General features: G+C 42.1%; 2 protein-coding genes across 5 annotated transcripts; one reads left to right on the top strand and one right to left on the bottom strand.

The window, feature by feature from the left end:
* Window positions 1-2,601: 2,601 nt before the first annotated feature.
* On the top strand, window positions 2,602-52,112 carry LOC139462400 (double-stranded RNA-specific editase 1-like). 3 transcript variants are annotated; one of them, XM_071244089.1, is made up of 10 exons: window positions 2,602-3,271; window positions 33,375-33,528; window positions 34,389-34,539; window positions 35,114-35,294; window positions 36,408-36,501; window positions 37,477-37,638; window positions 39,197-39,261; window positions 40,189-40,359; window positions 42,835-43,078; window positions 43,506-52,112. In XM_071244089.1, the coding sequence occupies exons 1-10, from the start codon at window positions 3,262-3,264 to the stop codon at window positions 43,738-43,740; spliced, it is 1,467 nt and encodes a 488-aa protein (XP_071100190.1). In that variant the 5' UTR covers window positions 2,602-3,261; the 3' UTR covers window positions 43,741-52,112. The 3 variants fall into 3 exon arrangements, with proteins under 3 accessions (XP_071100190.1, XP_071100191.1, XP_071100189.1); XM_071244090.1 differs by lacking the exon at window positions 2,602-3,271 and adding an exon at window positions 4,364-4,464; XM_071244088.1 differs by lacking the exon at window positions 2,602-3,271 and having other exon boundaries at window positions 33,299-33,528.
* A 712-nt stretch (window positions 52,113-52,824) lies between these two features.
* On the bottom strand, window positions 52,825-61,005 carry LOC139461969 (tetraspanin-9-like). Of its 2 annotated transcripts, XR_011653008.1 has the most exons (8): window positions 60,934-61,005; window positions 60,147-60,338; window positions 58,610-58,684; window positions 57,707-57,790; window positions 56,810-56,932; window positions 55,731-55,814; window positions 54,163-54,287; window positions 52,825-54,107 (listed from the first exon to the last, which is right to left on the bottom strand). XR_011653008.1 is itself a non-coding variant. In XM_071243460.1 (7 exons), exons 1-7 carry the CDS (start codon window positions 60,991-60,993, stop codon window positions 54,222-54,224), a joined length of 684 nt encoding a protein of 227 aa, XP_071099561.1. In that variant the 5' UTR covers window positions 60,994-61,005; the 3' UTR covers window positions 52,825-54,221. The 2 variants fall into 2 exon arrangements, 1 of the variants encoding a protein (XP_071099561.1); XM_071243460.1 differs by having other exon boundaries at window positions 52,825-54,287.
* Between the last annotated feature and the right edge of the window lie 831 nt (window positions 61,006-61,836).

Below are 61,836 nucleotides of genomic sequence, written 5' to 3'. Positions count from 1 at the left end.
TCCAACAGTTAAAGAATTTGAAGGTTTTGTTCAAGTTTAATGCAGTCACAATATTCCAATATCATCACAGCTTGTAGATAATAAAGGCTGGGACAGAAAAAGGGGTTGATATTATGAGCAACGATCTACGCCGTCGAGCTACGATGAAACGCAATCAATCAAGTCACTGAGCCTGCAAAACAACCGATCCACGTAATGTCCTTACGACAGGTATGTATAGGTTAGTAGCAACATATTGTAACCCAGAAGCGAATTCAGACGAAGATATACTTTCATGTATATATGGACTCATGCGCAATATTTAGTCTATGCGTAGATGAAGGCCCGCCAAATAAGAAAGCAAGATTGTTTGTTATTCAACGCCGCAATACTCCAGCAATATTCACGACGACTGTCTGTAAATATTCGTGTCTGGACGAAACAATACAGTGATTGATATTGGTAGCAACGATCGAGGTACGATGACACACACTCTTCCAAGTCTGACCACAGGATCCGTAATCATCCCTTTGGTCGCCTCGTACGAGTGAGTGAGTATGGTTTTACGCCGCTTTTAGCAATATTCAAGCAATATTACGGCGGGGATACAATAAATGGGCTTCACACATTGTAACCATGTGGGAAACGAAAACTTCTTTATTTGTTGGCACCCTTTTCTTGTGCGGGAACGAGTGAGGGGTGGATGTTAGATTACATGGCTGCAAGACCAAGTCCAGTTCCACTACGGCCTGTATGTAATCGAACTTGAGTCTGATAAACCTGTGGTTGAAATCATGAGCAACGACGACACACATTCAATCAGGTCACACATTGCAACCACCCAAGTCTCGTTTAGTTATCCTGAACGATACTCGTGTTTGGGAGTGATAACTGACTGTCTCCTTAATGAGTGAGCGAGTGGGATAGTATGCGCCGCTTTTAGCAATATTCCAGCAATATCACGGCGTGACGAGCAAACGCTTTAACCACAACCCCGCCGTCCTTCGTCTCTAACGAAGAGTATATGTTGCTTGGGGCCAATTCTTGCCTTGAATATCCACGGGGCAAGAGCTGGAGGTCCGGGTTAATATTGGTCTTCAGCAACCCATGCTTGCTGTAGCATTCGACTAACCTTGGGATCGGGTGGTCAGGCTCGCTGTCTTGGTTGATGCATGTCATTGTATCCCAACTGCGTGCATCGATGCTCATGATGTTTATCACTGGACTGCCTGGTCCTGTACCCATCATCCTCCCGAGGCAAAGGAGTTAACTGACTATAAAAGTGGAAACTGGACTTTTAAAGTCAGTTAACTCTCTTGCCTCGGGAAGATGGTACCTATGGTACCTATGAGAGGTCTTCAGAGGCTCCATATATGTATACATATATTCTGATCCCCATTCAAGGCAGTTTGTGATATCCAAACGTCCCCTGTAAAGTCAATTTCAACGAGTTGGGGTAATATCTATTGATGATAACACCATGAACAGTATCTTATGAAATGAAGGGAACGATGAAAATAGAGGTATGCAGTGTGAGTGAGTATGGATTTACGCAGCTTTTAGCAACATTCCAGCAATATCCCGGCGGGGGACACCAGAAATGGGCTTCACACATTGTACGCATGTCGGGAATCGAACCGGGGTCTTCGGTGTGACGAGCGAACGTTTTAATCACAAGGCTACCCCACCGCCCCTTGAGATCTGCAATCAGCTCTTTCCTATCATTGACAGGGGGCGGTCGGGTAGCCTGGTGGCTAAAGCGTTCGCTCGTCACGCCGAAGACCCGGGTTCGATTCCCGACATGGGTACAATGTGTGAAGCCCATTTCTGGTGTCCCCCGCCGTGATATTGCTGGAATATTGCTAAAAGCGGCGTAAAACCATACTCACTCACTCACTCACTATCATGGACATATTAAACCGGACATTTCGAGGCGTCACACAAGGGCACTTTAAAACACTTATCCTGCTGTAAAGGGACTAAAAAAAACTCTATTGGAAAAAAATATATTGCTGGTGAAAGACGGGATTTATATTTGTTTTGGTTTTGTTGTTGTTGTTGTTGTTTAACGCCTCACTCAGCAATATTCCAGCTATATGACGGCGGTCTGTAAATAATCGAGTCTGGACCAGAAATTCCAGTGATTGATATCATGATCATCAATCCGCCACGCAATTGTGATACGATGACATGCATCAACCAAGACTGCAAGCCTGACCACACGATCCCGTTAGTACGGCAAGCATAGTCGACAGGATTTATGAAGTATTATTGATGCCTAAACATGTGTCACCGTCGTTGGCAATAACACAATATTCCTTTCCAAGGCCGAATGTGTGTCTATAAAGATGGAGTCACCTCGGTCATTGGAAACCGGTGAACTGGTTATCCAAACAATCATTATCTTATTATCAAGCTCCATGTGTGTGTGGCAGCAGGGCACCCAGGCTGATGAGAGACAGTAACCCAGTTTCATACCGGGCACAAATACAACTGGTTATAGCTAATACCGGATACGCTCATCGGACCGGAGAGATGAACCCACGTGTTGAAATAAAGATACTTCCCTCCTCCGCAGTGTCCTAGTTTACCTTTCGCCGCAAGGACGAAGCGTGACGTTCGCTTCCGTGTTCATTTTGTTTGTTGAGTCAAACATTTTACTTGCTATTATCGCGGCTAAATTTATCGTTTCATGTATCTATCCTCCTTCGATGATATTCATCATATACCACAGCTGACAAATTGCCACAGCTTACAGACAACCTGTTTACATTTGTCACTTCTGTAAACACACGTCCATAACACATTCAACTCTGAATGCAGCCATTGTACATGTGCTTGTTGGCGACTGTACAAAACGCGCCCTCTCTATTAGGGAGCCGACTGCGTATCTTATAACGACGAAAGCGGGTCAGTACTTATCTATAGCCACTGCCCGAGACGGAGCCACGGGGATCAGGCGTCAGCCCCTCGGAATGGGGATCAATCGGATGAACTAACCCGAACATCCAGACCTATACACAGTCACATGGGCGAAAGCCACGACCACGCCTCAAGGAGAACGCCCCCTCTTTAAGAAGAGTCAGTGCTGTGGAAGAGGACACTGTGGAATCCGAGGTGACACATGGACTGTTTACATCGAGGCGTCATCATTGGCAGTATGGTGATTAGCAATGCGATGTTTTAGCAGCAGACGACATTGTCATCCCGAGCAGACGACACTGTCACAACACGCAGACGACATTATAGGATACCCCTGCCTGTTCTCATTCTGATGTCGGTATGGGTGAAGGTAAGATGTCACATCTTAAGTTATTTTATCGCGCGCCTTGTTCCATTTAGCGGTAAAACCAGGAGTGATATAAAACTGAGTCGATCAACTCGCGCGAAGTAGTTCAGCTGTCTTCGCGTGTCGTCCCAGTGCTCGGGTTTGTACCAAACGTCAATAATATTGACACTATTCCTTAATTATTGAGCAGATGGGATTCGGATCATAGGTAAATGTATTTGTTACCTTCTCCACACCAAGGAATTCGGCCCGTGTGGGACAGGCACGGTGAACTGTTGTCACAGCGATAAGATTATTCATCCCTAGGGCATTGAGTTGTACAGCACACCAACCGTTAGGGGCCCACGAGTGTGAACCTCCGAGCTCCGAGCAAATACACAGTATCTATCGTCACGCAATTAATGATTCAACGTAACTACAATGCAAACGCATCTATTTAATTTCATTTTGTTTAACTTTTAAAAATATTTATGACTACTTTTGTTGCCTACCACATGAATATATTATAAGGTTTCCGGTTCAAGCGAAAATGTTATTGGTTATGCCGCATATAATGTTATCGTCCGTACTGAAATGTAACATCGAATGCATTTGGAAATTCAAATCAATACTTTTGTTCACGCACTACAGCTTCACAACATTAAATTATATGCCTTAAACATATCACTAGACTAACATCTAGTCTCTGAAATGAACATATCCTACAGAAAAAAACAGTTGTTAAATTATCTTCATAAAAAAAATAATAAAAGGGAACCAGAGACTCTCTTCATTTTCAGATACTGATACTGCAGTAATCTTGACTTGCCAAACATTATAGACTCACATGTGCTGTATTTGATATATTTGTATCAGGGTCTGTAAGACAGACTAACATATCACGTATATATGCATCGTGTATCGCCTGCAGTGACTTCTATGAACTTTAACCCTAAGACCTGAACGTGAGATTGCCACAGGTATTTTGGAAACTGACCCGTGTGTGAGGCGACGATGACGAGCTAATGTCCCAGTGAGATATATTTACTCTAAAAGTCCACTGTTTCACAGTAATGCATCTGTCCCGACTGTCCTGTGACACACCTCCTCGGGAACATGGCCTAGTTTGTTGACGTTAGTCAATGTAGCCAAGCGCGCTCGTTTCCGCTGAATATAAGGAAGTGCGACATGGTACTGACAAGCACATCTCATTAACTGTGAGTACACGCATACACCTTTCGATTCCTACCCCCGTGTCTATGCATACACACGATCACATCGTTGCTGCTTTAATTGTGTCATCGTCATCTGATTCGCTGACAGTTTCAACACTGGCAGCCTGTCTTCCACTATATATATAATTGTAAATTTGAAACATTAATAAGTAGTCCAAGCCCTAGATACCCCACTCGCCGTGTACGCACACACGACGATAACATAACTGTGTGAAACATCATCTGTGACACCGATTCGCGACTGTTTCCCATGGTAATATATTGTATATTTGAAATATCAATACTAAAATGATATAAATGTCATGATGACTCATATTTGCACTTCAACACTGTTTTCATGAAATAGCATTATCATCCAAATTATTCCCAAATGTAGCCTATTTTGAAAACACATATGTAGTTTCTAGTCTGAATGAAGTAATTAGGTCATGAAAACATAGAACCGCTATTAGATCGGGTTCATTGTGATTGGATTTTTCATATTTTTTGTCAAACTCTAATTATTGTTTGACGTTTGTTCCGTTGTCGTTACATGCGTCATGTTGATTGTTTGTATTTATTTGTGATGGGCTACTTGGAGGTTAGTTTGTCGACGTTTAAGAGGAGCTTTGGTCGCTGGTACAAGTGCAGGATTCGACACGATTAATATATTTTGTTTGTCTTGTTTGTGCTCTAGGGTTTCACCATGGGTGTTTTTGTTCTAAGTACAAACATCACTGGTGTTATTCAAGAGATGCAAGGTTCTGGTCTTGGTCACTTTGGGTTTTCATAATAATTCATCAACCGGATGTGCTGAGATAAAACTTATTCACTGAACCACCCACTCAGTCACTCGTCTACTAACCCACACACTCAGTCACTCGCCTACTAACCCACACACTCAGTCACGCGCATACTAACCCACACACTCACTACTCGCATACTAACCCACCCACTCACTCACTCGCATACTAACCCACACACTCAGTCACTCGCCTACTAACCACACACTCACTCACTCGCGTACTAACCCACACACTCAGTCAGTAGCCTACTAACCCACACACTCACTCACTCGCCTACTAACCCACACACTCAGTCAGTCGCCTACTAACTCACACACTCACTCACTCGCATACTAACTCACACACTCACTCACTCACTCTTTCACAATCCACCCACTCGTTCACCCATCCACCCACTCAGTCACTCGCCTACTCCCTCACCAACTCGTTCACTCACTCACTCACTCTTTCACCCATTTACTCACTCATGCACTCACTTCACCCCTCCACCCACTCAGTCACTCGCCTACTCCCTCACCAACTCGTTCACCCACTCACTCACTCGTTCACCCATCCACCCACTCAGTCACTCGCCTACTCCCTCACCACCTCGTTCACACACTCACTCACTCTTTCACCCATTTACTCACTCACACACTCACACACTCTTTCACCAATTTACTCGCTCACGCACTCACTTTCACCCCTCCACCCACTCACTCACTCACTCTTTCACCCATTTACTCACTCACCCACTCACTCACTCTTTCGCCCATCCACCCACTCAGTCACTCGCCTACTACCTCACCACCTCGTTCACTCACTCACTCACTCACTCACCGTCACTCACTCCACGTGAAAGATACCTCAATCACAATAACGTGTATCAATACAATTCAACTGTAATTATCTGCCACTGGATCCGCCATACTGGTTCCCTGTATACGTTGTACAAATCATTCGCCACATCCGGTTCTTGTGTACCATACCCACAATACTCCTGTTTGTCGGACATTCATACTCCACCAACGTACATTCAATACCGAAAAGCCGACAGAATGCGTTATGTACATGACTGGAATGCGATCTGCAATAGCACGTGTGAGTTCCATTTAGGGTGTCGTCCGTGCCATACAAGCGACGCAGCTCCATTAATAGACCGGCATTTGCATTTAGCCACGAGGCTGCACAGACAGGCCGCCAACAGGTGCTTGATATTGAACAGGTTGACATATCGCATTCATGTCGCTGCACCAAATGTGAAACGGTATTCCTGTAATGACACAATAAACAATTTCCATAATATCCTATGTCAACAGTCCGAAGGCCACAAGGGTGTATTGGTAGAACGAGACACCCGCTGTATACCGTTACATTCAATGTTGTGTTGCAAACATTTTATAATTCAAAAGAGCATTAGGCCAAAAATTATTAGTTGTTCGGATCCTTTTGCATGTCGTCAAATGTCGGGATGGGGGGCTTTCAGGTGGGCAAATGTAGGGGTGGGGGCTTACATGTTGGCAAATGTAGGGGTGGGGGCTTACAGGTTGGCAAATGTAGGGGTGGGGGCTTACAGGTTGGCAAATGTTGGGGTGGGGGGCTTACAGGTTGGCAAATGTGGGGGATGGGGGACTTCCAGGTTGGCAAATGTAGGGGTGGGGGGGCTTACAGGTTGGCAAATGTAGGGGTGGGGGGCTTACCTGTTGGCAAATGTAGGGGTGGGGGGTTTCCAGGTTGGCAAATGTAGGGGTGGGGGGTTTCCAGGTTGACAAATGTAGGGGTGGGGGGCTTACAGGTTGGCAAATGTGGGGGGCTTCCAGGTTGGCAAATGTGGGGGATGGGGGACTTCCAGGTTGGCAAATGTAGGGGTGGGGGGGCTTACAGGTTGGCAAATGTAGGGGTGGGGGGCTTACCTGTTGGCAAATGTAGGGGTGGGGGGTTTCCAGGTTGGCAAATGTAGGGGTGGGGGGTTTCCAGGTTGACAAATGTAGGGGTGGGGGGCTTACAGGTTGGCAAATGTGGGGGGCTTCCAGGTTGGCAAATGGGGGGTGGGGGGCTTACAGGTTGACAAATGTTGGGGTGGGGGGCTTACAGGTTGGCAAATGTGGGGGGTGGGGGGCTTCCAGGTTGGCAAATGGGGGGTGGGGGGCTTACAGGTTGGCAAATGTTGGGGTGGGGGGCTTACAGGTTGGCAAATGTGGGGGGTGGGGGGCTTCCAGGTTGGCAAATGTAGGGGTGGGGGGTTTCCAGGTTGGCAAATGTTGGGGTGGGGGGCTTACAGGTTGGCAAATGTTGGGGTGGGGGGCTTACAGGTTGGCAAATGTGGGGGGTGGGGGACTTCCAGGTTGGCAAATGTAGGGGTGGGGGGGCTTACAGGTTGGCAAATGTAGGGGTGGGGGGGCTTACCTGTTGGCAAATGTAGGGGTGGGGGGTTTCCAGGTTGGCAAATGTAGGGGTGGGGGGTTTCCAGGTTGACAAATGTAGGGGTGGGGGGCTTCCAGGTTGGCAAATGTGGGGTGGGGGGATTACAGATCGGCAAATGTAGGGGTGGGGGGCTTACAGGTTGGCAAATGTGGGGGGTGGGGGGCTTCCAGGTTGGCAAATGGGGGGTGGGGGGCTTACAGGTTGGCAAATGTGAAGGGTGGGGGTTTTACAGGTTGGCAAATGTGTGGGGGTCGGCAAATTTGGGGGGTAGCCTCATTACAATGACAGCAAGTCTCACAACCCCTGAACCATATTATTTTACTTGACGCCCGGCTCTGACTGTAATGCTGTAACCTAAATGAAGCAAGGTTTCACCCAGGTTCAGTATCTCCCAATATCACTGGGGCTCCTTTTCAATTTAAATTTCAAATTATATATTTTCAGAGACCAAGCGTTAGTCTATAAAGGATTACAAGATTCAGAACAACAAATAATAAATTTGTCGTGGCCTTACGTATATTTAGGCTCTGTCACAAAGTTTAATACACCTGGGGACCGAGGTCTAACTATTGTACCGAGCTATGCAGCTTGGTCGATTCAGATTAGTTCTAATGTGCTGCATAATGTGTCCGTGTGTTGGCAAGGCAAATCATTTTCACATTACGTATGCTATGCACATTGATGAATATCATATATGAACGCTGTTTGCATTTCCACCATTGAATCGTGCCGATGAACATGTTTTTAGAGTCTGAATATATGTATTACGAAAAATATGTTCGCTGGGCATTGTGGATGTCCTTAAAATAATTGCATGTGTGCTGAGAAAAGGTGAGTATAATTGTTCGGTTACTCCTTTGAGAGAAATAAACATTGCGTGTTTAGAAGTCTTCAACAAAAATAGCAGCCCCACCTCTACCCCCTTACGATATTAAATGGTAGGTTCCCCACATGTAATTATGAGGAGAGCTGAGGCGAAATGGGGTTTAACGTAGCGTGTGTGTGTGTTTGTGTGGCTGCTTGTACTAGTCCGGACTGATGCCCATTTATAGTGCTAGCTCACTGAGATACCATGCCGCAGTTTAACATAAATACCCCACTCAGACGCAGTATACTGACTCCGAGCCGACCAGTCCTTGTTTTAGCCCCTTAATGCCGAGCGCCAGACAGGGTAACGATAAGTACCATCTTTAAACGTCTTTTGGTATCACGCGGCCGGGTATCAAACCCCGGATCTTCCGCTCTCCGGGCGGACGCTCTATCACTAGACCACGGAGGCAGCCTGTTATTATGATATGATGTACTTCCGGTGCTGTGTTATGGATATGATCAGGGTGTTGAATAAATACTCCCGCTCTGCATGTGTACAGGCCATGCATAATGGAGACAATGGACCGCAGGTTACCTTGTCAACAACAGGCGCGGCAAGGGCCTCTCTGTGTAGAGAGCTGGTGATCGCTGTCAAAGTCGGACAACTCGCAGGGTGGGCTCCTCGCGAGTTCCTGCTGATGCGATGAAATATGACGTGGAACTCTCCAGACACAGGCCGCGTGGTTGGATGAAGGATGAACACTGATAGACTGCAGAGATTGTAGAGAAACTATTTGATTTGAGAGGAAATTAGATAAGTTATCGATCATACATTTGTGATTTGTGAGAATCATGGCTGATTTTGTCCATGGAAAGGTCTTTGCCATCCATCTTCACCACCCTCTTGGATATTGGCCTGAGGTGTGACATGTGGTCTGAACTCGCCGAATCATTGTAAACTGAAATGTCTGACGTGGGAGGACCTGGTCTAATCACGGAGAGAATGTCTGATGTGGGAGGACCTGGTCTAGTCACGGAGAGAATGTCTGATGTGGGAGGACCTGGTCTAGTCAAGGAGAGAATGTCTGATGTGGGAGGCCCTGGTCTAGTCACGGGCAATATGTCTGACGGGGAGGAACTTGACTAGTGACGGGAATATGTCTGATGTGAGAGGACCTAGTCTAGTGACGGAAAAGTCATATCTTTATAATATGTCGCTTTCAGTCATAAAACTCTTGAATACACGTTGTCCTGGGTTGTGGATGTAGAGCTATGATGTAACAGGTTAATATGACCTCTCTTATCTTTTTATGGTTGACGTTATTGCTCTTAGAATCCTGGTTCAAGAACTATACACAACCATGTGATGTGGAGTTTATATAAACACAAATTGACGGTGAGATAAGCATCGCTAGGTACAGATTGTTCATGGATACCTTCGTTTGGGGCTCTTGCTTAGAATCAGTCCCTGACTTTAAAAGTCCAGTTTCCACCCTTGCCGAACTAGGCTGGAATTCCTGGGCTCTTTCGTAGCGCCACCAATGGCAATTACGAGTTATGTCCCTTCTAAGCCTCTCCTTTAGACCAATCAGATTCCACCTCTCGTATCACTTGTATTTTGCTTAAAACAAAACAATGGCGCCCAGTCAAGACGATCTGATCGATAATCAAGGTCTATGTTGTGATGAAACGGGTCTTACATCGCGCAATGCGTGAGCACCTTGATTGAAAACATGATAAGATTTGGAAAATATCTGTTGACAACGATCCTTGCAAATCCTGCAATCGACGGAAATCTGCACGACAGTTTACGAACCGGATTTCGATTTCGTTGAAAGCCTTTGATTGGACTATGCATAGACTCGTTAGTCCAGCCAAAATGTAACTCAATAATACCAGCCTAGTTCGGCAAGGGTGGAAACTGAACGTTTATAGTCAGTTAACTTCCTTGCCTTGGGAAGATGGGGCTGGACATGCTTACCATTTCCGCTGCCATCACCACACACACACACACACACACACACACACACACACGCACACGCACACACACACAACACACGGACACACACACACACACACACACACACACACACACACACACACACACCGATATAGCGAGGACTAGGCCAACGTGGTGGCCGTGTTACTTATAAAGTATAAAAATATCAGGGAAAGATGGACATGATATATCTCTGCGTAATGACATCAAGTAGACCTAGCGCCTTGTCATGCAGCGCTACAATGCCAGAGTGGGTGAGTATGGTTTTACACCGCTGTTACCAATATCACGGCGGGGGCACCACAAATGGGCTTCACATAGAGTACCCATGTGGGGAATCGAAACCGGGTCTTCGGCGTGACGAGCGAACGCTTTAATCACTAGGCTACCCCACCGTCACCACTAATCCAAGCAGCACAAGTACTGAAGCTGAAGGTATTCACATACAAACCACAAGGACACGAATGAATTGCTAGAAAAATATCGTATATAATACAGTAACATCATCTCCGACCATACTCATTAATATTCATTGCTAAATACTTTGATTTAGTTATTAACCCTTTGTCTACCGCTGATAACGCACTGCCTGTTGCTATAGTGACATACAGCAAAAACAGCAGTATTATTATCTCATGGGCCCTTTTAAACAGAGGAGTATAGCTTTATGGCCTTAAAGTCAAAGCCAGTTGTGATCAGTTGGATTTATGAAGTAATAACTGAAATATAATATTATTGATATTGATATGGACAACATATCTTTACCGACTTATCACCGTGTGTACACAGTGCATCACCCGCCAAGGCTTAGTCAGTCTCCCAGACCCTGGAGAATATATATATATTAAAGTTATATTAAAACCATATCCGACTCAAGCCAGGAATGATTTGGCAAGTCTAGACAGCCTTAGTTCAACATTGTTCTGTTCTCCTTTTGGATTTTATTTGGATTTTGTAGATATATATTTTAAATAAGATAACTTTATTTCTGGGATTAAATGTTCGTCCAGCCAAGGTAACTTAATGCCGTTTTAATGCCCATTGGGCTTTCCAAAAAAGAAGCCACACCTTTTCCGTTCATGCCTTATTGTGTTGGCTGATTGAGAATGAACATAATTAGACATTTCACCATAGCTTTACGAAGAACAAGAACACAATCTTCGAAATTAATTTTTGTCATTATATTAAATATGACTAATATTTAGAGTCAGTTAGTTTGGTTTTACGCGGCTTTTAGAAATATTCAAACAATATAACGGCGGTGGACGCCAGAAACATTGTCTTCCATGTGGGGATTCGAACACGGCCTTTGGCGTGACGAGCGAACGCTTTAACCTCAAGGCTGCCCCAGCGTTCCTTAATATTTAGAACCTTCTAATTAAACAGCAGTATGTTTTTTATAATCTACAAAGAAAAGAGGCGTTACAGTTGCTTCATAAATATCCTGATATGGTAAATATGAATTTGAGCACTGTAACTTTGACTTGGTCCGGGTAAAGCTTGACAGTTGGTCTTTCAAACTTTAGTTTTGAAAATGGGCAGATGAAATCTCAGCACCACTTCCAACTTCTTACTTCAGCTTGTTTACTCGTCAAATGAGAAAAAAGAGGGTTTATGACATATATACTTTGTTATTTGAAATGCAGTTTTACATAGAGAAGTGAATTCAGGACATATTTGTCATTTGTAGGATAGATTATAGCCCAGTTGTCCACACTGTGGACGTCAGCATACGTTGACTCAATCTTATTAAAATCAGATGTTGTTTAGCCTTAGCGAGAACTAAGATCTGATGTTAATGAGATCGACGTTGACTTTAGTCATTATAAACGTCGTGCGACTTCATGAAATTTCAAGTAATTTTAAAGTAATTTGATCTTGATGAATTGTTTAGAGCTATCTCTTTGAAATCGGTACATTATATATTTTATATGCAATAAATAGAGTAGGCTTCAGTCGAGCAGTCGATTCAATTCGAGGATATCAAAACAACTGCTCCACTTCGTACAAAAGTGGAGACAAAAACATATATATTGTCTTAAAACAAAATTCCAATGTTTCTATTTCCTAAAACATCTTTACGGAAGTGGGAAGTGAGACGCGAAGTTGAAGATTTCATCATTCCAAGGTGTAAGAAAGCGAGAAGTTGAAAGCGGTGTTTTCATCTAAAACAAATAATATGGGAAACAAATAACTTCGGAAGTTAGAAGTAAGAAGCGGTGTAGAGCTTTCAAGCTCTTCATCTTTAACAAAATAGGTTTGAAAGATGAATTGTCAACTGTTACCCGCACTTGACTTGCTAACAGTGTCGTAGTTCTAAAATCACTTTAATTAACCCATAATTATGGTGGTCATATTTCAATAATATGTTTTGTATTTTTCTCAATATTTTATCTTACAACTAGCTAAACCTAAATATATGACAACAGTAAAGCAACAATAAGACATGCAAATGTAATTCGAGTTAGATATGTAAATCCGAGGTGACACCTTTGAGAAAACACCTGGTCGTGACTCCATTGTCAACGGTGGGGTAAAGTCTGCAGTGTGCTGTGTCAAAGGTCAGTGCATGGATATGGATTGTTCTGCCCCTCCCAAACTAACCCATGTACCAGGCGCCTCTTCCTGTGGCGACTAGCGTCTTGTCGACCATTGGCTTGCCCAGCTCCGACTCTGGCATGTTGAAATAAATTTCTTGTTTCTCTTGACCGCCCGCCACTAATTAATGTCTTATTTTCAAGCACTGTTAAGAAACGATTATTTCAACTATGTTATTTTTTGTAATATCAACACATGCAGTTGAACGATATCGCCCAATGAGATGGCATTCTGATTACGTGGAGCGTATTTATATCCCGATAAATGAACCTCAGTATCATAGAATCGTGTGTTGCACGTTCACCACGTGCGATTCATGCAAAATGTGATATTTAGCTGTGCTTGATACAATACACTTGTGGATGAAAATGTACTGCCGAACAAATTGCCAAAAAAAACTTTATATCGAAAAAACATTAATTAAAAAAATTAAGATGAACACACTACTTATTGGGCAATGTGTATGATAATGTTGACATGTTTATTTGAGTGTTACGTCACAGGGGGCTCGGGAGACCAAGTTTGAGTCGCCGCAACTCGGTGTGCAGAGTTGCGTCCCTTGGCCACGCCAGAAATCTATGATTGTGGGTTCGAATTCCGGTTCGCCCAGTTATGTTTCTAGGTTTGTCAGCACCATACCCGTGCTCGTGGGTTTCACCGAAGTAGTAAACGTCTGAGACCTGCATCACTGTAGGCTTCAACCAAATTCACCAACTCCAAACGTCATAAGATCCGTGAAGATCCGGGGTAGAACAGCTCTTCAGCAAGACGACTATGCTTGTCGTAAGAGGCGACTAACGGGATCGGGTGGTCATGCTCGCTGACTTGGTTGATGCATGTCATCGATCCCAATTTCGTGGATCGATGCTCATGATATGAATCACTGGATTGTCTGGTCCAGACTCGATTATTTACAGACCGCCGTCATGTAGCTGGGATATGGCTGACTGCGGCGTAAAACAAGAAACCAACCAACCAACCAACCAAACATCCTAAACGATCGCTCACTCACTCAATTCCTGAAAGTGTCAAGGTACTGAGAAAGTTGCCTTATCTGTCATGATCATGGACCGATATTCGAATATTTCGTTGGATCTTGTTCGAGTAATGAAATGTTAAAAATGTATAACGATTTTACTGATGCACACTTGGCGGGGCTTTTGTTGTATTATTGGGCTGAAAGTCACTGATATCGAATTGCTGTCTACAGTTTTGTTTGTGGTGATGACTAATGATAGGAAGATTTGAAGTGATTACTCTTGATGTATTTATTTTTAAGAATGGACTTCAATATGTTTTTTGCGTTATGGAGTTTTAGGCAAAAAAAACACGGTATACACCCTTTGTTGTGTTTGTTGTTTTACGCCGCACTCGGTCTGTAAATAATCGAGTCTGGACCAGACAATCCAGTGATTGACATCATGAGCATCGATCCACGCAGTTGGGATACGAGGACATACATCAACCAAGTCAGCGAGCCTGACCACCCAATCCCGTTAGTCGACCCTTACGACAAGCATATAGTCGCCTCTTACGGCAAGCATGGGTTGCTAAAGACCTTTTCTAACCCGGATCTTCACGGGTCGTAAACATTTTGTGTATATCCTCCTTGTGAAAGTCTACACGAAGGAATATTTGTGTGTAAATACGGTATCTGTATGTGTTCACAGCTGGGTTAAAGTAGGTATATGTATGCACAGGAAGACACGATTCAACCACTCCAAAACTCCATATAATTTATGACGTGAATTTCACGAACACCCGGCAAGACATTAATACATTGAGAGGGACATTACCTCCGAGCAACATTGGGTCAATGCACAGTCCAATATATCATCTGGTCGGTGATAAGGGGGCATGCAAACCTATTGAAATAGGTACATTTCTATTGATTTCGGTCATTTCAAACACTCTTCTGAAACAAATCCCATGATATCTTGACGTTTTTGTCACTTTTTGAATTTGCAGGGAGCAATTTTGAGCAAATGATATGTACAATGGAACACACCGCATTAGATCCAATTTACAGTTGTTTTTATTGAGGTAAGTTAAGAAATCAAATTGAATGAACACCGCACTCAGCAATATTCCAGCTGTCTGACGGCGGTCTGTAAATAGTCGAGTCAGGACCAGACAGTCCAGTGATTGACATCATGAGCATCGATCTACGCAATTGGGTCAAACAAACAAAGAAAACGCCAAATAATCGATGAGAGTGATATGGTAATGGCACTGGACGAGTCAGGGCATTTACACTCTTCTACAGATCCCACTGTTTCATATACACGTTATGGGGGACGGTTAGCGGGGGCATTTGATATGTGCAGCGGTGTATAATAATTGTTGTGAAATTTAAACACAATGTTGTTTTTAAAAAAAACAACATAATATTAAATGTAATTGTCTGTTTGGTGAAAATATAAACTAAAATAGATAGAATTGACAAGAAAAGACTTTGGAAAAGACGGTAGAGAAAATATGTATATGAATTTGTGAGAGAAACAGGGATTAGAGTAGATTGGTGTGAAATGATCAAATGACAGAATGAACGAACGGACGAGAGTGAAAGGTAGGGAGAGAAGCGATGGGAATAGTAGCGCTAAGTGACAAGTAAAGACGGGAATATTAAGTGCCGAGATGAATGAGAAATGTTTTCCACACGGGAAAACATCATTGGCTGATTAACATAACACAAACTCTGGTTCTCGTGTTCCAACCTGCTGTATTAGTATGTCAGTTCTATGTTTCACGAGCGGTCTTAAAGGCAACAAACGTAACGGTGCTAGGTGTGAGACAAGGAGCATGTTTATGTCCACAGTATCACCACATTGTAAGGCGCTAGTAGACTTTGATGGCCTTGACCGACTTTTGTTGTTGCCAGTAGTTAGTTGAGCTGGAAGTGTACAGTTCAAGCGTATGTTGCTGTCGACGACGACCATGAAGTCTAATTAATGGTACTTTATGTACACGGTTTGAACTGACTTAGCTTACAGAAATGTCCAGTTATGCGTATGTATAGAGTGTGACGCTATGGGTGAGATTAATGAGAGAGAGAGAGGTGGGGAGAGAGAGATTGGTATAAAATGAACAAACGAACGAATGAGCGACAGTGAATGGTATGGACACAGGGCCGCGGATAGCCATACTATACTGACTGTACTGATTACATTTTTGGCTATCCGTGGCCCTGTGGGTATGGAGAGAAGCGAGGGGAGAAGTAGCTCCAAATGAGAAAGTGACAAGTTAAAGCCGGGAACATTAAGTGCCGAAATGAATGAGAAATGTATTCGATCTATTTCAAAAGGGAAAACACGCTCCTATATGCTTGCCATTTATTTAACAAAACGGAGCTTTGTTGGAACGCCTCAGTCGGAGAATACAAGCAAGACCACACGTGAAAATGACAATTGTTGAACAAATCGCTACTTTTCATGCAGGTACACGCCGCTACATATCTAACCTTACATTCATTTGGGTATTGAATATTGTCACAAAGCAGAACAACTGGTCACAACTGATCATTGACACGCAGGTCGACCCTGGGTTAGAGTGTATAGATCTCATTAACATGTTCTGACCAGTGTGGTATTATTATACTAACGTCATTAGTATTGTCAGTAGCACCACGTCATCATAAGCTAGACTAGTGTGGCCACGTCATCATTAGCTTGACTAGTGCGGACACGTCATCATTAGCTTGCCTAGTGCGGCCACGTCATCATTAGCTTGACTAGTGTGGCCACGTAATCATTAGCTTGCCTAGTGCGGCCACGTCATCATTAGCTTACCTAATGCGGCCAAGTCATCATTAGCTAGACTAGTGTGTCCAGGTCATCATAAGCTAGACTAGTGTGGCCACGTCATCATTAGCTTTCCTAATGTGACCACGTCATCATTAGCTTGACTAGTGTGGTCACGTCATCATTAGCTTGCCTAGTGTGGCCACGTCATCATTAGCTTGCCTAATGCGGCCAAGTCATCATTAGCTAGACTAGTGTGGCCACGTCATCATAAGCTAGACTAGTGTGGCCACGTCATCATTAGCTTGCCTAGTGTGGCCACGTCATCATTAGCTTGACTAGTGTGGCCACGTCATCATTAGCTTGACTAGTGTGGCCACGTCATCATTAGCTTGACTAGTGTGGTCACGTAATCATTAGCTTGCCTAGTGCGGCCACATCATCATTAGCTTGCCTAGTGCGGCCACGTCATCATTAGCTAGACTAGTGTGGCCACGTCATCATTAGCCTGACTAGTGCGGCCACGTCACCATTAGCCTGACTAGTGTGGCCACGTCATCATTAGCTTGCCTAGTGCGGCCACGTCATCATTAGCTAGACTAGTTTGGCCACGTCATCATTAGCTTGACTAGTGTGGCCACGTCATCATTAGCTTGCCTAGTGTGGCCACGTCATCATTAGCTAGACTAGTGTGGCCACGTCATCATTAGCTTGCCTAGTGCGGCCACGTCATCATTAGCTAGACTAGTGTGGCCACGTCCTCATTAGCTAGACTAGCGTGGCCACGTCATCATTAGCTTGCCTAGTGTGGCCACGCCATCATTAGCTTGACTAGTGTGGCCATGTAAGCATTGGCCTGACACCAGTGTGGTAATGTCATCATTAGCTGGACCAGTGTGGTCAACACCGAAATAGGTTTGACCCAGCGTGGCCACGTTATCATTAGTTTGACCTTCGTGGCCACGTCCCCGATAGCTTGACGAGTTTGGCCACGTCACCCTTAGTTTGACGAGTTTGGCCACGCCACCGTTACTTTGACGAGTTTGGCCAAGTCATGATCAGTTTGAGCAGTCTCGAAACATCATCATTCGCTTGAACTGTGTGGCCACGTCACTACCATCAGTATGATCAGTTTGCTAACGACCCTATTAGAAGCCGGCATTGCCATGTCACCATTAGCTTGACGAGTGTAGTACCGTCACCATCGGCTTGAATTGTGTGGACACGTCACTATTACCTTGACCAGTTTAGCCTCGTCACCATTAGCTTGGCGAGGGTAGTAACGTCACCATTAGCTAGACAAGGGTAGTAAAGTCAACATCGGCTTGAACTGTGTGGCCCCACATCATTAGTTTTACCATCGTGGCCACGTCATCATTAGGCTGCGTGGTCACGTCACCGTTAGCTTGAAGAGTTTGGCCACGTCATGATTAGCTTGAGCAGTCTCGTAACATCAGCATTCGCTTGAACTGTGTGGCCACGTCACTACCATCAGTATGATCAGTTTGCTAACGACCCTATTAGAAGCCGGCATTGCCACGTCACCATTAGCTTGACGAGTGTAGTACCGTCACCATTAGCTTGACGAGGGTAGTAACTTCACCATTAGCTTGACGAGTGTAGTGCCGTCACCATTAGCTTGAAGAGGATAGTAACGTCACCACTAGTTTGACGAGGGTAGTAACGTCACCACTAGTTTGACGAGGGTAGTTATGTCACCATTAGCTTGACGAATGTAGTACCGTCACCATTAGCTTGACGAGGGTAGTAACATCACCATTAGCTTGACGAGTGAAGTGCCGTCACCATTAGCTTAAAGCGGGTAGTAACGTCACCATTAGCTTGACGAGTGAAGTGCCGTCACCATTAGCTTGAAGAGGACAGTAACGTCACCACTAGTTTGACGAGGGTAGTAACGTCACCATTAGCTTGACGAGGGTAGTCACGTCACCATTAGCTTGACGAGTGAAGTGCCGTCACCATTAGCTTGAAGAGGACAGTAACGTCACCACTAGTTTGACGAGGGTAGTAACGTCACCATTAGCTTGACGAGGGTAGTCACGTCACCATTAGCTTGACGAGTGAAGTGCCGTCACCATTAGCTTGAAGAGGGTAGTAACGTCACCACTAGTTTGACGAGGGTAGTAACGTCACCATTAGCTTGACGAGGGTAGTCACGTCACCATTAGCTTGATGAGGGAAGTGCCGTCACCATTAGCTTGAAGAGGGTAGTAACGTCACCACTAGTTTGACGAGGGTAGTAACGTCACCATTAGCTTGACGAGGGTAGTAACGTAACCATTAGCTTGATGAGGGTAGTAACGCCACCATTAGCTTGACGAGGCTAGTAACGGTAGTAAAGATAGGCTTGGTCTGTGTGGCCACACATCATTAATATGACCAGTTTAGCCACGTCACCAATAGCTTGACGGGGTAGTAACTTCTCCACTAGCTCCCCCTTCTTTTACATCTGATGACATTTTATAAGTACATTTCCTACCATGATAACATTTTACCCCCCCCCCACACACACACACACACGAAACACACAAAGACACATACGAAACACACAAAGACACACGCACACAACACGCACGCACGCACACGCACGCGCGCGCGCGCGCACACACACACACACACACACACACACACACACACACACACACACACACACACACACACACACACACACACACACACACACACACACACACACTGGATCCGCCCCATAGCATGGCTTAACCCGAGGATAAGGCCAAACCATACGTATCACCGGCGCAAATCTCCATTACGTTTATTTACATTCGTCCATTGAAAAATCTGCCGAGCAATTTGAATTAATCTACACAATACGCTGTCAGCTACGACACGTGATAAATTCCATGAAATTTGTTTACATTGGTAGTGTGTCGAAGGATACACGATACACAATGTATAGAATGTCTTACATAATGCGCAGGTGTCCGTTCACTCCCTGTCACTGGCAGTCATTGTATGCGCATGTCCCCTCGGGTCGTTATTTACACCTACATTTGTACAATAATGTCAATAAAAGAGCCAACCGTCTATTAACATATCACATACTATGGATCTCATGTTCCAACCTGACATTATAGTATATCAGTTATATGTTTTACGAGTGGTTTTAAAGGCAACGAAAGCAAAATGTGCTAGGTGTGAGACAAGGAGAATGTTTATGTTCCCGCTTTTTAAACTATTAATAGGTTTGGGCACGTTGTAAGGCGCTAGTAGACTTTAATTGCCTTGACCGAATTTAGTTGTTCCAAGTAGTTCGTTGAGCTGACAGTGTACGGTTCTCAAGCATAATTTGCTGGCACGACGTCCGTGAAGTGTAATTAATGTAACTGTATGTACATGGTTTGAATTGATTTCTTATCTTACATAAGTGTCCAGCTATGTGTATGTATAGAGTGTGAACTCATGGGAGAGAATATAGGATGGAGGTTAACATGTTATAATTTTAACGTTCATTGGGATGGGGTCAAACGTGTCCGCGCGTGGAAACGTGGGAACACCCTTGACTAGGGAAGATGGGACGGGGTGGGTGGCGTCACATTTTGACATTTGGCAATATACAAGAGTATTTGATTTTGTTTGCACTTCATTCAAATGTGTTTTTTCATTACGTAATACAGGAAATGAGGACATATAACAGTATTATAGAAATTACTTACTTGATATACATAAGATAATTGTTTGATTACAGTTTCAGGTGCAATTAACACGAGAAGGATGAGTTTGTGTTTTGTTTGGAATATTTAAAAATAGCTGGAATATACAGACATCTCATTCATTCATTCATCCATTCATTCATTTAAATCATTTCGAGAATTATTATTGCCAGGCAGTTTTATCATGTCTCACAAACACCCATTCCCCCTATTGTCCCCACCCCACCCACCTCAATCTATCAACCTGGTTTCAGCTCAGCGACATTACTATGTACGCATCAGGAAGGTAAACACAGGAGTCGTGATATGATTCATTTTGTAAACGCTCCCACTGATAAAGGAGTCGATACGAGGAACAGTTTAGGAGGCTTCGTTGTTTCTCCATACTACCTTTCCCCGGTAGATAAGATTTAGGATTATCTTTTCTAAAATGGGGGTAGGGGGTGGGGCGTGTGAGAGGGGTAGCCTTGTGGTAAAATCATTCGCTCGTCACTCCAAAGCCCCGGGTTCCATACCAAGATAAACCATCATCTAGTCTCTGGTATGAACTAATTTACAGAAACAACAGTTGTTAAATTATGGTTATAAAATATAATAAAAAGGATCCCAGAGACTTTCTACATTTTCAGATGCTGCAGTAACCTAGACTTGCCAAACATTATAGACTTGCATGGGCTGTATTGGATATATTTGTTTAAGGGTCAGTATGCGAGACTAATACCATGGGTACAACGTGTGAAACATATTTCTGATGTCCCTCGCCATGCTTTACCTGAACGATTGCTAAAATAATCACCGGTTGAATATTTAATAATATGATGTGGTAGATTGTACCTGTTCTGCCAACGAGATATATCTTCATACCGGTAACAAAAGTCAGATCGAAACGATATCGTTACAATGTGGCTGTTTAAGAGTCTGCCTGTCGTTGTATTCGGTTTCACCATAAAGTGTTGCACCTGACGGAAGGACATGTTTTTTTGTTTCCTCGTGAAACCGAGCCTACCCTTACATGTTATGGATCAAACGTATTTGACAGGTTATTTGAATGTTATTCGACAGGCTATTTAACCCGTTATTTGATAGGCACTTAAAGGAGCGCTCTACTACAAGGAAGTGTTCTCAGTCCGTGTTTTTTTTCTGCAAGATCTCAGTCCTCAAAATGAACTTGTTATTAAAGGAAGTTATCGATCAATACCCAGAGGCTGATTGACCTAAACACGTGGCCTAATTACAATCCCCTTTTTTACCAGTGTTATGACTACCACTACATCACCTTGATTGAAAGTATCTCGCGATGCCAAAAAAGTATATAATAACGTAAGCAACATTTCAGCATTTAGCAGGACTTTGAGAGATCGCCTGATGAGTATCGTTTGAAAATAAATTACTTGATATTCAAGGGTAACATGGTTGTTTGTCAAATAAAAACATACTGTTCTTAGATAATGTGTCCGAATCTGTTCACTGCTTCCCTTTTGTGAAAAAAGTATTTGAGTACATAAAATCGTTATGGATGAGGTAGTGTTTAATGTCCTTGTTTCAAACACGAATGTTTACTGTAATTATGAATGAAACATCCATGGTGCAAGCCAGTATATCATTTAGCGTTTTACAGGAGTACAAAATCGACCAAATTTATTTCTGGCTGATTACAGTATTAATTGCACGACATGTGTAGATCATTTTGAAACTTAGATCTGTTATATTTTCACAATTATATATTTGTCATGTTGCCGTCGCCATGATGAAAAATATGAATGTAAAGTATGGACAGGTCTCTTCTTGTCTTTTGTTTGAGCACAATACGGGTTTAACTAATTATACCATCTTGGAAATTCAAGAAAATATGCAGCTTCTGTTTTATCTTCTGGTCTGTAGAGGACTTTGTTCCACTGGGGGAGATTGTTTCGCTTGGCGTCGACACACGCCTCTCGCAGACAATGACTCTCTCATGCACAATGTCATGATAATGTCAACATTGCGTGACCTGGTCCTCATTCTTGTCCGGTAGGGTACCTTTCTCGTGTTGGTAATATGGTACCACTAGTGCTGCTAATGAACTCTCCGGTGTTAGTGCTCATGTTTTTGCTATTAATGTTACTCATACTTGTGCTTATGTTAGTGCTCGTGCTAGTGTTTGTGTTCTTGGTGGTGCATGCGTTAGTGCTCGTGCTAGTGTTTGTGCTCGTGGTTGTGCATGTGTTAGTGCTCGTGTTAGTGCTTATGTTAGTGCTCGTACTTTCGTTGGTGTTTAGGTGTGTTGTATTGGTGCTAGTGTTTGTGTTATTGCTCGTTCTCGGGCTTGTGTTCGTGGTCGTGTTGCTGCTTATGTTAGTGCTAGAGATGGTGTTCGTGCCAGTGCTTAGGTTGGTGTTTATGACAGTGCTTGTGCTAGTACTGGTGTTAGTGCTTGTGTTAGTACTCATGTTGGTGCTTATGTTAGTGCTCGTGCAAGTACTGGTGCTGGTGTTTCTGTTTGTGTTAGTGCTCGTGCTAGTGATGGATAATGTTATTGCTAGTGATAATTTAAGTTTCGCTAGTATCTCGCTCTAGTGGGCATGTTAGTGGTCCTATGCACTAATGTTAGTGATTATCCTCATGTAACTGTTAGTTTTAATGAAAGTGTTCTTAATATGAGTGTTTCTGTTAGTGCTTGTGTTTATGCTAGTGTCTGTGTGAGTGCAGGTGGTAGTGGTACTGATGACGACAGACCTTGTATTCGTACCAGTCGACAGGTGTGTACTAGTAATAACCACACCACAACTATTTCCGTTTATTTTAAAAATGTATTGTTAATCTTTACCCGATGATGCCGCGACTGGTTTGTAAACAGTCAATAACACAGTTAAACGTTACATTGTATGAATCACATGTTTACAGAGAACAATAAAGAAAACAAACAGTACGAAGCAATCTGAGAGACTAGTTTGATGACACGCATCATCTAGTTGACTCCTTGGTCTGTTGAGTCAGACATATTTATCCTCTAAACGCCCTGAATGGTCATACCGAAACCCTTGCCGTGTATTTGATGAAATGTACAAAATACATAAACCAATATTCACGGTAAGGGCCAAAGTCCTATAGAGACATGCCCTAGAGGGGCAGATTTAACTAAGTGCCCCTGTTCCGTATGAAAGAGACCCAACTACTTGGTCAGTGAGCCAAGGTGTTTCTATACTCGAAGCGTAAACCTCCCCGGAGGGACTAACTTTACACGTACCCGGTCTAGATTCCTTCAACCCGTCCCCCCACTCCGGTAGACACGGGGACATGGAAGTGGTCTCGACCAATCAGATGACTGGAGGCGTTGTTTACGTTTCGTGCAAGTCAGTCATGGGGGGTTTGCATTGCACCCAAATCAATTTCAGCAAAGCGTTTTATTGACACATGTATTCCACGTAAACTCCGACTGAAGGCTATCGCAGAGAGGCCGATATCTAGATGCCGGGGTACCCAAACACTGGGGATCGCTGGGCAGGTCACACTCATGAAGACGGACGCGCAGAATGGTGAGATGGTTGTTACTGTTGTTACGTGTGTTATATTGCATGTATTACGTTAGTAGTTCGGTCTTACCGTCCCGCTGTTTATCTGCTTATCTTTGCTTCGAGTCTTTTTTATTACTGTGTAGGTACTGTGTATCTGCCTTGCTCACACACACCTAAATCCACACACGTCAACACACACCACACCTAAACACACATACCATCCCCCACACCACACACACACACACATCCCAAGATCGACACCTACACACCAACCCACTCACGTCAAAACACACACACACACACACGCACACACGCACACACGCACACACGCACACACAACGTACACCCCACACCTAAATCCACCACACACACACACACACAGAATCAACACCTACATACACACAAGACACCTAAACCCACACCACACACACACACACACACACACAACGTACACCTCACACCTAAACCCACACCACACACACATAATCAACACCTACACACAGGATCACACCAACGCACCCATCCACCCACGTCAACACACACCACACTTAAACCTCCACACCAACCCCCACAATCCATCCACACACACAACCCAACCTACCCACGTCAACTCAAACACCACACCTACGCAGTCACCCCACCCACTCCAGCACACACAAACACCGCACCTGAATACACACACTACCACAGCTCAGAACACACCTCGACTACACTGCCACATCTACACCTACACCCACCCCACCCCACCCCGCGACTCCAACCCTACCCTATCCTACTCCACCCCACACCACCCCACACCACACCAGCTCAACCCGCGACTCCAACTCTACCCTTCTCCGCCCCTGCCCACCTCAACCCGCGACTCCAGCCCTACCCTACCCTACCCCACCCCACCTCAACCCGCGACTCCAGCCCTACCCTACCCCACCCCATCTCAACCCGCGACTCCAGCCCTACCCTACCCCACCCCATCTCAACCTGCGACTCCAACTCTACCCTACCCCACCCCATCTCAACCCGCGACTCCAGCCCTACCCTACCCCACCCCACCTCAACCCGCGACTCCAGCCCTACCCTACCCCACCCCATCTCAACCCGCGACTCCAGCCCTACCCTACCCCACCCCATCTCAACCCGCGACTCCAACTCTACCCTACCCCACCCCATCTCAACCCGCGACTCCAGCCCTACCCTACCCCACCCCAACTCAACCCGCGACTCCAGCCCTACCCTACCCCACCCCATCTCAACCCGCGACTCCAGCCCTACCCTACCCCACCCCATCTCAACCCGCGACTCCAGCCCTACCCTACCCCACCCCACCTCAACCCGCGACTCCAGCCCTACCCTACCCCACCCCACCTCAACCCGCGACTCCAGCCCTAACCTATCCCGTCCCATCACAACCCGCGATCCCAACTCTACCCTACCCTACCCCACCTCAACCCGCGACTCCAACTCTACCCTACTCCACCCCACCTCAACCCGCGACTCCAGCCCTACCCTACCCCACCCCATCTCAACCCGCAACTCCAGCCCTACCCTACCCCACCCCATCTCAACCCGCGACTCCAACTCTACCCTACTCCACCCCACCTCAACCTGCGACTCCAACTCTACCCTACTCCACCCCACCCCACCCTGCGACTCCAACCCTACGCCACCACACGCCACCCTCCGACTCCAACCCTACCCTACTCCGCTCCACCCGACCCCACCCCGCGACACCAACCTTACCCTAATCTATGCCACATCATCCCACCCCGCGACGCCAACCCCTCGACACCAACCCTACCCTACTCCTTCCCACCCCACCCCTCGACACCAACAAAACATGAGCATGGTACCCCGTTGCATCTGACTCTCATAACCCGCAGGACCCGTGAAGATTCCAGGGTAGAATTGGTCTTCAGCAACCCATGCTTGCCGTAAAAGGTGACTATGCTTGTCGTAAAAGGCGACTAACGGGATCGGGTGGTCAGGCTCGCTGACTTGGTTGAAGCATGTCATCGATCCCAATTGCGTGGATCGATGTTCATGATATTAATCACTGGATTGTCTGGTCCTGACTCGATTATTTACAGACCGCCGTCATATAGCTGGAATATTGCTGAGTGCGGCGTTAAACAACAAACAGACATTACCATTACACACACACACACACACACCCCACCCAACCCCCCTCCCCCCACCACACACACACACACACACACACACATATTGCTTTATCTTCTTAGGCCAACCCCGCCAGCCGTCCCACAGTCCACGTACCTGCAATAGTAATCACGCGGCCATCAGAGATAGTGTTTTGTTAGTCGAGAAGCATTAGTTTCTTAGCGTTTGGCGTTGTTCCACAGGCCATCTGTTAATGGGGTTAGTTCAACGATCATGGTCACATCAGAGTTGGTGTTTAACTGAACTTTGTACACCTTTATATCTGAATGGTCTGTCAATAGTCAGCGGTTAACATCGTGAGATACGGGTAGACAAGAGGTGGAGTGGCATACAAGGGTAGACAAGGGTGGGGTAAAGGTTGGGGTCAGAGTTTGGGGGATTAGGATTTGAGATAATCTGACTGTTTGTCTTGCCTAACGGGGGTGTAGGGAGTTTGGGGCTGGGAGGTCAAACAGAAAATTACACATGACACTATCCAGGACAAACGATGTTTTAATTCTCCAGTTTTTAATATGTTGAGACTTGTATATATATATTACCTGTGTGATGAGTTGAGTCGGTTCAGCTATAAGACGGCGGTCTGTACGGTAAACATGGGTTGCTGAAGACCTATTCTACCCCAGATCTTCAAGGGTCGTCATGCCCATGAAATCTACATGGACAAGTATTGTAAATGAAAGAGTTCAAAGACAAAGCTCCTTGTCATTATAGAGGCCAATGTCCATCACAGAAGATTTATGATGTTAACATCATCCATAGATTACTGCAAGTAAAATATAGCCTGGCGAGTGTCTGTGTTGCAAAGTAGCAAACGATTTTGTTAAACATATATCCTTATGGTTATGTTCCTTTAATATGCGTGAAAGAAATGAGTTTTGAACGTATATGCGATATTATTTATTCCAATGACTTTGTAAATATTTCATTGGTCTTAAAAATATATTGCTAAAAAAAATGGAAAAAAATATTTACTCATCAGATTTTCCTCAATAATATATATTGTTCGCTGGGCATGATGGATGTCCTGAAAATAGATTTGATAACAAAAATTAAGTTTCACAGAAAACAAATTCGTGTTTTTAAAAAGTAACTGACAAAAATCTCCTCTCTCTATCAAAACTACCAGCTTCCACAAAGAATATTTAGTGGAGGGTCCCTTAGGAGACAGATGCCAAACCGCACGGGTCGGTGATTCTGTGAGAATATTATTAACAATGATTATGTAAACCACACGTTTACTACCATATGACTTGATGCCTTCCACAGCTGCTACATGCGCCGGCTGAACTATGTCACAGTGTGGTGTAAGTCGGTCATTGAGCCACTGAGCGTTACATACGTCCTCCATGCACGCACACAACTGTGACAGCGACTTGGACAAAGAATAATGTTTCCGGAAATCGACCCCCTTTATGTTGACGTGTAATCAGTTATGAATCTGTTACCCATTAGTGTGCGGCAATATGATATATAGCATTACCGCATCTCCTATATCAAAACTTCAATTCACGAGGGGTTGTTGCAGCGGCGAGTGCCACAGCGACTGTTTAGGGATTGAGGGGGGGGTGGGGGGGGGTGAAGCGGGGGGTGATTGGACACTAAGGACTATATCATATATTATATTGACTCTCACACATACACACACACACACACTGATTAGACTAAGGACTACATCATATATTGCCCCCCCCCCCCCCCCCCCCCATTCCGCACACACACACCACACGTACGCACGCACGCACGCACACACACATCAACGTAGGGGGAGGAGGGGTGGGGTGAGGTCCCAATAATATAGGACCAGTCCCTTAATATTGTGCAGATTTATCACCATTTTTTATTTGAAAAAGTAGTTGTTCCCCCTGTAGTTGCTGTATTTGTTGGCGACCCCAACCCCCATTTCGATGTGTCATGTTTTCATGATCCCTTATAATCTCCACTCTCCTATAATAATGAGCAGTCCTTCTACAGCATGACCGTATTATTAAACAATGTCCAACATTGTGTTCCATCCATTTGACCCTGTTCCATTTGTTTGTAAACACCATCTATAACTGTTACAACAGAACGCTGACGTTTCAATTGGACGTCAAGCGTTTAGTGGAACACGCTCTCCTTTGTCCATTTGCCCAAATAGAGTCTTTGACAGGCGTGGGACAATGTGATATAGATATACGTGTCACCGTGAGGCAACGTATTAGACAATAGCTTGCAACACAATAACGGCAGAGGCTTCGGGCTGAAGATCGTATATCAAGCACACATCCCTGTGCCGGCATGTTGTCATTGTTTCAATAATCTTGCTTGATCAATGTCCGTTAACCTGATATAGCCATTATATGTGCACAGTGGGAGTGTTCGCCTCTGGACCAGCGTGTTCTTTGAACCAAACAATGTAATTTGTTAATGTCCCGCTGTCGGCGAATGGGTTTCTTATTAATATGTTTTCATTGTACGTCGTCTTCTCGAGATTTAACTGAATTAACCGATTCATAATTGATGTTTGAACTGGGTATGTTGACATCAATTCATATACATGGATGTGTCCCACGTGGTAGGGAAACGCTCGACACGGCATGTAGGGCAACTATGGTTCATTTGTTGCAATGATCCGCTAGTATCAGGTTCGAATCCACGCTTGTCCTGCTGGGGATTTTATCCCCCGAAAAAGGAAATTGTCCTCGAAATGTTTTTAAAAAGTAATTGTACTTCATATTATTGGAAAAAGAAATCGTTTGCCATAGAAGTTTTCTTGATGCAATGTGAATTTCAGTAGAAAAATAGTTTGGCTCATAGCTGTAATTGAAATATATATCTGGGTTTTTTTTCAGCTGTACAAAATCCCAGCCCCACACCCCGACCAGAACCCCCACCCCAAGAATATCATAGTGTCGGTCAGTAGCTTAAATACTGCTCAGAGCAACGTAAAGCCCAACTCACTCACTTCGTCACTATGACTGTGGGTTCGAATCCAGGTCCGCCCCGATTATGTTTCTAGGTTTGTCAGCACCATACCCGTGCTCGTGGGTTTCACCAAAGTGGTTATCGTCTGAGATCTGCATCACTTCGGGCTTTCCTCCGAAATTACGCCGTGATATAACTGAAATACAGTTCAAAGCGCCATTTAACCAAACTCACTCTCTCACCAGTGGATATATTTACCAAGGCAACACGGAAGCTACTGATATATAAAAATAGTCATGAGTTAACACTAATTATGGATCCGCCAAATTGGGTATTGTTTATGTTTTCATTTCCTTACACAACATTTCTGTTCTTTCTTCCTTTAAAATTCCCAGGAATATGGAAGCGTTTCATCATCAGTGTTCAGACTACGTACCCAGGTTCATATACACGTTGGGGGACGTCTGTACCTTAATTGATTCCCTGATATATTTAAGGAAATCCCACACAAACAGTCAATGAAAGTGAATCAGAAATTATTGGCAAACAGTTTGATGATGACAATTCGCTTCTCAAACAGCTGTAGATCTTCCCCAACCCATGCTTGCCGTAAAAGGCGACTATGCTTGTCGTAAAAGGCGACTAACGGCATCCGGTGGTCAGGCTCGCTGACTTGGTTGATGCATGTTATCGTATCCAAATTGCAAAGATCGATGCTCATCACTGGACTGTCTGGTCCAGACTCGATTATTTACAGACCGCCGTCATCTGGCTGGAATATTGCTGAGTGCGGCGTTAAACAACAAACAGACATTACCACGCAGAAAACATATCATGAGGACATTTTTATTGACAATTAGTCAATGCAATTAAACATTTACTCAATTATTTTATTTCTTTAAAAAAAAACGCTACTGTAAAATACAATTACATGTCTGTACAAATCGAAAACCTTGCAACAGTATTGCATTGCAGAATGAGTGTGTGATTTGGTTTTAACGCCGCTTAAAAAGGTTCTAGACTTTCACGAGTTGGTCAAACTCGCGATCATGGGGATGGTGCTGACATACCAAAGATCACAATCAGAAGGAATGGATTCGAACTCACAATTACCAACCCTGGCATTCAAGGTCACACAGACAATGGGCTGGACTAACGCATAGTCCCTGAAAATATGTAATTTTGATAGAAACAAACAACACCATTTAAATTGAAGAGGAGACCCAGTGAGTTGGGAAATTCTGCATTTCAGTAAAGGCTGGGCGGAGGAAAACCAACAATGTTCAAGGACCATGAGACAGGCTATCAATCCATGCCACTTCTTGATGTTTGACATCGTTGATGTTTGACCCAGGTTGAAATGTTTAATCTGTGGATAAACATCCATGTGTGTGTGTGTGTGTCTGTGTCTGTGTCTGTGTCTGTGTGTCTGTAGTGTAGTGTAGTTCCCGAACAGGTTCATCGTTGGGTTAAGACACAAGTAGGTCAATCCCTACTTCTTAGTGTTTGGCCAATATTTAATCGTATAGATAAGATGTGTGTTCTAGTAACACACGCTGACCCATGACCTGGACAGACACCCGATCCCATGCTCTTCTCCTGAACTGTAGGCCGATATACAAGGCTGCACAAAAAATGTTTCTAGCTCACATTTTACAGAAGTGAGGAGGGAGGTAGGACTTTAAAAAAATTCTTATTACAAACCATCATGATGTGGGAGAAACAGTATTTATTTTTTCCCACCAAGAATATTTACACGACACTTTGCTCACATTGAACTCAACTCGTAAAAGCTGTCAGCTGTCAGTCAGGTCTTGTTATGAACAGAGTCTGCATCATAACTCGGGAAACTTTTTAAAAAATCTTTTTTTTTCATTGGCCATTAAAAGACTGACGGGCAAGATTGTCCATAAAACATTTCTGGGCTTTTCTCGCTGAAGTCAAGTGTAATCTTAACCGTTTGTTTGTTTGTTGTTTAACGCCGCACTCAGCAATATTTCAGCTATGTGACGTCGGTCTGTACATAATCGAGTCTGGACCAGACGATCCAGTGATTGACATCATCGATGTACGTATTTGGGATACAATGACATGCAACAACCAAGTCAGCCAGCCTGACCACCCGATCCTGTTAGTAACCTCTTATGACAAGCATAGTCGCCTCTTAAGACAAGCATGTGTTATTGAAGACCTATTCTCTACCCTGATCTTCATGGGTCGTTCATTTTATAAATAACAGAGTATGCTTCATATACGCGGGGAACATGAAAGATATGTTTTTTTCATTGGCTAAAAAAATTACTGACGTCCAGAATTTAACGTGACGCGCCCGAGAAACATTTCTATTTTCTAAGTCAAGTTTCATCTTAACAAGATTTTACGCGGTATTTCGGTCAAAAAGAAAATCGCTTCTCAAACAGCTGTTGGTCTTCCGCAAACAATGCTTGCCGTAAAAGACGACTATGCTTGTCGTGAAAGGCGACTTACGGGATCGGGTTATGGTCAGACTCGCTGACTTGGTTGATGCATGTCATCGTATCCCAATTGCATGGATCGATGCTCATGATTTCAATCACTGGATTGTCTGGTCCAGACTTGATTATTTACAGACCTCCATCATTCAGCTGGAATATTGCTGAGTGCTGCATTAAACAAGAAAAAAAACACTTTTGGGAATGAAAATTAATAGACTTAGTCTTAGTCTCTTAACATATAATTTTGATAGAAAAAAGCAACTCCATTTTATTTTTAAAGGAAACTGCGATAAGCTTTGAACGCGACATTAAGCCCTATTTCAACTCACTTAGCACGCTGAAATTTTACGTACGCTTGTCGGTACTTGTTATCAAGCTTAACAAGACCTTGATCAAATTGACACTCTAAAAATAGGGTTCAAGTTCCCCTCCGACTGTCAAAAGATAATGTGCGATTTTAAGGTTGTTACAAGCCGGGTTGTTAAGATAACGCTTCAAAGTTGCCCACACCACAACCGCTTTGTGCATTAAATCCGGGTCCATTCTGTCGCCCCTTTATGTGTTCTATAACTGTTTGTGTTGGATAAGAGTGTGGTATAATAAACGATAGGGATGTTCATTTAAAAACTGATAAAGCATGATTTTTTTGTGTAATATTCCTACAACACAGCCCAGTCCTCGTTATGATAAGGGTTTATCACACATATATATGAGGTGGCAAACTGATACAGAACTAAGTCATAGTGTTATCTAAACCGAGGCTGTTATCTGAATACATGATAACTTAGCTGTACCCATCCTAACTGGACTGGCGTTCCTTCGCCATTGCTAGGCATCCACCCCCTACAGGTCGTGCACAACTCCCGTGTCTAATTCCCCCAGGTGAGTCGAGGCCTATACACTAAACTTGTGCACAGAAACTTGACTCTGTAATGATGTCGGGTAAAGTACATGTTAATTCATAAATGTATTTTTTTTCTCCCAGATTCAAACACAGAAACGCCATGACACAAATTTATATCAGTCAAACTGAATAGTGTCTAAGTATTTCGCTTGTTCTATACGAACAATAATATTTATATGATTCAGGTTATTGGGCGCCATAATTCGATAGAATCACTGTGAATAACTTTTATTAAATCTACTAACGATATTTTATTGATAACCTACTGCTGAGTTACACAGCCCGTGTCATATGAATACAGTATATATGTGTACACAATACTGTTGCTATCGCTCGTCTTCCTAGTTTCATACTATAAGCCCGGATGCATTTTGCTGAGTTCAAGTGCAGTTGGAAACTGGTGGTATGGCAGTTGTTATTCAGTTTCCTAAATGCTGGTCCGCGTCACAAGTTAGCAGGACAGCTGGTTTATGTACATACAGGTGACCAAATGCATGAAGAACGCCGTCTCACTGATTCACGTGGTACATGCTGTACAGTTGCGTCTGTCACAGTTGTAGAGGAAACGAAAGATGTGATAGTGGTAGAAGTTAGACAAGTAGTGGTAGTATCAGTCGTCTTCGTCGTCGTCGTCGTAGTAGTAGTAGTGGTAGAAGTTAGACAAGTAGTGGTAGTATCAGTCGTCTTCGTCGTCGTCGTCGTCGTCGTCGTAGTAGTAGTAGTAGTAAATGGTAGTGGTGGTGGTGGTAGTAGTAGTTGTTGTTGTTGTTCGTCTATTTGTTGTAGTTCAAGTAATAGCTTCCGTTGTTTAACACTATGAAACTGTTCTGGGATTTTGAAGTATAAATCTTAGTTTCACTCGCGCTGCAACCCTTGTGACAATGACAGACACTGCATGTGTTTCCCTGCTGCAGGTACAACGGTCATGGCGGGCGCCCAGGGCCCCTTGTTCGCTTCCCTGTATGGTGACCGTGATCCTGTCAGCGTACTGATGGAGTATGGCCAGACGAGGGAGGTCACGGTGGAGTTCACAGACTTCTCTCGCTCCGGACCAGACCACGCCTCCTGGTAAGTGCCCCGGAGACAATTAATACACCAGTGCATCTGGGGACTAAATGGATTCATTACACAGGGCCGTACGAAAGCCTTGTGGTTAAAGCGTTCGCCTGTCACGCCGGAGCCCCGAGTTCTATTCCCCATATGGATGCAATGGGGACGCCCAGTTCCGGTGTCCCCCGATGTGTTGTTGCTGAATTATTTCTAAACGCGGCGCAAAACCACACTCACTCACTCGCCATAACGCTCGATTAACACGTGCGCGTGTGATGTTAAGCCAGAATGTTGTTTCTTAACATGTTGATATCACCGCGACCCGTGAAGATCCGGGGTAAAATAGGTCTTCAGCAACCCATGCTTGCCGTAAAAGACGACTATGCTTGTCATAAGAGGCGACTAACGGGATCGGGTGGTCAGGCTCGCTGACTTGGTTGATGCTTGTCATCAAGTCTTAAATGCTTGGATCGATGCTCATGATGTTAATCACTGGATTGTCTGGTCCAGACTCGATTATGTATACAGAGCGCCGTCACATTTAAATAACGTCACTCATCTCTTTTTTACACTCAAGACACTGGTTTGTAGTGTTTACAAAGACTATTGCACTTAGATAGCGACGAGCATGCATGTGTGTTAGTGTAAGTGTGAGATTCCATTTTGCAGTTTAACATGGATACCCCACTCAGACACAGCATACTGTCTCCGAGCCGACCACTTCACCAGGCAGGCTGTCAGATTCATCAATGCAACCAGGGATGGCTTTGTTTTAGATTCTGTGCATGAACTATCCTTATTCGCCTTATTACTTCCTTAAACCACGAGTTGACTGCACTGCATATGAAACGTGACCACAATGTCCTTTCTGTCCCCAGCTTCCACACCGCCGCTGTAGTAGACGGTGTCCAGCACGTCGACGGCGTGGGGTCGTCCAAGAAGGTGGCGAAGAAGGAGGCGGCTGAGAAGGCCCTGAAGACTATCTATGACAAGGGACGCAAGAAGTTGAAAGAAGCCAACTTCGAAATGGTTTGTGTATCTATCATGTCTTCTTTGTGGGCGTGTCACCTCACACTTTACAATCTAAATCATGCTATTCCAGCAAAGTTTATGTGAGAAAGTCCTCAATCTGATTTGTTTCGCACGTGAGGGTTGTTCGAGGTCGTGAGGCTAGGTTATTAGGCCGTGTACAAGCATCACGTGCGAAACTAATCGCCTGATTGCGGACTTTCTCGACACGTTACCTGGAACGTGCAAACACAATTGACCTTGACCAAGGAGTCTTACCTTTCGTGACGAGCGAACGCTTTAACCACTAGGCTACCCCACCGCCCCCTGGGTAGAATAGGTCTTCAGCAACCCATTCTTGTCGAAAAGGCGACAAATCAGTGATTGACATTATGAGCATCGATCAACGCAGTTGGGATACGACGACAAGCAACAACCAAGTCAGCGAGCCTGACCACCCGATCCCGTTAGTCGCCTCTACGACAAGCATGGGTTGCTGAAGACCTATTCTTCCCCGGATGTTCACGGGTCATGAGCTATGTGTACAACAATATTTGTTAAGGTCTTTACAATAATGGAACAATATTTTTTTCAGAACAACACCTTTGAAGATCAGACTGACTTGAGCCACGCCCACAAGATCAAACTTCTGACCCGCGGTGTGTTGGAGTTAGCGGAGGAAACACAACTAGTCTATTACACCAAAGACAAGATCGCAGCCGCCATTGTTCTCGAAATGCATCATGGGAGGTTTGTGGCTGTTGGCCTCGGAACAGGTGCGTTTTCAACATCCTATTTTCCAAATCCCATGTTACCTTTAAAATATACATTTCCTCAAACGCTGAATCTAACCAAAACTTGTGGAGTGATCGATTTACAAAGAAGTCCAAAAGTTATTCGAGATGCATTGTTTGATGTCGTATATATATTGAATTAGCTATTATAATCAGTTGAAACAATGTTGCTGTTTTGAGTATTGAATAATATAAGTACACAGGATTTAGAATGTAAACTCTGAACACATTTTACTTTCACAGAGACAGAAAAAAGGTAAAGGTTAAAGGTTAAGTTTGTTTCACCTTCATGTGCTGACCTTCACCTAATGATCTGGCGTGTGTTTAGTTGTTGGCGTTGTGTTGGTCCCGAACGTTGCCGTGCATGTCAGTGTTGTACTTCGACAGGAGTGTAGATGACGAACAGTATAGGCTGCCATAGCATGCAATGAGACATCCCCAGTAGATTTGTGTTGTTTCCCTTTAAAAAGTCCCCTCGACCCGTGAAGATCCGGGTCTTCAACAACCCATGCTTGTCGTAAGAGGCGACCAATAGGATCAGGTGGTCAGGTTGGTTGATGCATGTTGTGGTATCCATGGTGTCATGATGTCAATGACTGGATTGTCTGTTCCGGACACGATTATTTACAGACTGCCGTCATATAGCTGGAATATTGCTGAGCGCTGTGCTAAACAACAAACAAACAAAAGCTTCCACAGTTATTAAGATCTTCAAAGAATCGGACAGAACATAAATATCAGTTTGAATTTAGACAGGTCACCTCGACTGATCTCATCTCAAATGAAATACGTCACTTATATAGACAACGGAATCTACTCGCCTGTTGAAAATAACTTTTGAGTTGTGTTATGTCATTGCACTGACAAGAATCAAAATGATACATAACTATAAAATAGTCATTAAACCAATAACCCAACCATGAAGTCATTTTTTACAGTTCGCGTATAGTATACGTATGCATGTAGTACTTATATACTCAACTATTTACCTGTTTACCATGCATTTAACATTTTGTACTACGTTATGGTGATGTGGTTATTGGTAGAAGATGTTTCCCTCTTCTTACCTGCATTTACACCTGTCCGGCGTTCCAGGTAACAGATGTATCCTCCATCAACACATGCTAGACGATGGCAGCAGAATCATCCACTCACACGCAGAGATCATCGCAAAGCGAGCTTTCATCAGGTAAACGAGATCGCCTCCACTCATTGTTGCACATCTCAAAGCATTCGTCACCACTCGCCCCTTTCCGTAACCTGCAAGGAGACTCGCCCCCCTATCGATGAATGTTATGTGCGAAAATACGACAAACCAATCAGAATGCGCGTTTGACTTCATGTACTTCGGTCAAAGAATCCCTCAGGAATATTTTTTGCATTTTGAAAATATACCCAAGATACAGTTAAATGTGTTCAATCATACTGTAAAATACTGTAAGTTCCGGTGTGTTTTTATAGTATCTAGAATATATACGACAGATGGAGGAATACGCGTGAATCATTACGCAACGAGTTGACCATTCTTTTGGAACCCAGTCGCAAAAATGGCCACGAGAGGGGCACTAGTCGCTGTTCGACTTGTCCCGGATTAACACGAGTTAGTCACGATTGATGGATGAATTTCCAATCGTCTGAGAAGATATTTGTGTTTGGTAGTCACGTAACTCATGTTATATATGTGTTTGAAACAAAAAACCAAATGAGTTAATTATATATAGTGTTAGAATGCCTTTTTACACTTAGTAAACATATATATCGATTTAAAGGTGCTCGGGAATACTATGGACAATAAAAATACGTATATAACGAATACGCTTGTATCGAACTGCCGGATTTAACGAACTTATTGTTTGGTTCCGGCAATGTGCTGTATATACGCTTATAACAAACTACAGTTATAACAAACTAAATTTACTGGTTCCTTTGAGTTCGTTATAACCGTAGTTTACTGTATTGTAAAAGTGGTTGGGTGGTGTTCCACCCTATCCCCAAAGCTCCCCCGCCCTACCTGATATAACGTGTGTCTTGTGTCTGTATGTCCTTGTTTTTCCGTCTTCCCCGATATAACGTGTGTCATGTGTTTGTATATCCTTCTTTTCCCGTCCTCCCTGCTATAACGTGTGTTTTGTGTCTGAGTGTCCTTGTGTTTTCCGTCCTCCAGGTACTTGTACAAGCAGCTGGAGAGGTACGAGGACCGGAGAGGACATCATCTGTTCGAGAGGAACCCCGTCACTGGGAAGCTGAAGATCAGGGATGACGTCAAACTTCACCTCTACATCAGTCGGCCGCCGTGTGGAGATGCTTCCGCTTTCCCCACTATAGGGTGAGTCGTGGTATAATGAGGTACATGCTCCCGAGAACGTCTAATGAGGTAACGGTAATGACGCGTTATAACGATGTAGGATGATATATATTTCGCACTGTGCAGTAATGTGATGCTTTCAACATTTTGTCCTTGGTGAAATTTGGAGATGCATACATGTCGTGTCTCTGAATATATTCACTTCAGTCTCAGGCTTATTAAGTTTAAAACATTAATATTTAGGCGTTCTACGAAGCGATCTTAGCGCTGTGACTTCAATGTAAATGTTGAAGAATGGGAGTTACGATCGTTTAAGCGCCGTGACTTCGTAAGTGAATGTTGAAGAATGGGAGTAACGATCGTTTAAGCGCTGCGACTTCGTAGGTCAATGTTGAAGAATGGGAGTTACGATCGTTTAAGCGCCGCGACTTTCTAAGTCAATGTTGAAGAATGTTAGTTACGATCGTTTAAGCGCTGCGACTTCGTAAGTCAATGTTGAAGAATGGGAGTAACGATCGTTTAAGCGCTACAACTTCGTAAGTCAATGTTGAAGAATGGGAGTTACGATCGTTTAAGCGCTGCAACTTCGTAAGTCAATGTTGAAGAATGGGAGTTACGATCGTTTAAGCGCTGCAACTTCGTAAGTCAATGTTGAAGAATGGGAGTAACGATCGTTTAAGCGCTGCGACTTCGTAGGTCAATGTTGAAGAATGGGAGTTACGATCGTTTAAGCGCCGCGACTTTCTAAGTCAATGTTGAAGAATGTTAGTTACGATCGTTTAAGCGCTGCGACTTCGTAAGTCAATGTTGAAGAATGGGAGTAACGATCGTTTAAGCGCTACAACTTCGTAAGTCAATGTTGAAGAATGGGAGTTACGATCGTTTAAGCGCTGCAACTTCGTAAGTCAATGTTGAAGAATGGGAGTTACGATCGTTTAAGCGCTGCAACTTCGTAAGTCAATGTTGAAGAATGGGAGTTACGATCGTTTAAGCGCTGCAACTTCGTAAGTCAATGTTGAAGAATGGGAGTAACGATCGTTTAAGCGCTGCGACTTCGTATGTCAATGTTGAAGAATGTTAGTTACGATCGTTTAAGCGCTGCAACTTCGTAAGTCAGTGGATCGCTTTGTACTGGAATGATCTGACACTTAGCAATAGAGTAACACTAGGGACCCTTGATTGGTCCAGCATTGGTAAAAACTAAGGTGTTTCCAAGATTGTTAGGTTTTGTGGAATTTGCACACCGCCAGTCGTCACTACTTGCTATCTGTTATCAGACGACCTCGGTAAAGCGTCCACGAAGCACAACTTTTATCTTATCAACACATCTTAGCTCATTGACAGCCTACTTGAGAAGCAGGTATTGATAGTAAACATGCTCTTTAGCTGAAGGCCAGTACAGTACAGAACAGACATCTGTTCCACTCAAGCCTATGTACACAGTGTGTTGAGCACAGTACCATATTTGTTTTGGATGGCGAGTATTTCACATTTGTGACAATTAATCTAATGAAATTAACAACACCACTACAATCACATGGTCCCTGCCTTGACCCCCGCCCCTTTGCTTTTTGTCCAGTAATGGCCCCACTAGGATGAAGGCTATCAGAAAACAGGGGCAACTCCGGACAATCATTGAAGACGGTACGTACCACTGTTTGCTCATCCGGGCCATAATAGGTCCTTAGCACCTTTTGGTAGTTCATGGATCGTTGCTCGTTTCAAAATACTTTGTCTGATACATTCATTTTGGGGACCCGTGAAGATCCGGGGTAGAATAGGTCTTCAGCAACCCATGCTTGTCATAAAAGGCGAATAGCTTGTTGTGAGAGGCGACTAACGGGATCGGTTGGTCAGGCTCCTGACTTGGTTGATGCTTGTCATCGATCCCAATTGCCTGGATCGATGCTCATGATGTCAATCACTGGATTGTCAGGTCCAGACTCGATTATTTACAGACCGCCGTCATATAGCTGGAATATTGCTGAGTGTGGCGTTAAACAACAAACAAACAAACAAACATTCATTTCGGGCCGCGGGGATGTTGCAGGAATATTGCCGACATAAACAACATGTTCTCACGCAGTCCCTGTCTCTCGACTTTTTCGGAATCAGTCGATTGGTTTTCTATTAAAACGTCGAACCCGGGTTCGATTTCCAAAATAGGTTTTTGACATCCTTATATGGTGTTCCCCACGTGATATTGCTGGATATTGCTAAAGGTCACAAACCTGAAAAATGACTTAAATTTGAACCTGCCTTGATAATCTCCAAAAAATGTTTGAAGACATCACGAAAAGATAAGTCCGAAACATTACTGTGTGAATATTTAATAGTGTATTTGGATGTGTAGTCTGGTCGTCCAATTGTCCAAATAAATCTCCTTGAAATCAATCTTTGTCTTACTTTTAGCCTTTGAAAGAGGCCCATTGACTTGAAAAGGGTTTAATTTGAGGACCATCCACATGACTCACTTCAGCACTTTCAAGCAACAGATCATTTCAAGACAGACATTTTTGATAAAGGAAAAGGTGGGGGAAATTTCTAATATGTATTTGCTGTAATCTTCAGGCGAGGGTGCCATTCCCACCGATTCCTACATTCCTGCTGGTGAGAGCGGAAGTGAGCGACTGCGCATCATGACATGCTCAGACAAGATATGCCGGTGGAATGCTCTCGGCCTCCAGGGGGCGCTTCTAAGTCATTTTATGGACCCTCTTTACCTGTCATCGGTCATTATAGGTGCGTATAAGTGTACAAGTACTAGAGGTCATTAAGCCACATGCAATGAGGAAGGACACAATCTGTTTAACAATAAAGGCCACAAAACCCTTACCACAATCATAAGAAATCTCCACTTTTCAATTCCATCTATATCACAAGCATGTGTTTATGAATCACCATGAAATGATAGCAATGATACCAGTGGCTCTCAAAAAGGTGTGCAAATTTTGATTTACCAGTGGCACCGATCACAAACACATGCAAAGGCAAGTCAAATTTTCACCTGAACATAATCCGGGTACATGTGTTACAAGTCACAATGGGGAATGCATCGGATATCATTTTAGTCACTGAACTAAAATTTGGAAATTTGGTTTGAAATACCGTTGTTTATTTATTATTCATGTTAACATTCAACGATATCGGTATGTAGTTGTTGCTGTCCGACCACGTGTCACATGCGTCTCTTCTTTGCATGGGAGACATGCTTCGGGTTGTTTTATGATTAATATTGAAGTGGTCCAAGTCGGTATTGAGGTGTACTTGAAAGACGTGTAGAATTAGTTGTTCTACTGTAGTACTAAGGTTCAGGTCCCTGGGCCCAGTGTTACACAGACTTCAAAGCAGTTGATTTCATTTAAATGCAAAGGTTTCTGAATCAGACATGCGGATTCAAATTGAGTGGCGTTAAAACATGTATCACCTTTGTATTTGGGTGGTAATTTACCTCTGCCATAGTTGTGCCACTTTGTGAATATTGTGATCATATATTGACTGTCTTCACCTTCCCACAATGTACATTTCTTTGAAATATTCTAGTAAATATAAACTAAAACGTCCGATATTTTCAGTCGAAAATCAGTAATTATTCCATTACAGGTGTGTAATTGTGTGACAATGGAAATGTTTTTTGTCGCTTTTTACTTGACTGAGTACTCAAAGTCTAGTCAGTATTTTGGGATGATAAATAATAGTTATAGAGATTACAAGTCGTAATTGTCAAATATTAAGAAAAAACGTGAGCATTTACCGGAGATAATAACAGCTTGTTATTTATAATATCATTCTTAAAATAATCATTGGATGTGTTTATGAATACAATGATTGAGTGAACCGCCTCATTTACTATATAGTGCCAGATCCCATTCGTGACCAACTCGTGCCTCTCGCGTGGCCATTTTTGCGACTGGGTTCCGTCTAAGAGCAAACGGGCAACGTTAAAAGAATTGTCAACTCGTAGCGTAATGATTCACGTATATTTGCCCAATGTCATATCTATTTTAGATGCAGTTTAAAACACATCGGGACTTACGGTATTTATACAGTATGATTGAACACATTTAGCTGTATCTAGGATGTATTGTTTAGATGTAAGACATATGTAAAATAAAAACTTATTCCTGAGGGATTCTTTGACCGATGTACTTTAAGTCATTCTGATTGGTTTGTCGTATTTTCACACATAACTTGCATCGATAGGGGGACGAGTCTTCTTGCAGGTTACGGAAAGGGGCGAGTGGTTACGAACGATATGGATCGGATTAAAGTAGTTCCTGTGTGACGTCATTTGCGTATGTGTCGGATCGTGAAATGGAATTTCTTGGATTAGTTTATCACATCGTGACACCATACATTATATGATAAAGATACCTACTTAAGATTTTCTCAAATCATCAGTTTACTTGATTTCATTAGTCATAACTTTGTATAGTGCTATCCCCCTGGCTTGAAAAAACGGCTGTCCGTGCGTTTGTCCGTTTTCCGTTCAGGGAGCAGAGCTCCAAAACCGTTATATTAACCATATAATTAATTTGAAAGTTGGTATACAGATCAGTCCAGTGGTGAACTCGTGGCTTTTGATGATTGGGGATTTTATTAGCTACTGAACAGCAGTATAGAAAGCTCAACACTTTTGTCCAGTCAGTTTGTTGAAAATAATTCAGTTTCATAGAATATATGTAAGTAACCAAACGCCATTTCCGAATTTCACCAGATCCGGGGAAATATGTCAACTTCTGAAGGCTCTTGCTTTCCTAATGATAATAATATGCATAGTGCGCCAAGTCAATCCCCTAAAGCATCCTCAAAGCCTACATTCTTACCCCGGGCAATGGATCAGTGTGCACTCGATTTTCATTCTGAGCTTCCTGGGGAGTATACAACCCAAGCTGCCACAGAGGCGTTGGAAGATTAAGTGACATAATCATCTCATCCTTCCGGGTACCCATTCACATCAGGATGATCAATGGGATTTCTTAAACAAAGTCACATGCCTTAGGAGACACCACATGTGCTCCGCCGAAAACAGTCACCCATCCACCTACTCTCCGCTTTGCTTAATTTCACCTGATTTATGACCTTTGCGCTGTACGCACATGCCCCTTACACCCATATCGATGTATTGGGTAAATTGCCATGCACTGATAGAGCAGTCCACCGTTTCACCCCAGCAATGCAGCTGGTCTAATATTACCACCCAATCTGTGTTCTCAGGTAGCTACTCAGGGGATCAACGCGAGCACATTCCACGCGCTATTTACGGCCGACTCACAACCGGAGACCTCCGCCAGGACTTGCTGCCGCCGTATCGTGTTAATACGCCAGAGATATCATACCCGGATGCAGATCTCCATGACAACTACAACATCAACAAATCCCGCCAATATTACGTCACATGGACATTCGGTGACGCAGGGGTGGAAGTCATCGATGGAATGACGGGCGCTATGGTTGGAGGGTATGACTATCTTCTCTTTTATTCTTTGTTTGTTGTTTAACGCGGCTCCCTGCAACATTCCAGCCATATGACGGCGGGCTGTAAATAATCAAGTCTGAACCAGACAATCCAGTGATTGATAATTGTGATTTGGTTGGTTTGTTGTTTAACACCGCACTCAGCAATATTCCAGCTATATGACGGCGTTCTGTAACCGGTCTGACCAGCCAATCCAGTGATTAATATCATGAGCATCCATCCACACAATTGGAATCGATGACATGCATCAACCAAGTCAGCAAGCCTGACCACCCGATCCCGTTAGTCGCCTCTTACGACAAGCATGGGTTGCTGAAGACCAATTATAACCGGGATCTTCACAGGGCAGGTAGCAGTAGTAAAAATATAAGAACCTTTACAAAATGTAACTGATTTCGTTGTCAATCAGGTCCATCTCTGCCAAAGAATCCCGTCTATCAAAGCAATCCTTCTTCGCCTCGTTCCGGAGTCTGTGCCGGAAGTTCGACAGACAGGACATGCTGAGAACAACCTACAAAGAGGCCAAGCTGCTGTCTGAGGACTACCAGGCCTCGAAGAGCACCCTGTACCAACACTTCCAGACCTGCGGGTATGGGCCGTGGTACTCTGTGGAGAACAACTATAGCGTAGATAGTTTCTCATAGGAGCAGAGCGGCATAGCTGGTTCCATAGTTGGTGCACCGCTAGCTGTAAAACTTCGAATAGATGCCGGGCCCAGTGCAGAGTACATGATCAAACACACAACGGCCATGTCTTGCCTTCATCCTAACAAAATGGGCGTGTTCGCATTGCGCGGAAGCCCTGATGGCCTCGAGTAGTCAGAGCAGATTGCTCAAAAAGACGCCGTCTAGTGTGAAGATCGCTGCGTTCAGGTTGTCTCGCCTCACCCGCCTCTCTCTTCACATTATCTAGTCCTTTTGCAGGTACTGATTTTGATTTCCAAACAGGTTAATTTCATCAAAAACAAAGTGCAGTGAACTTGTTTTTGGAAACCCCAAAATATAAAATGCTAGCTTTTTAGCTTTTTAGCTTTGAATATTATAGTGGGACTTCGGGGGATTCATGATGGACTCCGAATGCTCTCTCGATATTTTTAACGAATTAAGATCAACATTTAAACAACTTCAAAGTTTCGGCCTAAAAGTAGATTTACATTCGATGCAACGTTTAGCGAGGCTGGGAAAAGAGGCTGAAGACAAATGGCGTCAGTGCTAGGTTTTACTCTCGGAATTGTGCAATATTAACATTTTATCCCTTCCTACGAGAGCCACTACCTAAGATGCCTGTTCTACACGCAATATGTCGGAGACTCCACGAGGAGGACAGATCCAGACCAGGACGTCTAGTTAAACAGAGGCCCGGGGCGCTATTCGAAGTTTTACCGTTTCAAGGTAGTATTTCATGTCTCTCCGCCAGGAACCTGTGATTTGAACAGAAGAATTTTCAGTATATATGTGATGTCTTAAATATCTTAAATATATTTAATTATTGAAATATTTTATATGATACTTGTGTATAGCGTAAGGCATACCGTTATCTGTTAATACCCGGCTTTATTGGCAATGACATTTAATTACTTGAAACTGACTATGATATATTCATGTAAAATTTAAATGGCATGTTGTATACTAAGCAGGATCCAGGATTGTTTGAGGTGGTAGGGGTGGGAGTCATTTTTATCGTGAGGGGATGGTTTTTTTACAATCTGAATTATAACGTTTAGTGTGAACAGGTGGGGTCTACTTGGCATAGACAGGATTATTTCGATAACAAGAAGGTGTTAATACAAGAATACTATTTATTGACATTGAGTTAAGATGTTGAAAAGGGGAGCTGGAGGTCGAAACCCCTGCCCCCATCCCTGTATCTGCCACCAATAACGATCAACCTGTGTACAGATCAATATCCGGCTAGAGTTGCCGTGATATAAGCTTTTACTGCAAATAACTTTAAGACAACTCAGACTTTGATGCAAATATACTACTCTATTTTTGATAGGAACATTCAGATATGTCATATATTCAATCTCATTGAAATCAGATCTTAATTCTCGCTGCCGCTTCTGTGCTTTACGGCACTAATTTCAAATTAACGACTACGCTTCGAAACATGTTTTGACAAATTCTCGCTTAAAAATTTGAAACCTGAACAAATGAACATTCTCGAATGGCTAATATATCGTCTAGATTGTATAGATTCAGTCGTTAATCCCGTAACTATCGTTCGGAATACCCCGTTTTAAAGTTTTCGAGGCTGCATGATTAAAAATCACATTCCGACTATCACTTTCATGATCTGGTAAGCGACGCTCTGATTGGTCGGATGAAAGGTCGTTCTGACGTGACCCCTAATGGGCTGTCCTCAGATCTTTGTTCAGCGGTAGCGAGAACTAAACTAAGATGTGATTTTAATGAGATTGGTCATATAATTAATTTTACACTTGATATATGAGAATCAGTGTTGTGTATCATGGAAACAATTTTGATCCCAATCAAACGTGGAGTAGTACAGCAGCACAAACTGTGCTGTGGTGGATTCCTGACGGACTGGAGAGAACCATGGTGTTAAATGGCAAGTTACTAAGCTCAGTTTCTGTTCGCTACATCCGTCAGGTACATGTATCGGCCAACAGCTTTAGCTTTGGAAAGTCTTTCAAAATGATGTCTGATCTAGGATATGCTAGTGCTAGAGGCTTGTTTGTTCTCCCGTTAGCAAATGTGGTGCCTAAAGTATCGTCTTACCATTATTTCAAGAAAAATGTGCTTGCGGGTAATACCAATAGGTTTCAACTTGTGACGAACGAAGTTTGTGCTTTATCGATTCTGTAAATAGAGTGTCGTAGGGAACGTGATGTACATAATGTCTTATTGCCACAGCGGAAATAGGGACACTGTGTCTCAAGTCAAACGCCTGGTGATATATAATACAATATTGTAATTGTGTTGGAAAGTGAAATTATTCAAGCGAAAAAAATATAACGTCAGCATTTTGGGACATTTTGGGGCATCCTGAAGCTTGTGTTTCTTCGGAGGATTTCAGTCAGAATGGGAACCAGTCTGAAAAAGGGAGGTAATTACGGGTCGTTGTCACGTGACGTAGATAGATAATAGCATAGTTGTGTTATTAATAGCTGTATACATCTCAGTATGTATATAGTTTTAACGGTAGGAGATGAGCTTAACAACCCCTAGCTAAACCCCAGACACAGATTTTGACAACTTTGCAATCCTGGAAAGTTTGAATCAAGTGTTTGAAAATCGGTCTATTTGTCAGTGCTAGCTAAATGTAGTGATTACTACATTATGCATGTATGATAGAGACACAGAGACAAGGTCAAGTTTAGGACCATGGGCGCACACCTCTTAAGTCTATACAGTCAAGTACATATATAGTGACACCTTGTTATTCCGGACGGTACAATAATGTCCTTTGGGCCTTATATAGTTTTTTAGTTGGTTTACGAGACTGATCGACAAAAAAAAGAATTGGAAGATAAAATGGTTTTGGTCGACTCCGTTTTACAAAAAGATGGAATAAACACGAGATTTTATCACCGCTGTTCGTAAAAAAGGTGAATAATACACATAAACATGGTTATTCTAGCAGCAACAACACTTTTGGTATCTTGCCATGTTAAAACGTTTTGTTTTTCGTTCATTATTGGCAATATTAATCTATAAGTTGAATTAAAACAAAAATGATTTCGACCACCTACATTGAATTTTAGGCCAAATATTTTGTAAACCAAATAATAAAAAACTTAGGCATTGTAGAGTTTTCACTTTCCTAACAGCATACGTCCGGAAAGCTCAGGGTCCGGAATAACGAGGTTTCACTGTTCATTTAAAGGGGGATTCGGCTGTGGCAAACTGGCAGCCCCAACAAGCACAATACAAGTCGTTCTAACATAGCTTTGTTTGTCTGTATTTTCAAAATTCATCATATATGTCAATCTAATTTAATTCTAGCACTTAATGATTAACAAAAGCACACGAAATAACGTTACGGTTCTAATAAAGACATCCATTACTATCTACACCTGAAAATAGGAATCAGATTGTGGAGCACAAAAAAATATTATGGTAACTGGTAGAAAGATGACGCATATACTTCTACTAATTTTGAATATGATGATTAATGAAGCATTGATCACATTGTTGACATAACGAAATTATGTGCTTCTGTTTTACTGTGATCCGTGTTTTGTGGTGATAAAGATCGTTTATCATGTGAATAAGTATTGACATACATGTATATCATTAATAATTTATGTAATTAATCGATCAACATACGATTTATACGCACATGCAACCGTCAGATAAATATCATCTGTATAATTTAAATTCCTCGTGTAAATGAATGTACACTGTATGTGTGAAATCCACGGCATTAGGAGATGCTTTTGTTGTGTTTGCTTATAATTCAAGTTCATGATTTTAGAGAGAATGTTCAGTGAGTGAGTGTCTTTGTCAAATATACAACTCATTTTTTGCTGTTGCTGAAAGCTGAAAAGGAAAGTATGACACTGTCGTTGTCTTGTTCGGTTATGAATACTTTTTATTATATGTTTGATTGGTAAAGGCTTTGTCAAGTTCAACACCATTATTTAGAGTATGACACCCGATGAAATATGAAATTATTTATGGGTAAATATAAACACGACGAGTTCCCATCATTGATATAATGTCTGGTTGGTCCACTCATTCGCTGCACTCCTCTCAGTATTCCTAGCGTATCCCTAGCAAACGTTGTGTAGTATATCGTGTCCCTGTGCCCACGCTGAGTGATGGTTGCTACACTGTTAAGTATATATATTATTCTAAAAAGGTTAAGGACCACTCGATTCGTTCCTATTATTATAGCTTCTATGTCATGCCGTGACAGATTACAGTAAACTACGGTTATAACGAACACGCTTATAACGAACTGACGGATATAACGAGTAATTTTTTTTGGGTCCTGTCAAATTGCTGCATTTATTCCGTACATGTGCTTATAACGAACTACGGTTATAACGAATTAAAATTAGTGGTCCCTTTGTGTTCGTTATAACCGTAGTTTACTGTAACTATATATGGTAGTGTGGAAGAATCGGGTAGTCCTCGGCTCATTTGTTTTGAGTAGTATATGAAATTCTAGTAGGTGTAGACACTGTACTACTACCGAGAGAAGATATGTACATATATTACAGAGAGGTGATACAATTCCGCCTATGCAATTCGAAACACGATGTTTTAAGGGTACTGTTGGACAAAAGAAAGTATTCATTTGAAAATTGGATTTGGTAAAAACAATTACAACGTCGCTAGGCTAAAACAGTCGCTAAAACACTGCAAAAGTAAGGTTCAAAAGACAGCTATGATAGCCGCATCAATACATCACCATCGCATAACCATTTCTTGTTTGTTTCATGTTGTAGCTACCATCAAACATAGGTGTATATTCTCTTAAATGTCCTCAATTTTCAATAATTAAAATAATTGTGTATTTTAACCTCAAGGTGTACGCACGCTAGAAAGTATACGTGCATACAGTTAAGATAATTTGTGAAGGTTGTTCAACACTGTTATTCAGACTGGTTTCAATATGTATCAAACTCAAATTATTCCCATTTAAGTGACTGGATTATCGGGGTCCGGATAAACGAGGGTAGACAGGACATGTTAGAATGTCCATTTTATTGATATAGTTTCCATAAAATCAAGGTCGATAATGTGGGTCGGTTAAAGGAAGTCTTTGAAAGGCATTTAGAAGTGATACACATAAGGAAGGATTTATGGATGTCAACTTCTCTTTATAATGAGGAACACAGGGTTTGATGATGAAGGAGTAAGTAGATACTCCGAAACGTTGTGTTCCTCATAATAAAAATTTGACATCCATAAATTCTCTTCCTTACGTTTAAAGGAAATATTCATAAATTAACAGGGAAGTATTTATAGACGTTCATGTACAGAAAGTAGCAAGTTCGCGTAACCAACATTATTCGAAGTAATCATTTACTAGATCTCAGTATTATATTTCTGTTGTGATTGAGTGAGACACATCTGTGATAGTAGAATGTTCTATAGCAACACTGTACAGGACAATGGACTCCAACCATCGTAGACTACCATATGCCTACGTTCACCTGTAGCTTCGTTGATTTCATCAAATCTATGTCATAAATAGTGGACCTCTTCCAAATATGGCAGTCGCAATCTTGACTTCAAGCCGTCGAAATGGTGCAGCACTTGGACTGCTCTTTTGAAAATATTCATACTTCTAAGTCCTATCCATGCTCAATTTTCATTCCATTTATTCCAGGGATTTCGGGGTGTGCATCTGCATATAAATACAATTTTCAAATACTCGGGCCTTTAAGTCATGCAGGAGTTCGAAAATATCTGCATATCTCGAAAATCGAAGTCGTCCCAACTTTCCCCCGAGTCGTATAGCTATGTTTTCAGTGTAAATATCTCAGCCAATCAACAGTATAACCACATGTCGAAATGTGTATTCGGTTCGAAGTCACCCCATGTCATTCAACCGTGTTTCGGTAAATATATCTGTAACTCGAATCTTTCCAAGATCTCGAAACTGATGCCTTAGTTAGATTTAGTTTATATTTTTCGCCAAAGTCACTGATGCATGTAATAACGACACCACAACCATTATGTGCGTTTCTTTTTCCTTTGAGTATATGTGTGTATGTTGGTCGAGTCTGCCAGTGTACACTGTTTGATGATAGTGTCTTCAAAAGCTACGATTTGTTGAATGAATTATGCACCTGTATCGTCTTGTCAAATGTCTAATCAAAACCGTCCTTCGATATCCTGACATCGATTTGTTGACATAGATAGTTACGCTGATATCGATATGGTAACATAGATGTACTAACATCGATGTATTATCATCGATATGCTCTTATCGATATCTTGATATCGACCTACAGATATCGGTATATTGAAATCGAATTGTTGGCAGATACGCTGACATCGATATGCTGTTATCGATATATTGCTTTAGACATACTGATATCGGTATGTTGACATAGATAATTATACTGACATCGACACATTAACACACGTATGTTAAACTCAGTTCATGTATATGCGATCGTACTTGGCAATTCGGTTATGTCCAAACTTGTGGACGGACCACTTCGTCAGAGGTGGCTACTAAAATATATTCTGTTCGCATGTTGTTAATGTCGTGAAAGAAATGTAAATTCATTTTTTTAAAATTGTTCTACTGGTTACACATATTAAAAAAACACATGTTATATCTTGCAGCAGAAACCGAAAACGTATTCAGTCAACGTAAATATAAGCCCAACCCCCTAACTATGAAATGGCCAGTCCCTCGCTCCAATCTTATCCATCCACGTTTAGCGCAGATCAACTAATCAGTCTGAGCCTGGATTCGTGTCAGATTTCCAATGGCACGTTACCAAACAAGGTCGATCCTTTTTTCTTTTCTTTTTTTGTTCGCGATTGTGAGTCCTTATATAACACTTATCATATTTCATAACGGAATAGTTTTTCCTGTCGCTGTGGATTGAACCGTGACATAGCTATACAATAAAGTGTTCTCCATTTAATCAAAAGTGTGAAAGTCGCACTGCTGTTTACTGGATCACAGAATCAAACTTCCTGGTATGTTTGAAAAGAACACTATTTCCCTTATTCCTTATTGACATTGCCGCGACTAACTGAAACAGTTTGCTCGCAGTGCATATAAACACGAAGAGTAAATAAACAAATCTTGAATAATAGTGAACGCAGGAAAGGGTGCAAGCAATATGGGAAATCTTTTGTCGTACATTTAACATAAAATCTTCTCTGTGGATTTGTACAGCAGCTTACCAGGGATTTACGCAGAACCTATTTAAGGCTGCCCTTTTGTTTTGTAAATATAGTCGAACCTCGTTGTGTCGAACTGGATGTGTCGAATTCCCGAACTTTTCTCCAGGCCCCACGAGTTCGACACAACCAGGTTTGACTGTACTTTGATTGTCATGAGAATCATATGTAATTCATTCTGGTCTGATTGTACCCTGTATTAAGTAATGATTGTGTCAGTATGTATGACAGTAATCTTTCCTTGTCAACACAACAGCGTTTGCTTATATGCCATAGGTCGTAATGTATAAATGTCAGGTCAGTTATTAATAGTGTCGTGTTGAATATTTTCCGAAAGTTCTATTATTTCTTCCATGATCCCACCGCCTATCATTTACCTTACGAATATTGTAAGGGGTTCACAACCAAAGTTGCCTTCATGATAAGATAGTAACAGTAACCCTCATATCATATGCTACGGAGAGTATGTTATCATAGTGAAATCTGTTTAGTGAGCAACCATGTGATTTTCAAGGGACGGGATTTGGGGTTGAGATCAGAATATATTTTTTAATGTGTAGGAGCGCAACTGTTCTTTCCTACATACTCAGGTGTTCAATTATTTTTATAATTAATAAGAATTACGGACTGTGTTATTTAGAAACTAGCGTTCAAAAAAGGGTCACATTATTTGTTTTCTTACATATGTAATGTGTTTTCAGTAACACGGCGCATGATCATCTTTTTAGAGTGAGTGAGTGACTATGGTTTTACGCCGCTTTTAACACTATTCCAGCAATATCACGGCGGAGGACACCAGAAATAGGCTTCACACATTGTACCCATGTCGGGAATCGAACCCGGGTCTTTGGCGTGACGAGCGAACGCTTTAACCACTAGGCTACCCGACCGCCCCCTCATCTTTTTAGAACACCAGCGTGTTTATAACATGCTTGGTGATGTCGGAGTTCTATTTTCAACGTAAATTACTCAAGTACCTTACCATTCCACAGATGATAACACCGACTGTTTACTAAGGTAGACATTGCCTGTTCTCCTACTTCCATATCAACCATATACACGTGTTATTTATTTGTGACTACGCAAGAGGCATGCTTAGATATTACATGTTTGTTATTGTCTAGTCAAAGGACAACTATTTTGATACATGAGACTGTATTGTGAATAAAGAATGAAGCATATTTGTATCTTTTTTATCATTCCTCGGTGATCAACTGAAGATCAATCAAACGTTCACCTGACGGCTCATACCTTGTTCTCTGACCGCATCATACCAAAATGCCTTTAAATTTGGTACTTGTTGTTACCCTGCCTGGTGCTCTGCCGATAATACAAATGGGAGGGAGTTAAGGCAGTGCTTAGTAGTATTCCATGTGTATGTATTACAACGGTCTGTAAATATTCAAGTCCGGACCAGACAATCCAGTGATTGACATCGTGAGCATCGATCTACCATTTGGGATACGATGACATGCATTGACCAATTCAGCGAGCCTGACCACCGTTAGTCACCTCTTTCGACAAGCATGGGTTGAGAGAGAGAGAGAGAGGCCACTTTTTTTAAGTGTTTTCTTCATTCAGTCAGCGGTCAAAGAGAGACAACTTTTATCCCATAGACGGTTTTATGTAGTATGTGTGTGTGGTTTGCTATACAGTATTCCTGTTATATCACAATGTGTCAGCTTGTCAGATGAAGACTGAAGTGATGCTGGGCGTAGACGTTAACAATCATGGTGAACCAACGAGATGGCTCATATTTATTGCTCAAGGCTGACTGGGAATCGAACACACCACCAAAGGTCTCACTGGCTGACTGTGATCTTACTCTGGTGGTGGGAGTCCTTGTCAGTGAGTCCAGAACATTAAAAAAAATAACACATATAATACACTTTAAACTTTATTCATAAAAATAACAAAATCTTTTAACAATTTTATGTCTTCTCGTTCCTCTTCAAAAACTTAATTTTAGCATTACCGGTACACAAATCAGATGTATAATCGTATCAAAATGAAAGTTGTAATATTGCTTACATACTCATTCCCAAGATTAAGTACATCAACCATGCTTGATATGTGGGATTTGCTATTTAATCACTGTTATTTCTTGAAAATGAAATATTCCTTTCTCATATCTAACAGTAGTGATTGATAATATCAATATTTTAGAATAATAAATACAACTTAGTAAATATTTTTGGTGTTAATGAACAATTTTAGCAGTTCTATATGTCTCCTACATATAAACATTACACAATAATAACCTTCAATATTTACATATATACAATATACACACTGACACAATATTTCAAGTATTGTTCCCAGGTATTCATTGAAACATTTCTTTCACGCAAGTATAGCACTTTGAAAGATAAAAAATTGTTGGAATCATATGTGAAGAACAGATTCTGGGAACATGTATTCATCTTAATCAGTAATCACCAGATGAAGCGTCTATGAGTCATCTATGTGGGTGGGAACCAGAGAATAAGAGGAGGTTCACCACAAGCCATGACAGTTATTTATGGTAAAAATGATATTTTATTGGATTTTCATCATAACAAAATACTTTGTAGGGGTTAAATGATTGATGAAACTACTAGTGTCTATGCAGCAAAAATGTCCTAGAACCAAAGGCAATGTATTTAGGACAAGTTAAAAATATCTATAGTTAACATTGATGCAAAGCTAAGCTAGAATCAAAGTATGTAATTCAGGGATGAGAATGTTTGTGTTGTAAAGACACTTAAAGTTTGGGCTCTAGGGAACTATATGATTCATGTGTATATTGTAATGTATCAGATTAGATTTTAAAATACTAAGTCTTGTTTGTATGTAAAGTATTTAAACAAGAAAATTGAAATAGAAGCTAAACTTTGAATCCCAGTTTGATAAAAATGCCAATAGTATTTATTAGGGTGAAATATGGGGATCATGTATTCAGAGACCTACTGGGGTTTTGTTACTATGGATGTACCTTAGTCATTGATGCAGATGTTGATGCTGAGCAAACTGTCTTGACCAGTTCCAGGATGATGATATACAGTATAACTCCCTCCAAATCTAGTGACACTGTGCCACAGCTATACCGTGATGATATACAGTATATAGCCTCCCTCCACTCTTGTCATTGTGTCACAGCTATACCGTGATGATATTCACTATATAACCTCCCTCCACTCTTGTCATTGTGCCACAGCTTTATTTTGATGATATACCGTATACCTCCCTCCAAATCTCTTGACACTGTGCCACAGCCTTCACCGTGATAATAAACAGTATCCCTAGACTGTCTTGTTGTTACGCCACAGCATTACTAAGAGGCTGATACCAGAAATAATGGCAATTATCTGAAAATAAAGATATACAGTCATGAAAATGAACAATGTTGTAAATTGTATATGGAACCAGTCGTGCAACATCACAGCTATAGCAGGGCAGAACCATAACAATGATTATTCTTGAATCTGTCCCCGACAAACTGGATGATGTCTGATGTCAGCAATATCACTACTATAGGACTATAACATGTTTGCTTGCTTGTTTGTTTATTTGTTGTTTAATGACACACTCAGCAATATTCCAGTGGTCTGTAAATAATCCAGTCTGGACCAGACAATTCAGTGATTGACATCATGAGCATCAATCTACACAATTGGGATACAATGACATGCATCAACCAAGACAGCGAGCCTGACCACCTGATCCAGTTAGTCGCCTCATACGACAAGCATAGTTGCCTTTTACTGCAAGCATGGGTTGCTGAAGACCTATTCTACCCCAGATCTACACGGGTCAACTATAACATAAGTCTCATTGCATGTCAATGTAGCTCACTGTGTACCCCGATGGTTCATAATATGAATAACTGGTGTATCTGGTCTAGACTTGAGTATTTACAGCCCACTGGACGTTGCTGAGTGTGGCTTTAAACAAACAAAACAAATTACCCAAATTAGACAAACTGTTGGTTGCTGACATGAGGGTTGTTGTGTACCATGGTCAGCAATGTCACAGCTACAGGTAGACAATGTGTGAGTGAGTGAGTGAGATGAGGTTAGTGCTGCTTTGAACAGTACCTCTCTCATATCATATCAGTTTGAAATGAAGGCCTGAAGTGGTGCTAGTTTGGTGAAACCCACAAGCATGGGTATGGTGCTCGCTACTGTTGACAAACCTAGAAACAGAATCTGGGTGAGTGTGGAATTCAAGCCCATGATCACTGACTTCTGGCATGACTAAGGGACAAAACTCTGCACAGTGAATTACAGTGCTTTAGAGGACTAGGCTACCTGCACCCCTCAGCCTGTCAATAACCACATCTGGTCGAGGCAAACTGGTTGTTACTGACATGAGTGGTGACCTTGCCCTCAATGCGATTAATGACAACCATTATAACTGAGACTCCGCTTAGCATTACAAGGAGGCACGGATGGCCAAGGCATCTAAGGTGCTGCAATTCGCTGTGCAGAGTTCCTTGGACAGGCCAGAAACCTATGATCGTGGGATTGAAACCCAGTTCGCCCCGATTATGTTTCTAGGTTTGTTAGCACGTGCACCATACCCATGCTCACGAGTTTCACCAAAGTGGTAAACATCTTGAGACCTGCAATCACTTCAGGCTTTCCTCCCACAGTAAGCTGACACGCCGTGATATAACTGGAAGGAATACTGTTCAAAGCGATGTTATACCATTCTCAAGAAGAACAAGATGTAGCATTACAAACAGGAAAGTAATTATTCAAAATAAATGTACAGCCATCAAATAAAGAGGTTTTGAACTGCAGACAAACCTGACAAACTCCAAGGCCGATTCCTGCTGCTCCCAGATAGTAGAAGTTGTCTGTTATCTCTGACTTTACCTTGGTGTAGCAGGCCTGGAGATACACAGGAATCATTGGAAACACACTGACACACAGATAGACAGATTGAATTATGCAAAGGGTAAGGAAACAGGGTCATTACCCTTATGTCCAAAATTAAGGGGGAATAACTCTAAAATGGCATCTTCATTGCCATACCAGGTCAAGTGAGACAAATTTTCTGGCATTGGAAACATCATTATTAGAGTGAAAAAACAACTGATTCTCAGTCAGTGGTGTGGGACCAAAAGGTGAACATTTCAGGATGAAATTCTTTCCCTTCTGGTGTGTTATGCTGACTGACAGCCTGACCAAACCGTTTGTTTGCAGTTTTCAGCCAACAGACGACAGCCAATAGATGTGCTTAAAATCTGTACCATATGCAGTTATAGGTGAGTATATGTAGCATTCTTAATTATGAATATAAATATCTACATCTCAAAAGTTTGTTTTGGGGGCAATAAAAATCAAAATATATATAATTATGTTACTTATGAATTATGGTGAGTGCAGTTTTACTTCGCAAACAATATTCAGGTAGTCTGTTATTTGTTTTCATTCGATACCGAAGACCAGTGAATGCTGTGTCTAGCGTCCTCCAATCACAGACTAGGTGAAATCAAGTCTTTGATAGGCATTTAGAAGTTGGGAGAACATGATTACAAGACACTTTTTATGTATAGCAACTTCTTAAATTCTTTGTCACGACGTTTGCGTTTCAGAGCTACTTCTTGCTCCTTCATCAGGTGAACGAAGTTGCTATCCATAGTGAGTGAGTGAGTATGATTTTACGCTGCTATTAGCAATATTCCAGCAATATCACGGCAGGGGACACCAGAAATGGGCTTCACACATTGTAACCATGTCGGGTCTTTGGCGTGACGAGCAAACGCTTTAACCACTAGGCTACCCGACCGCCCTTGCTATCCATAAAAAGTGTCATGCATTCACATGCGAAATCAGCTGACAGTCTAGTCAAACGTTTGGCCCCTGGTGGGTCTGTTGCTTACATCTCTGTGAGCTATTTTGACGCCCTGTAATCCACAGCGAGGGAATCTGCAGCAGGAGTCAGGGATGGAGACCTTATCGTCGATCAGCCAGTTACTGGCATTGTTCACTCCACAACACTTCAACTGTAACATCAACCAGTTCACTCAAACTCACATTAGCAAGGGACGTAATTCATGATCAAGTTTTCATTCCGACTGTTTAAAAAAACAATCTACATTTCAAATGATAAAAATAAAAAACAGATGCATATTTATGAATTAATAGGGATACGAAACCAACGGAAAATTATGTGGCCAGAAAAAATAGCTGTGTTGCAACGCAGGGAGCAAATGGCCGTTGCAATTTCTACGAAGGTAACAAACTACAGGGTATAAAAGACCATGACATTCTGTACAACATTGTTGAAATGTGAACCACCAATCATCCTCTATATCTCCAGGGCTAGCATTTAGAGAAATCTAAACTAACCCCTGGACCCATCTCCATGGTTGTCGCAATCTTAAATTATCTGCCCTTGATTTCTTAAAGCCAATATAATTGGCTACACAACTAGGTCTAAGGTACCAATCAGCATGTGATCGAGTTACAAACCAGCCCCAATGTTGGGTTGGCAATATCAACAACATAGCAGCCAATCTCACTGATACCGACAGTGTTTGCAAGAAATTCACCATTGAAAACCTGACTGACACACAAAATAAAGCTTTCAGCAAACACACACTAAATTGATGATGATGTTTAAAGTCAAATGTTCACAACTGAAACAAATTAAGGCTTTTGTTAATTCAACTGGAATATTCTGTTAATCGATTCTTTCAATGTATGATCAAAGTAACTTTCTGTGACATACTTTCATCATCAAAAGTTATTTTGTCACGCAGTAATTCCACACCAACCTTATTCTGAATGACGTCCCACGAGGGATGGGATAGATCATTCTTTATTCCTTCAAGAAGTTCCTTCTCTAATGTTGTATCAATCTTAAAAAAATAGGAAACACAAATATAGATAGGAACAATAGGAAAGAATATCATTACAGTTAACAAATATGTAAACTAACATTTAGTCCCAGAAATTAAGTTTTCATATTGAAAATACATATCTACGAAATATACCGTATTTTCTTGAGTATAGTGCGCACTTTTTTTTGAAAAAACACAGCTGTGTAGAAGGGGGTGCGCATTATACACGAATTATGATTTTGGGTGTTTTTTCCCCCCATGGAAAGACATTACCGTGAGCACGAAACACCGGAAATACCATGTCAACAAATCCATACTGAAGTAAGCAAAATAATTATGTAATTACACTGTCTGTCTATAAAAAGTCTTCTTTGTATTTCTGGACTTATGACTTCTCAAGAAAATACGGTACAATAATATCCAAATGGAGCCAGAACAATGCTTAATTTCAGGGCTGAGGCAATCTAGACTTGCAAAATCATTCTAGACTTGAGTTGGACTCCTTTTTTAATATATTCTCTAGGGTCTGGGAGACAGACTAGCAGTTATATGGTGCTCCATCATGCACAAAATGATCAGGAAATGCACATCTCTATTAAAAATAATAATCGCATCGTTATTAATTCCAGTCAAATCTCACTGAGTAGATACTGGATAACAGGGGGAAATTGTTTTTATAAGTAGATAGTTTTGTTGGGCCAGTTTGTTGGTGCTATGACCCATCTGAAAGCACAATGTGTAACATGTGTAGAAAGCTCACCATCGTCACGATATAGCTGAAATACTGCCGATGTGACGTAAAGCATAAACTCACTCACTCACTCACAGAACGCTCACCTCATTCCTGTGCAGAAAAGCTATGATGCCCACTGCCAGCTCCATCATGAAGACGAACAGGACACACACCACGAACTGGAACAACATGACTCAGTACATCAAGTGCAATAAGGCTTCAGCATGTACTGACCACAAAACAGTGTATTCAGTCAAACACCAGTGGCCAAACATACATTAACAATTTAACTGAATGAGTGAATGTTAGTAGCTGTTGTCACAGAGATTTATCTACACCTACTCTGAGGTCAATATTCAGCCCCAAGTCTTCATCAAAATTCGGTAAAAATTCCCACAATTTGATAAAAAGAATTTCCCATGTTATGTTATTCCAGTTAGAACTAATGTCATGTCTTTGAATGCAATGGTAAAATAATTCTGAATTTCAGAAAATTAGAACAATATAAATCCCAATTTTGAACAAAATAAGGATTATTTTTCAATTTGCCTATCAACATGATCAAGGGCCCTAAATTTAGAAACCTAGATAAAACCATGAATCATCAATATTTTAAAGATTTTAAATCATAAATAGATCCTTGACCATACATATACCAGAGACCATATAATATAATATTATATATGGTCTCTGCATATACAAGCCAAAGGTTCATAAAATGACCAACAAACTATGCCTCCCGTTATGAACACACACAGTCAGCCCATATCAAGTTTAGTTGGCTGTTATGGCAATCATAGGTAGGTACTGTGGACTTAGAATGCTCAGTTTAATCAAGAACCTGTTCTGCTTGAATCCATCTCCTGAGGCAAGGGAGTTAACTGACAATAAGAGAAGATAAGATAGTCAGTTAACTCCCTTGCCTTGGGAAGATTTTTGAATCACTATGGGAGTAAGTCCACAGACTACAAAAGGGAGAATAACTGTGACCATAAACATAACTTCATGTTTTCACCAAGTATATATTTCTGTCAAGAGTCACGATAGTAATGATAACAAAGTGAGGATCCAATATTTTTAAAAGGGAGGGGTCCAAAATATCAAAATCCTCTCTCAGTCAATTTAACTGCCTACAACATACTAAAAGGGGGGTGGGGGTGGGGGTGGGCAGTCCGGAACCCCCGGAACCGCCCACCCCCACGCCCCCTCTGGATCCGCCTATGATAACAATGATGACCAGCAATAGAAACTAACATTTGTAGTCCACTATGGCAAAACCTGTTAAAAATGGCAAGTGCATTCTAGTCCTTATGATTCCTTATTACCACTGGGCAGCTTGGCAAGGACTATAGGACTAGTGCCAATTTATATCCCTGGATGACACATATTAACTAGAATCAGCGACCTTGAATCATGGGATGCATCAATCAATGCTGTGATCATGTGCATCGTAACAACAGCTTTGTCCAGTGTTGTCAAGATTAAATTTTTACAAAATTAAAATTTCTGGAGCTGGATAAAATATTAAAAACAGTTAATATTAATCATCCCATGGGTCATGTGGCTAATGACTCCCCATACTAGTACATGTATCTAATCATTATTCTGATCTTATGTCACATGTGACAATGTCCCACTCACCATGATAAGACAGCATTTCTGCTGCATGAGTGCACCAATGCAGCCTATGATGGAGACGATGACGACGATGGTGCCGGCTGCTATCATCACAAGGGGGACGCTGACATACTTGCTGTCAACAAGGACGCCCAGGAAGTCGGCCTGGTTGAGTTGGACCCACACTCCTATACCCACCATGGCGAAACCCATCAACTAAAAACAAAGGTGGAGATTCATCAGAGGAATATTCAAATTAAAATAGCTTATATATTGGAATGTCCAAAAATAATTTACCATCAGTCTTGTACACAGATTTTGAAATATTCATATGCTTTATTAAAATTTGCTATTTTCACTGATTATAAATCTTACATCTAAGAAAAGTTATAAACAGTTATACTGAGGATACTATTTCAATCAAAAACTCCCTAAATCCATAAATATATTTTTAGCCCCAAGCCTGTTTCTCCTACTACGGTAAGTTAATAATTTGAGTAATGAAGACAGAAGGCTAAAATATAGGAAGTATGGTAGCCCTCCAAAAAGTCATTAAAAAATAGTTGGTTTTGTTCATATTTCTTTACCTAACACCACAGGTCCTTCCCCCCCCCCCCCCCCCCCTCCCCCCCCCAAAAAAAACAACAACCCAAATCATGAAAAGAAAAATCAGTAATTTTGACCACCTAATCCTATAAGTTACCTCATATGACAAGCATGGGTTACTGAAGATCAATTCTAAACCAGATGTTGAATTGCTCTTTGGAAACCAGTTTTTCACATGATCCAGTCAAACGAAACTTCAACTCACCAGGAATAAAATGTCCACCAACACAAAGAAGAACTTGGTGAGTTTCAGCGAGCAGCACATGGTGACAGGTTTGATCTGCAACAAAGAATTAGTGTGTTTAACCTGGCTATTCTGAATGGATGTTGATCACACAAAGACGTTGATCAGCTGTGTCTAGAGAACATTAAACACTATAAGTTGTAGCAGGATCACTCGGGGTACATGGGATGCATAATACCCCATGTACCAAAAGTATTCCTGCTAAAACTAACTTATCTTGTAAAAGAATTCAAACAACATCAAAATTGATGGAAAACAGCTGTTCCATTGGGCTGAGGTTAGCTTGCGCTATGTCATGTGTCATGCGTGCAGCTTTATGCTTTGAAGTGGGGTATAAAGGATTTATTCTGCCTCTCAGAAATCCATGTGCAACCTGACTTGCTTGTGGTGGGGTATAAGAGATTTATTCCGCCGCTGAGAAATGTATTCCCCTCCAAGGTGGGTTACACAGTATTTTATCAAGATCAGTGCACTTGGACCAATCAGATCTCATCAATCTAACACGGAGGTATTATGAATTGATATATCGTGTTTATCTAGGATTCCAAACTAAGTGCCCTTGACAGCTAAATGGGGAAAATATTCATTATTTATCAGACTTGATTATTTACAGACCGAAGTCATATACATGTATATGAATACATATATATATATATGTAGCTGGAATATTGCTGAGTGAGGCGTTAAACAACAAATCAACAACAACAACCTATATGGACAGGAAATGGGAAAGGTTTTAATTCCAATTTGGCTATTTTTTTACTGACATTTGCTGCAGAGCAGGAGCTGAGTATTGGCCTCAGGGCAGGCCTCGAAAAATCCTTTTAAGTTAACAAGAATGTCTCCAGTCCATCATAGACAGCT

Source organism: Haliotis cracherodii, unplaced genomic scaffold (assembly GCF_022045235.1).
Source record: "Haliotis cracherodii isolate W230 unplaced genomic scaffold, xgHalCrac1.p SCAF_15, whole genome shotgun sequence".
Lineage (NCBI taxonomy): Eukaryota > Metazoa > Mollusca > Gastropoda > Lepetellida > Haliotidae > Haliotis > Haliotis cracherodii.
This window is presented reverse-complemented; position numbering and strand designations above follow the sequence as displayed.

Coding starts and splice junctions, on each gene's coding strand:
- LOC139462400 (XM_071244088.1), top strand. CDS start 33,356: ATGTGTTTCCCTGCTGCAGGTACAACGGTCATGGCGGGCGCCCAGGGC. Junction 39,262..40,188: donor CCGGACAATCATTGAAGACG/GTACGTACCACT, acceptor TGTAATCTTCAG/GCGAGGGTGCCATTCCCACC. Junction 43,079..43,505: donor ACGGGCGCTATGGTTGGAGG/GTATGACTATCT, acceptor GTTGTCAATCAG/GTCCATCTCTGCCAAAGAAT.
- LOC139461969 (XM_071243460.1), bottom strand. CDS start 60,993: ATGTGCTGCTCGCTGAAACTCACCAAGTTCTTCTTTGTGTTGGTGGAC. Junction 60,339..60,933: donor TGGTGGACATTTTATTCCTG/GTGAGTTGAAGT, acceptor CTTTGTTTTTAG/TTGATGGGTTTCGCCATGGT. Junction 54,288..55,730: donor TCGGCCTTGGAGTTTGTCAG/GTTTGTCTGCAG, acceptor CTTTATTTTCAG/ATAATTGCCATTATTTCTGG.